This window comes from Melanotaenia boesemani, chromosome 18, assembly GCF_017639745.1.
Source record: "Melanotaenia boesemani isolate fMelBoe1 chromosome 18, fMelBoe1.pri, whole genome shotgun sequence".
NCBI classification, from domain to species: Eukaryota; Metazoa; Chordata; class Actinopteri; order Atheriniformes; family Melanotaeniidae; genus Melanotaenia; species Melanotaenia boesemani.
Genome location: NC_055699.1, coordinates 7,373,500 through 7,424,102, shown reverse-complemented (window position 1 = coordinate 7,424,102; position 50,603 = coordinate 7,373,500). Strand labels below are relative to the sequence as shown.

Genomic DNA, 50,603 nt, shown 5'->3' with positions numbered 1-50,603 from the left:
GTCGTAATAAAAACAAAATAAAGATTCATGTCATGCATTGTATATTTGCATAAAGTCAATGAAAGAAAAATGTGTTGGGAGTGAGTTTGTAATATCCTATAAAATAAGCTGAAAAACTACTTTTCGGTAGGAACACCTATATATTCATTTTAAACTGTTTTTGGCATAGAAAAATAATGACAGTAGTCAGATAAATTAACTGTTATATGACATGCTGAAATCATGGAAATCCATAGGGAAGCATGGTGGCATCAGTATGTCATCTGTATAGGCAGATAAATGCTTTAAACTGACATATCACCATTGGCCCATCATGGTTATTGATAAGCAGATAAGGTCAGATTTGCCTCGGTTGTGGTTGTCAGAATTGTTTCAGGAAGGGCGACCAAGCATGTCAAAGTAGTTTTGTTTGAAAAGGTTTAATAGAAATACATGCAGCATGCATATATGTCCTCACTTTGCTTAGTTAAGGTGCAGAATCTCTAAATAGATATTGTTTTTAATGTCTGCATTATCAAGTGCGCCATTACAGTCAGAGATTGTTATCTCTGCAATCACAGTAGGTGTCAAGAATAAGATGAACATGTTAAAATGCATTTATTTTGTAACAAGGTGGATTTCTTTCTCCTCAAGGTAGTTTTAGTGGCAGCCACAGCTCACTCAGGGAAGTGCTTCTGGAGCTGCTGGGGAGTTTCTGTCACATTGAAGGTCTTTTAAGCAAGATGTCTGAAACCTAAGATGAATGAAATGGAAAGAAAAAACTTTATTATAATGAGTCCAGTCAGTCCCTCTCTTGGGCTTTGTGATGTGATTTTAAGGCTGATTATGACTTCTAAACTCAGCAGGGCAGCATGGCCAGCCGACTTAAATCATTATGATGCTCATTCCCTAACTGTGAAGCATTCATTTATTAAAGGGCCTCTGTTCTGCATGACAGCTTTTCCTCAGCTGGATAGACTTTTTAGCCCATAAGGGCTGTACTCCTAAATTTTTTTTTTTTTTTTTTTGCAGCTGTTTGAGATGCTTGTTGCTGAAATAAGACTGTGAAGAGTCATGTTACAAGTCATTTTCAAAACACAGAACAGGATGTCAAAAGCAAGAACAAAATTTCCTGAAATTAAAGCAAATCTGTTTAATAAACAGCTCAACAGGCCTGATCAGATCTCCCTTCCCTGTTAGAAAATGTCCTTGATGTCATTTCCATTCGGTAAAGGTAGATAGGCAGCAACAGATGGCTGATTTAAAGCCCTTCATTTATCCACAGTAAAAGGAGATGCAGGAAGGTTAATGAGAGCCAATGCCTGTGTCACACACAATTAGCCCGATGAATGAAGTCCACACCAGCACTTGGCATGACTGCACACAGCTGTTCCCTTTTAGCCTATATATGAAAACATTTCGCCCCTGATTCATGCACCGAAGTTTTTTTATTTATACTGAAGCGAACAAGGAGTGTATGTAAAAAAAAAAGATTAATAGCTGACAGATGCCTTTTACATCAATTTAGAGGTACAGGCATCTCTAGAAGACATATTTTTATAAGTTTAGTCCAGCTTTCAGCTGCACACTCCTAAGTGTTTACAGCTGTTGATGGATTCACTTCACTAAAATTAAACCTGTCTCCCTCCATTTGGGAAACTGATTTTATGATTAGCTTACTTCAAGTGCTGAGTTTTGCATGTAGATTTGCATCTTATCTAAAAAATAATCAAAGGGGTTATTGGGATGAAAAATAAATAGATTTAGGTGCAGGACAACTGAGCAACATACTAAGGAGCATATTTATAATCAGCTTTTAGGCAACAGCTTCATCCTAAATGTATGTTTTTATACTGGCTACTGTAAATATATTTTCGCTCATAAAGTTTGATAAATATATGTACAGTAAAGCCTTCTACAACCCAATGTATAAGGTAAGCTGGAAAGCATTTGCTTTATTGCAAATATTCGTTTCTCCAGCTCACTGCACAAATGTTAATTAACATTTATATTATATTAGCTTGCGGGGGGGCATGATGAGCAAACAGGGTTCTGTTTGAAAATATTTAAATGAATCTGCATGTGTTGCCAGTAATATTTCTGACCGAGAAAGCAGAATGAAGCGTCCCAGTTTTTTATCTCTGCAGAAGCTTTAATGAAATGAGTGAAATTTATGACAGCAGTGTTGGATGAGGTGTTGCATAGTCATCAGGTTTAGTTAGAAAGGCGGGTAACCTCTAGCCAGCTCTCTGCAGTGGGGAAAAAAATCTGCTATTTTGAAAGCATATTTTCTAGCTTATTTATCTGTATCTGATGATATATTTTTTAATATCAACAAAGGTTAATAATGATAATAGTTTTTCTTCCCTCTGAGCAGCATGAAAACGTTTAAATTCTACCATACATCTTCCCAAATTGTTTTATTGCCAGTGCAATATTAACACTAGATGATATTACATTGATTCAGGAGCAAGAAAAAGTAATCAATCTCCTCAGTCCAAGATGGAAAAGGTTTGGGGTTTTTAAGATGGAATCAATCCTGAAGTAATTTGAAGTTGAAATCATGACACTGTGATGAATATTGAAGGTAAAGTGGAGAGCATGTTAAATTTTAATGGTTGATCTTGTTAAATCTGAGGAGAATGCAGCTATCTGATGGAAATGCAATGGTATAAATGTGCATTTTAAGTAGACATTAATTGTCAAATGACAACTAGAAGACAAAAAGATTAGAAGATGGAATCTGATCCACATACAGATACTGGAAAAGCAAAAGATCAAAGTGAGAATATATAGATGAATTTGCTCCAGATTAGGGTTGGTTCTAGTTTATTTGTTTCAAAAATGGCGAACAGAAGTGTACTGCCAAGTGATGCCATTTCTCATGGAATGTGGACTAGTATAAAATTTAACTGTGGCCTAGACTTGGACCAACCAGGTTTATTGAATTGTTTTATACATACTTTTGTATTATTTTTAATAAATATTGCTTACATGAGAATTGCTGTTAGAATAATGTAGTCTAGACAGCATTTGATCCGGGTTTATAAGTACTTTAGACATAGCAAAACATTTTAATTTAAAATAACTATTCACAAGAAATATATCCAAAGCACTTTGTGTTCATGTAGCTAAGAGGCTGCAAACAGTTTTTATGTGCAAATGTTAAACTGAATTATATTTATGGACTGTAGCATATAAATTAAAGACAGCAATATAAAAACAAAGATGCCCATGAAAAATTAATCAATCATGCTTATTTAACGATAAATTAAAATGTTATTGTCTTAGGGCTACATAGGTTTAATCATAATGTGCTAGGTTACACAACCTAATGTTTGTCATTAGCCTCTTGGCACTGGTCTTTACAAACTGCTAGGGGACAAATGTTGAGGGTAAAAAAAATACCTTTGAGGATGCCGCGCCAATAACAGTTCTTTGTATTCATATATAAACTTGTTGTGTTGCTATTTCTTTATAGACCCAGAAAAGAGATTAAGCCGCTTCATTACTGTGGAATTGTGTTGCTAACCATTCAACAAGACAGTTTCTTGGTCTCTAATTTGTTCAAGTCCCTACTTTTTAGCAAGCAGGTAACTAAAATGGTATCTGTGGTTTGGCGTTTGACAACATCACAGTAACAGTTTTTAAAGGAGAACAAGGAATTTTGTATTGTAAAACTGTACAATTGTGGCTACAAAACGAAACATGATAGAAGTTAAAGTGTGAAATCAGTCATTCTTCCAGTTATAAGCACAACAAATAAAGAGTTTCATGCTATCATATCTATGTTTCTCTTGGTCTACACTGGAATTAGAATCCAACACATGATGTAGAATAATGTGAATTAAGAAATGATACTTAAATAAAATGGTAAACAACCAGTGTAAGAAAGAAGAAGAGGATGAGACATCTCTATGCGGTGGAAGATCTAACTGCTGGAAACAATAAGGTAATAGGCTAATCCTCATTACAGCTGTGTGGGCTGAGTTATCCACACAGTTCTGTGCTAATTGCTCTGAATCAATAAAGCTGTTTAATCCAAAGGAAAAGTTCTCAGTCACACTCAGGGCATCAAGACCTTGGGAGCCCCTTATCGTCTAATATTGTTTTGTTTTCCAGAAGAATTCATTAGGAATTGAAGAGGGTGAGACAGGCAAGCAGACAGGAGATGAATGAAGAGGATACATGGGGATTCATCTTCTGAAATAGCAGGTTTATTTTGGGGCTTTTTTGTGTGTGTGTTTTTGTGTCTTGGGGTGCCTCTCCATAATTGTTTCAATCCCTCTGTGCTGTGGTTAGACTGAAGAGGCTAAGCCCAAAGATTGCAGGTCATGGCTTTACCTGGTACTGACATTGTCCTTGAGCAGTATTACCACTAAATACTAAAACTGAAACAGAAACTCCTGAAGGAAAACACGTTATTATCCAGCTAAATTGGCGATTTATAACATATTAGAGGAAATTGTCTCATTGTAATTATGTGCCAGTTTTGTGACAGTATCCATTATGTCCACCACAGACCACTGTCTATTTATGCACAACCAGAAGTTGATTGGCCTTTTTCAGACTGAAAACAAAGAGAGAATTGTCAATGGAATTTCAAGATACTGTATGATTGTGTTAAGGTACATGAAGATCTCTGACTTGCAGTGCCTAAAAGAACAGAGCTTTGATTGTTAGAAAATAAACGATTCTGATAATAAAGTAACTGGCTAACCAGCCAAACTCCATAATAAAAAAAAGGGTTCAGTTCAGGCAGATCTCCTACAAGCCAATTGTATGAGATCCAAAGTTCCTTTGTGGAGGAGAAATAAGTCTGCAGGATAACCATTGGTTTCTAATAAATTATTGCATTATTATAAAGTAGTCAGAGACCAGTCCTGACTAAAAAGGTACACGACAAACCCCTGAGAGTTTACCAAAAGGCACTGAAATGACTATAACTATCAGACCAAAATATCCTCTAATATGTTAAAATAACTGTTTCAGAGGAAACATCAGAGAATACTGAGAGAGAGAGAAAACCTATCAAAATGCACATTTCCTCTGGTACTTTTTTGTGCCTATTATAGTGTGTTACCTATTCCGATATCTCTAATCACAAAGAAGTAACCAAGGTTAGACTGATGAATGTTTCTCTTCTTTACTCCAAACGTCATGAATGTTCATCATGCCTTTCCTGGCATCTCTAGGATGAAAAGAGGAGAACAAAATAATTTTTTTATACATTTGAGCCCTAAGGCCAAATTGGCTATTGATCTTCATCTCTTTGTCTATAAAGGGAGAGCCTTGCATGCCAAAATTGCTCACTGGTGTGACGGCAGCCCATATCTCAATGCTGATTGATTCTGAGCAAGCAGTGGCTGGCAGACCAAGACCAAGGTTGATGAGAGAGGGGATGAGGATGATTGCCTGGGCTTACAGTCAGCCTGGCAGGTGCTGCACATGATCAGTGGAGCAGGAATCCACTCAAGACCAATACTTCTGCCTTTTTTCTTGCCCAATATAACCCCTACTGTTTGTTTTTTTTGTCATCAGCTGAAAAGGAAATGGGCATAGAGAGGATGGTTATTCCATTCATTCATTTGGAGAGGCTCAATGCAATCAATACTGGAGCAAGGACTAAAGCAGCATCAGGTCTTAGGCTGTGGTGCTGTATAAGGAGAATAAAAGGAAAATCTTTCAACAATTGCTTTGATTGCTCCTATATATTTTTTTTCTAAAATAGCTTTCATCAGTGCCTTCAGGCTTTTACTGGTTTGAATAAAAGAGAACTGATTTCGAAGAATCTCTTTGAACTTTGACATTTAACACATTTCAGTTACATCAAACTTTACAACAAATCTAACAAAGATTTCACACTGCATGTATGATTTTTTAAAAGTAGAATAAGATCGAATTAATATGGAAGCAATACCTCCCAAGTTTTTTTAATTCATTGACATTTTATTCATTTTCCATGTTGTGTTAATGCAAAATGGCCCATGGGATTAATCAAAGCAAGTACAGCATGTTTGTGATGAACCAGGCACATTTCTTTAAGTACAAAAGTACTTTTACCTTACGCTGTACAATTAGATAATTATATTTGATGTTTTGGATGGTAATAGTTGTTGTTTTCGCTCCTAACAAAAATTATGAATAAAATCAGAACTGAAAAAAATCATAATACTGTCATATGATTGCATTGTATTGTATTTCAGGATGATTGGATCTGCAACCCATACATGTAAGAATGCATTTGTTTTAAACCCCATAGATTTTTGTAAGTGTCTGGCTACATAGTTTAAAATGTTTAAAAAATTTTGATTATCAGTGATTTTCAATTGCCATAAATTTGCCTATATGAAAATATGAGTATTTTCAAAATGAAGAAAACAAGGATAAATAGAATAGTAAATGGACATAGGAAACATCCATGTCATGGACTTAATCAATTTCTTCTTTAACATGTCTTGTCCAAGAACACAATATTAAATTGACTGAAGAAGTTTGAACCACCAACCCTCTTTAAGCCAACATTCTCTTCCATCATGCTCAGTAAGTGTTTGTGACTAAATAAACACAAACATTACATAAAAAAAAATGGATGTCATGTGTGTTCACAGCTGCCCTGGGGCAGATTAACAGAAGTATAGCAGCCAACCTTCACCACCAGCCTTTCTGACCACCATCATATCCATAGAGCTACAATCAAGGTGGGTCAAGTGTCCCAGAACATAACAATAGATTGACTGAAGCAGATTTGAACCACCAACTCTCTGCTTATTGGATGACCTGTGCTACCGCCTCAAACATTTAATATATAATATAAAATATTTAACATTCTATTATGAGTTTGGGGTCATTTATTGGGACTGCTTTAAACCACTGGTGTTACGGCCCTCTTACCCAAATCAAATCAAATCAAATCAAATCAAATCAAATCAAATCAAATTTTATTTATGGAGCTTTTTTCATGCACAAAGCAACACAAAGTGCTGTACATAATAAAAACAAGTTATGCATATTTAAAACAAAATTTAAAAGTCTTCACACATCAAAAAATATTACAAAAAATAAAAAGGCACACCTCATAACAGTTCACACAATCGCACACAAACTCACACACATACAAAGCGCATGTACACTCCCCCCACCCGCCCATACCCCATTCTGTACAAACATGAACTCCCATCTCTAATAACTGTCTCTGAACTGAAAGTAAGTATAAAAATAATAATAAAATGAAAACATCTGGCTTGACGCAGCTGTGAGGAAACAATATCTTGGGGATCCATTCACACCAGAAGCCAGCCCGCTCATGACCACAGAGGGCTCCACCACAGGAACCACCCAGGTGAGGACAGGCCGGGGCCCACACCACAGCCACAGGGCTGCAGTGCAGGATCCCCAGCCACCCAGACAGGGGCAGTCGCCATGGCAACAACCCCTGCCTAAACTGGCAATCCATTATCTTTAACACTTTGTTCCACATATTGACTGCTGTATTTTCACAAGTCAAATTAATGGAACAAATAATATTCCTTAATTGAGTTGTTCTGTTTGGCACCAATGCAGAATAATCTAATACCACAACATCACCTCGTGGCAATGTGTATAAATAGTACACCACATTGGGCACATTCTACTTGTCGTCTTATGTCTTCTCATAAAAAGACCTTTTGAGAACAAACTGAATACCACGCTGGATTCCTAACGCATCTTTACAGAACACATTCAAGGTGTCCCTGAGTTAAAGTTTGTATTCTACAACCATTAGACAACTCTATCTCAAACACGTGCGGCAGCTGTCGTCCTTGGTTGCAGAATTTCCACTTTGACTTTACATCCACCTACATGTTCTGCAGATATGTCTACTTGAATAAAAGTCAGTGTGTTTCAGGTGGAAGAGTGGACAGATAATGGGTGAGACACAGAATGGCCAAGTTATGGTGCATTATGGCTGTAGTGTGTAATTAAGTGTTTGAATGGATCAATTAGAGGCAAAGCTATTAAGCATGATCTGCTCTTTGCTTTGTTCAAGTGAATTACAGTAGATTCATGGACATGACACAGATTAATCAAATAAAGCATCAAGGCAACATTTCTTAGAGAAAATGGTAAATGCAGTTCATTTTCTTTAAAAAGAATTTATAAACTATTTTCTTTACCAATTTTTTAATGATGTGGTGTGGGTGTTTCATTATTAATATTGTTTGTTATTTTGATGGCCTCTGGAATTATCAGAGATCAAACAAGCTCACTTAGAAAGTGACTGTAAGAAATTGTTTTTGAGGAATAGTTTGAAGTGGGAAGATGTGCACCTACAAAACAGTAGTCAAGATTGAAACAAAGCATGTATTGTAGAAAAAGAACACATCTTCTTTTTCTTCACCGTGATACAGATATCTCTACAATTGCCAACTACTGCTTCTTTTAAATTCTTGAAATACAGTATTTATTCATTTCAGAGCTTTAATGATCAAACACGTTCTTGGAAAAAAGACAAACAACACATTTTGCAGCAGATTAGAGAGAAAGCTTTTAGTGATGTGTACATGCTGAGGAAAATGAGATGTTTCTAAAATGTCAAATGAAATCCACCAACCTTTTGAAAGGTTAGCTATAACAAGGGAAGCCCTACTGAACAAAATGCAAATGTCTGAGAATCATTACAACCCCAACGCAAGAAGAACCTCCAGGGGATACTGAAGGGCAAAAAAGAAGACATCAGAATCACTGCCGCTCATGAACGGAGTCAGATTAGTCTTAATCAAAATGGCAATATTAATGTCTGCTTTGAAGTATCAATAAATCATGAATTATGCTGAGTGTGGCTGCTGAATTTGAATTATATCCTCATGCTTAATTTGATTTTCCTAAACAGCTGCTCAGGATAATGTGGGTGACCTTATGGGAGGGCGATGGAGTGAGCTCTGAAGAATCTAGGAAGAGAGGCGGGATGCAGGAGTTGCAGCTTGATAAGAATAGCTGGGATATCTGTTTTTGTGCTTTTGGAAAAGTAAGAGATATGGGGTGATGTTATGTTAAATGTGGCTTCTTTTGTTTAGCTGGTATAGATTGTTTATTTTTTTATGAAATAAATTAAAACCCTATAAATGGAAATGGTGCTAGTAAAAAACACTCACATTAGCTTGCCAATTGCATAAAAGTAGTATACTACAAAGCTGCACATCAGTGAAGTGCATCAGATGCACAATATGGCCAAAAGTATTCATTCACCTATTTAAATAATTGAGGTGTTCCAGTCACTTCCATGACCAAAGGTGTATACAAATCAAGCATCAAGGCATGCAGACTGTTTCTACAAACATTTGTGAAGGAATGGGTCACTCTCAGGAGCTCAGAGAGTTCCAGCATGGTACTGTGATAAGATGCCACCTGTGCAACAAGTCCAGTCATGAAATTTCCTCACTGTTTAATATTCCACAGTCGGCTGTCAGTGGAATCATAACAAAGTGGAAGCGATTGGGAACAAGAGCAAATGTATGAAAATGTTAAAGTCACAAAAGTCATCTCTGTCTGATTTTTTTTATGATGCTGACTCTTCAGGCATTTTTTTTCTGTTTATGAATGCAGCTATTCAGAACACATTTTTGACTAATGAGTTGTTGTCCTGTTCATAAAGCTATTACGCCACTTTCAACTTCACCCCAAATACAGTCCTATGAGTCCAGATATCAATAAACTGTGTCTCATGAAAAGATGCAACACTGCAAATCCCATTGCATACAAATGTGTTTATGAGATCATTAATAACTTTACGGATGTTACGATTTGAAAGGGAACACAGATGGGTTTCCTCACAGCTCATTAATCAGAGAAAAATACAGTCTGTGTGTGTTTGTGTGTGTATGTGTGCGTCTTGTACAGCATGGGTGAAACCTTCTGCTGTGTCTTTAAAACCTCAGCAGAAGCGTGCATCTGGAGACTGACCACCATGCAACAGAGAGGCAATGTTACTGGAGCCTGTAGCGTAACATCAGTGGAGGTTTTTTCTCTTGCTTGTACATTCAATAATTCGTGTATGCTGCGAAGTCAGTGGAGCTGGAGGTCCTGTTGATTATTTTAAAAGACACGTTGATCAATATCTACATGCTGCTGAAGAATTTCTTTGGAGTTGTAAATCAAAAATGTGTTACCCTATCAATACCATTTTTTATTCACATTGATTCATGATCTGCTGGAAAATACAGCTAATTTAGAATGTAAACAAAGAGAATGCACCTCAAATGTATTCTATTTTTTTTATTATTTTGCCATGACAGCAACATAAAAAAAAACATTAAGTTATTATGTTTAAACATTCTTTTTATGTTATTTAATTTCTTTTTATCTTCATTTTTTTCCATTCCTTTTTTTTTTTTAAGGAAAGATGTCTGTCATCATTCATTCTTCCGCTGACACAGTGTTGTTTGGTCATTACCTTAAGTCAGTGCCCTCAAACAGCTTTGGTTTGGTTTCAGTTAGGCCATTTTTCACCAGAAATGGTTTGGTTCAGAGGAAGAACTCTAATAATATCAGTATCACCTGTCAGCTGGTTTTCATTCATTAACAAAGCTTGTTTGAAGGAACCTTTTGCAAATGTTTCAAACTGATATGGGAGTTAGACACATTTCCATTAACTGCTCTGGGGGAATAAATTGGACTGTACGCAAGGCAGATATAATAGGCTAAGATGCTACTGGTTGTTAGTCAGTAGAAGTATCCTGATCAACACAAACTTTGGAGAGGAATTAACCAAAAATAGTTGCATTGGAGATCCATAAGGGGGAAATGGAGAGGGCTCTTCTTCCAGAATAAATTTAATTTCTTGTAATATCTGGGATATTGTATCATATCTGGAAAAATGCTGGTCAGTAATGAATTTATTGTTTGTCGACTCTGGTTGGAAATAGTTAGTTAGTAACTGTATTTTAGTCTTTGTTGTTTTTTTCATACCTATATTATCCATGAAGTCTTATTCAAAACTTGGCAAGTGATAATTTACTAAATCAGTGTAAACAAACAAGATGGTGAAGAAGTTTGTTGCTGGGTCATTTACAGATGCCCAGAAGAAAACTTTAACTTGTGTGGACAGCAACTGGAGAAAGACCAGACCAAACTTATCAAACTTTTTTCCTGCAAATCTCTAGGAAAAACAGCTGGTGAGGTACTTTTGCAAAGCAATCTTTTATCTAAAAAAAAAGTTACATGGATTCTAGGATGGGGCCAGAGGAATGGCCTGGGGAGAAATTGGCCATCCCTAAAATCTTACTGGCCTCCTAGGGGCCATCCCAAGAATAGACACTCAAATTCTAAGAAATTTTCAATGTAAGCTGCTCCAAGTACAAGTAAACAATACATGTAATCTTTGTTATTCAACATCAGTACTACCATGAGGATATAAAAGTCATTAAAGCACCAGATGTAAGGACTTTGCAAACTTAAACAGCCAATAATGCTGAAGATAAACTGGCTCAAAGCAAGTTTTTCTCATTTTCTCATATGTTTGCTTTTTCAAATTGTGATTTACTTTTTGCACATGATGACCTTTTTCATTGTAATTATTAGTTAATTGTTTCCTCTTAATTGCATTCACATGTGCTACCCAGTCTGTGCTCCTGCCTGCCTCTACCCATCAAAACTTTTGAAGACCATCCCACATGTAATTCCTGTCTGCTTAGATGTAAAGTTACCTACTGACACAAAGTACTTCCTGTTCTCTAAGTGAGTTTTGAACCAGTGTAGTGCAGTGCCACAGAGGCCCACCCAGTTCTCCAGTCATTTGAGCAAAATATTGTTGTCAACAATCTTTTGACACCCAAGTTAAAATATTTAACATTTCCCTTTACAATGGGTTTTAGCTTCTTATTGTTCAGGGTTTACTTATTTTTAATTCACTTTCACTGCCTTTTAGAAAGTGCTTTGCAACCTGCAAAAGATAGTAATCTCTCATTTTAGATTGGTAAAATCTCATTGAATCACAAAGAATTAAAGTTGCAAACTGAGAGTTCTATGGCTATTGTCCCTCCTCTCCTTTTTGTACCCATTGATAGCAATTATTGATCTGACGCTTTCTCTTGCCTACACCTGCACCTGCATCATCTCACTGAAAATTTGCACTCCTTAAATCCATTTCTCCACAACACCTCTGGGCTACTCACTTCCCCACAGAGAGCTGAGCCCTGCTGTCATCATCTTCCCTTCTTTTGCAATGCAGCTGAAATCTTCCCTTTCTTATCTGCCGAGTCTGAAGAAGCCTAAAACACCAAGCAGAAAGACAGGAATTTAAAGCTCACTCATCGAGGCATTCATCCAGCACAGATTTACCACTCAGTGTAAAAATGCATGATTTTCTTTGGCACTTCTGTAAAACAGAGGTGGCAACTTACTATACACCAAAAATCTTTACAGAAAGAAGATTCCTGTTTTTAAAATTTAATGTGTTGACAACCTAGCTTTAAACCAGCCAGGCAGTCTATTTCCAGGTTCTTCCTGTCAGTCAAATTTTGTGTGCAATATTGTGCAATTCTCCTTCAGTTCTCCGATCGATAAAAGCTGACTTTGGCAATGACTGTTCATGCTACCTTTGTTTCTGCTCAGTGAAAAAGGCAGAAATAGGCTTTAGATGGTATGAAAAGAAACTCTTCAAGGTCGCTAGTAGTTTCTTCTTTGCAAAGACACACCAAGCAGTAAACAGCTTCCTCTGTACAGCAGCCAAGCACTATCCAGAGATTTATCAGCTATCAATAAACCAGTATTATTCAGATATTGTGGTGGAAATAATTTACCAAGCATCTTGATGAGAAGATCATACTTTATTTTATTAATGCTTATGCAGCATAAGGAAGGCAGTCGAGCAGTCACATAACGTAAGAATGAGGCTCTAACTCAACAGAGGATGTGTCTACCTTTTTATCTACAAAGCCTACAAAAGGGGTGGAAGTTCCAGATGGGAGGAATAGAAACTTCTGTGCCCAAGGTCACCGTTATCTTTGTGCAAAGCAGGTGTTGTCTGAACATTTCAGTACAAGTGTATGCGAACCACAACATCTGTGAGTAGTTTCCCTGGTGCAGAAGTCAAAATGTTTCTTCTTAGACATCCAAACTTAAACTGGTGCAAATGAAACTGAATGAAATGTCTTTCACAATAACCAGAACTGCTGTCTTAAAGCATACTTACAGTGGTGAGATAACCTGAACCGGATCGGAGAGGTTTATAAAATTAAATAAAAAAGAAAAAGAATACACCTTGGTGAAGATGTACCAAAAGAAGACCAAAGACGATGTTATCAAAGAAAAAGGGTGAAAAAGATAAAGTGTATGAGCAATACACAGGACAGGAATAAATATTAGCCTTGTTTTTGCTGCTGGAGATAGCTCAGAGAAAAAACAGGATTACATATAGACGCATTTAGAGTTAGCTTTGATGTTGTTATCTGTAAGCAATAACTGATTAGCTCTTTTGTTCTTGGGGGGGCTGTAACTTCAGGAGGATGTCCTCTGCCAGTCGGAAGGTCAGCAGATTGATCCCTGGCTTCTCAAATCACCAGGACTAAGTGTCCTTGATCAAGACTGGACCCAATGTGTCTTATCAGTGTATGATCACAAGCAAATGATAGCTAAAAATGCACACAGACTACTAAATGCTGTATGAGTGAGCAGGCCAGTGGACCTTACTGAATTATTATAACACTTGCAGCTCACCACAGTGTGTGAATGTGGCTTGCAACATATAAGAGCTTTTTATGTTCAAATGAAACTAAAGTAACACTTTAAAAAAACGGTCCATTCACCATTTTGTGTCAGGTTTGCTTTGCTTTAGCTTTGCTCAGCTCTGTCTATAAAGTTGCTGGGTCAGTTTACAATCATGGGAAAAATATCACCAGAATCATGTCTCCCTTTGCTCTGGATAGGTTGTAAATCAAAGGAGACTGAAACTGTGCTTGATTCTGATAATAAAACTAAAATATGTCTAACACCGCAACCCTTACTTGGATTAAACAGTACAGAAAATGGATGAATGAATGTTTTTACAGCATTTTTTGTGCTTATGTTCTAATCAACTTTATATACAACCTATAAAAGATTAAAATGTATCATTTTCATCTCTGACTCACAAATGAAGTCTCAGTTAGTCACCTCTGTACCATCAAACTGTTCAAATGTTGCCCATTTCAATAAATTTAAGAATTATTTGCATTACATTTGAGTGTTTTGCAGATGATGTGGAACTCACTTCCTTAGGAGCCAGAGATGATGGGTCATAACATTTTCCTAAATCTAACCAAGTAGTTTTTCAACCTCAACCTTACCAAGTGGTAAAGTTGACTAAAAGTAACCTGCCTTGTCACTGCCATGTATGACAAACGTTACTAGTCCCCCTCAGCAAGATTTCTCTATCACCTCATGGATACTGGGAGGTTTGGCATCACCTGATACTTCTAATACAAATTTTAAACTTTGCATTTTCTTGGTGGAGCTGGTCACTTAAGGGATTCATATCTGACCTCTGCTTGAAATGCTTTGCAAAACAAAAAACTGTGCAAAACAATGGAAACAAAAGTTTATGTTGATATAAAATTTCCTGAAATTTCCCCGCTGTGGGAAAAATAAAGGATTATCTTATCTTATCTTATAAACCAGTTTTAAATACAAACTGCTGTCCTGTAGCACAATCAGGATTATTCTGTTGTACAACATTGGTGGAGATAGAAAGGGACTTCTTCCTTCATACATTCACAGAGGTTTACACCTTCTCATTCACATGCTATATGTCCATCGTCATTGAAGAGGGCTAACAGCTAGGACACAGTCAGCTCAGGGGAGACTCGTGGTATTTGTTCCAAATAAACATAGCAACCTTGCTTCCTGAGATCAGGTTTGTTGCAGATTATCTGGAAGCTCAGCAAACTTGCAACAAATATTGCACAGCAGTAGCACTGATAGTAAAAAAACAGCAACCAGCAATTCAGCTGACAAGAATGTTCAATATGAAACAATTTAGAAATAAATCTACAAAACTGAAGTTATTTGGAAGGAATCTGTGTGGGATAGTTGTCTTATTTTGTTTCTTTTATTGGGTCCATTTCTTTGGTCTGAAGTCTGTCAGTACAGAAATACTCTCCACCCTTTCATATGTCCAACATCCAGAGCATTAAAGTTTTTGAATGATATTATTTTCTTTATAAATAAAGTGTGGAAAGCACTTGGTTACATCTGTGTCCTTATTCTTCAGAGCAGGTTGTCAGGGTCATATAATTCAAATTTTTAAAAACCATCCATGTTTACAGTTACACCGAAGGTCAATTTGTAATCAGTAGCTAATCTAACATACATGTCTTTGGAAGGAAGCCAGAGTACCCCCCCAAAAACAACCATGCATGCAAGGGGAGAACATGGAAGGTCCCATGGTACTGTCATGATAAGATCATGTTTAATTTCTATTTTACTAGGCTGGGGCCAGTTCTTTTTGTTTGTTTGTTTGTTTTGTTTGTTTTTGAGGAGAGAAGTATAATGGAAGGGAGAATTTTTAAACTTAAATTTTAAAACAATTGTTCTCCAGTAATACCAAAAATGTAAAATACTGGAGACAGGTGTAAAGTCAAATGAAGCAGTTTCATGAAAATACAGCTCCAGTGAACTTAAATTTGGTGTAAATGTTGTATTGATGATAATGGGAAATGTTCTCTGAAGCTGTTGTCACCCCTTTAAAAATGTCCAAAATGGTTTAGTCCACACCTGCACCAGGCGTTCTGACTGCCACAGAAGGCAGGAAAAAGTCCCCAAGAAAGGAAAATCAGGCAACCGAAAAGGAAAAGGAAGAAGAGTGAGAGAAAATAAAATGAGAAGAAGCAGATGCTTCCAGGTTGTTTTTTTGTTTGTTTGTTTTTTTTTTGTTTTGTTTTGTTTTTTTGTTTTTCCCAAAAAAATGTGAGCTGATAGCATCAGTTTTCTCGGGATGAGGGCAGCACATTAGGCTTAATTTAGGGACAACACAGATTAATTACTATTATAAATTCAAAGTTATTACCACCAGTCTTTTGATAAACAATTTTAGCAGACCTTCCATTAAAAAAATAAATAAAAGATTTACTTTGTGTCAATGTTTTAGTCCTTTCCCAGTGATCCGTCATGGCATATTTATAATCAATGGATTTCTTGTCATCTCAAGATTGTGAAGATATCACTCGTCACTCCATCTGAAAACCTAAATGAAACAAAATTGTAATGTTAATACCAAATGATCTCCCACTATTTTACAGAGGGTTAAAATTAAATAAGGAAAATATTCCAAGTTTAACGACAAAATTAATTACAAATAAGGCAAAGTCTAAATATTATATGGCCTATTTTTGGTGCATTTGATTTATGCCACAAAAACAATTTGATCTTGTATAAATGTCTAATAATTATTACTTGATTACCTAATTCAATTAATTAACTACAAAACTGAGTTCTCAGGGAGTCACATGCATCAGAAAAACCTGCATGTTATTAGATGCAGAGTAGAACAATTTCACAGTCAGACAGGAGAGACTAAACTAAACATGAAACAGTGGAAATTTTCATAAACATAGCAGATATTCATGAAAAAAAAGTAATCTGAGCAATAGGGGGCCTGTGCTCTAGTAGAGTTTTATGTCTAGCAACGCCCCTGCTAACATCTCATAGTTTCTGGATCGCTGAGTCACTTCTAAATTTTAAGTCATGGACAATTTTACACATACAAATGTACACTTACACATTGTCTTTGTGAGACTAGACCCTTTAGGACATCAGTCTCACCATACAGGTCAGATTGCTTTTGACCTTGGTAAATGTAATCTTGTTTCCTCCTTTGGATCTATACTTTAACTCAATCCAGTCTCACAGTTGTACACACATTTTCACTGACACATGTGTACCTTCGTTACTATTATGTATTATTTCAGTTAGGTACAGGTGGACTTACAGAAATGCAGTACACTAGCAGCAGGAATAATACCCAGGGGCCTGGATACTTATGTTATTGTGATAATTTAGTCTTTTGTTTTTGGTAAATTAACAAACACACAGAGACAACTTATATTTACCTTTGACATGTTGGACCCCTTGTACATTAATGAAAAGAAATGAATAGTTTATGATGTATTTTAAACTAAACAAATGTTGAGAACCTCAAAATGTTTAAAAACTCTACTAAGACTTTAAATTACTGTTCAAAGTGTTGTATTTAACATTCAGATATACTGCCAGTGTTGCCTTGAAATCTTTGTGCATGTAATTTGAAGGAGGGCAGGAGCTGAGAAAAGATCATTAGTCAGATTTGACAGTGTAATGATGCTGTTGCATTTCACTGACTGTTTTATGGGGGCTGTTTCTGGTGTAAACATATTTTGCTTCACTTTCTGTTTCTGTATGCGTTTGTTTGGTCATATGCGTGTGAAAGACAAAGAGACAGCATGACAGAGGCAGGCAGTGTTTTTAGAAAACTGTGTTTTTAGACGGTGACATCTGTCGGAGGAGGAGCGGATGAACAGATGTACTTTGTTCATGCGTCTGACAGGTGTACCAAAAGGCTCTCTCCCCTCTCCACTTCACTGAGAAGCAAAACATATTCTCTGTTCCCCACATCTCCTCCTCATTTCCTCCTGCTTCCCATCCCTCTGCCCCAGACTGGGCTGCGGTACCTGCAGGTGGGACCTCACTGTTGAATTCAGCAGTGTACCCGGGATCCTATTAAAAAAGCAGCTTTGTGTGCTGTGTTCTCTCAAGTGTAAAGCCTATTTCATTCCCTGCTAGTCAAACAGCTTGCAGTGGCTGGACGGTCTGGTGGTTTGTTGCAGATGGAAAATAGAGCTGCAGAGGCTTGAGTTTGTTTGTTTTGGCGTTTGCTTGTGATGGAGATGCAGTTTGTTTCGTGCAGTGGACTTGGCTACGAATCAAGGCTTGAACCTGCAGTCTAAGCTCCTTAAAATTTCAGACAAGACTAAGATAATCGTCTTTGGACTTGAGTGCCTCAGGAAAACAGCTTTGTTGTACATTGGGTTGCCTTATGTATGAAATGTGCTATATGAATACATTTTTGTTGCCTTGTCTAATTGCATTGTATGAAATTACCTTAGCTTCAAGTACTAAAGTTCAAGTACAAGTCTGTAGCACTATCTTCTTTTATAATATTGCCAAAATTAGCTTATCTTAGCCTGTCTTATAGTGATGCAGAAATAACTTGTCCATGCATTTGTTAGCTCAAGATTGAACTACTACATTTCAAAATGATGCAACAAGGGTTCTGATGTGAGTTGGAAGTACAGATTCTGTATTTTTCAATTTTAACTCCTTAGTTAATTGAGAATAGAACTGTGGAATAAATGTCTTGGTGACCAAGCTCCACGGCATCTTGAGGATTTCATGGTTCCATATTTTCCCACCAGAGCCTTTCACTCTGAGACTCTTGTGGTTCCAAGAGTTTCTGAAAGTAGAGCAAGGCAGGACCTTTAGTTATGAGACCCTTCTGTTATAAAAAATTCTCCTATTTGATGTCTGTAGGCCACCACCTCTGTACCTTAAAGTTATTTAAAACTTTCCTATTTGATAAAAACTTATAGTTAGGGCTGGCTTGGTGACCGTCGCAACTCTTTAATGGTTTTATGTAAAGCACTTTAAATTGAGTTATACAAGAAAAATGTTATACAGATAAACCTGCCATGCCTATTCATCCTTTAGTTGCAGGTATAGTGGTTCAATCCGGCTTCCTTTGCCAGTGCAACTAAAGTTTCTCTGGATGGTAGTTCCACTCTAAATGCAAAGACTATGCAATAGGCCTATGCTCAGTGCCATTTGTTGGGGTGTGTGTGGGTATGAATGAGGGAATGAAAAATACGAAACCAGGTTTGAGGTCAGATTGACCCCTAGGGTGAAATGGGTAACATTTGAGAATAATAGAAGGACTAAGAAGACCAAGGAGGATGATCTACAGAAACAAGGACTGCTAGTTCAACCCTTGTCCTTGACCTTTCTGCTTCCCCTCCAGCTTGTGAACTGTTAAGGTTAGGAATTAAATGTACATGGTCAGGTTTAGATGTTAAAAAAATATATGGTTAGGGTCAGAAAACACCTGTTGCAAGATATACATTTTAATACCCATTGTTCTTCATGGTGTTGATGCTGCTCTGCCCAAAACAGCAGTGATATGTTGCCATGTCATTATTTTAATCTTGGATTGTAAAACTGCTATGTTTTGGGCAAATACACCTACTTCATGAATTTCTGAAATAAGCCAAGGGTAAATCAAGTGTGTCATTTTACAACGTGCTTAGAAAGTTAAGTTGATGTAAATATGATGTGTCTGACTAACACATCAACTTGTCTTATTATTTTAACATTTTCACCCTGGAGGTCTCTGCGGCAAGAAGAAGTCTAAGTCTCATTGGGTTCCAAGTTGAGGAGTCTCCTGGGTTCAGCTTTGACTAAAAATAGGATTAACATTTGTTATGCTTCAGAGTTGCAGCTGATAACTCCAAGAGGACTCAGGACTCAATCGCACACAAGATACATTTACCTTCTAATGTATAGTGTTAGGATGACATAAAAGGTCAGTTTTGCTAAAACTTGACAAATAACCCAATGATAAGAAGGCTTAATGTATAATTCTTCAAAGTGTCACAGAGTTACAGAATGGTGCATTCAGTGACAAATGGGGAATTAGAATGTCCCACTTCTTATATTTAAAACAAAATTAAGGGCAACATAGGGCAATTTTTTTACTGAGCACATTTCATGCACAAGGCAGCCCAATGTGCTATACATGATGAAAAAAAATAGTATACAGGGAGTTACTTACATAGATGTCAATGGGAAATACATCATCATCATCATCACCACCATCACCGTTAATTTATATGGAAGAATGTTTGTATAATGTCCCATGTGCTGTCTTGTAAATGTACACTTGCTATCACATAAAAAATAACTACAGAAATAAATGTACATGTAAGAAAATATATTAAAAATAGAAATTAAAGCTTCCTTCCTTTATAAAATGTAGTGGCAATTAAAAAAAAAAAACTTTAAGACCTGATTTAAAAGAACTCAGTACTTCAGTTTTTCTGGTGGTTCAGTCTAGATAATAGGAACATAATGATTGAATGCAGATTTTCCTTGTTTTGTTGTAACTCTTGGGAAAGTTAAGCTTGACCCAGGTGATCTTAGAAGTCTTGGTGGCTCATAGCATCAGCAGATCAGATATATATTTTAGACCAGAACCATTCAGTTATGTGTTTCCTTTTTTGGTCTTTGTGAGCACAGCAGCAGCATTCAGGATTAGTTGCAGTTGTCTTTGGTTTAGTTGGTTTTTAGAGACCTGTAAAATTTCCATTACAGTAGTCAAGCCTACTGAAAACAAATGCATGAAGATGTGTTTCTATGACCTATTAGTCACCCCTTTCTTCAGTTTATTACTAAGTTTATCAAAGACTGATTTGGTTATGAATTACATAACTGTCATACCTTAAAACTCCTTAAAAGTTCTGGACTCATTTGATGGCACCTTCAGTGACATCTATTATGTGCATTTCTGGAGCTGCCGCTGCCCAGCAGTGTCCTAAGGCTGAGAAACTGCCCTGTACAACTTTTTAATCCAGGACGCGCATGATGTTGCAGGTGAGTTTTGCTTTACGGACCGCGTCACATGTTAGCAAACAGACATAAACACACTGGTCATTTTAAACTGTGCACTGTGGCTAACACAGCAAAGAAACACAAGAAGACATTATCAGAAGACGAGAGGGAAAGAAGAGAGCTTACAGTACAGTTTGGATGCAAGGTAAATGCTAGATTAGCTGCTGATAGGGGACACATCACTGAGAAAATCTGCAAAAGTTCTGTAGTGTGACTTTAATAGGTTAATAAGGGGACAAGAACAACACCAAGTCACAGTCTGGATATAAAACATTAAACAAAGGCCTGGATGAGCAGGTTTTCTTCTTTTTTAACTGAACTATACAACCGCTCATACAAATGTTCTATTTATTGCTAATTTATAAATAAATAAATACAACAAAAGTTTGTTTGTTTTTTGCTGTTGTTGTTGTTGTCTTTCCATATGTCCTCTTTGTAACTTTTCTTTCAGTTGGACCAGTCAGGGACATTTGTTCAACATTTCAAATTGTACTAGAGTTACATGAAAAGACAAAGAAACTGTGGCATGATAATGTTTGGTGGTTAGCACCGCAGCCTCACAGCAAGGTTGCTGGTTCGAGGCTTGACTGGGGGGAGGTTTGAATGGAGGTCTGTTTGTAGTTTGCATGTTCTCCTCATGTATGTGTGGGTTCTCTCCAGGTACTTAGGCTTCCTCCCACCGTCCATACACATGTATGTTAGGTTAATTCTCCTTAGGAGTGAGAGTGAGCGTGAATGGTTGTTTATCTCTCTGTGTTGGCCCTGCGATAGACTGGTGACTGGATGGATGGATGGATGGATGGATGGATGGATGGATGGATGGATGGATGGATGGATGGATGGATGATGTTTTACATCCCTGAGGTCAACAGTCTGCAGTGTAGCGTAGCATTTAACCCCCTCTGACCTTCAAAAAGTGGCCTTTTTGTGTGGCGTTTGAATGTTCTCCCTGTGTATGCGTGGGTTCCCTTCGGTTACTCCAAAAAAAACTGTACTCTGAAAAGAGCATGCATATTAGCTTATTTGGTCACTCTAAACTACTTAGGAGTGAGCATGCCTAGTTTTTTGTCTGTGTTGAACCTGCAATGGACGACCTGTCCAGGGTGTACCCTGCCTCTTGCCTAGATAACTGCTGGGACTGATTCCAGCTCCCCGACAACCTGGAATTTAAATGAATGGTATATAAAATGGATAGATGGATGAAATGTATGTTACACTTTGCAAGGAAACCTGGACAAGCAGACTTTTGGAAGCCTTGAAAATGAGATTTTACACATTTTAGTCTACATGACAGTTTCATGTAAATAATGCAAAATGCTTACATGAATTTATAAGCAGACACAAGCATGTTGTTATTTGCCCAGAAGCTGTAGTTTTAAAAACATTTAGGCTGTCATATATTTTGCACAGTGAAGATAGCTTGTTTAAACCATTTTTATTTCAGGTCCCGTGACTACAAAATGAAAGTTTTTTTTTGTTTGTTTTTATGTTTTTTTGAGCTGTAATCAAATAAATTTAAGTCTCTAAGTTTATTTTATAGCCAAAGAGATGCCAAGTGGGTGTGGATCTGTGTAATGTTAAAAATTCCCTTTCTTCCATGACCTTGATGCAGGGACTTTTTTCATGTGTTTTTGGAGGAATTAAATCCAACATACCAAATCTTCTTTTACTGTGTTTCTAAGAGGTAAAAGGCATCAATAAAAAAGTGAATTTTCTTTCATTCAGTGGAATTCAGACTGTTTCAATCACAGCTACCCTTCAAATACATTCAAGAACTCAGCAAGGGGTCCTCTTAATCAAGATTTTTTTACATACAGCACAAACAGGTGTTACTTACAGCACAAGTGATTGTTTTAATTAAATGAAGTCAAACTGTTCTAACAGATTTTTTCTTTTACAAAACCAGGTATAGTTGGTGTAAAGGCAGAGGGTAAACTCAGTGTTGATCTAAGTTGTGGTGTAATGTGAATTCAATAACAAAGCTAGTCAAAAAACAATGACTTTTACAGTGAATGTTGAAACAAACCACACAGATTCACGTAGTCAGTCTGCATGAATGAGAGCAGTGGGAGAAATTCTAGCTTATTTAGAGGATGGAGTGAGGCTCCAATGACCCCTAGTCTGAAGGACAAACTTTAATCATAATTTAAATCTTGGCTGTATATTTTGTTGGCAAAATGCCTTTAAAGAAATTAAATGGAGATTAAAGTGGACACATGTATTTTTTTAGCACAAGCTTCCAGGGTAAATAAATAATAAATTCTCTTTTTAAGAAAGATAATGACGTTTTTAGCTCATTAGAGTTATCGGAAAAAAGGCTTTTTTTAACCATGACTAATGATTAAATTTGTAATGCATTTTGACCTTTTGAATCCCACAATGGTAAATGCTTTACATGCTGAGAGAACTGCTTGCCTGAGCAGTTCGCCATGTTCTGTTCTTGTAGAGCAAATTATACCAATCAATTAAAACATTTTTCATTTAAAGATTTAAAACTGCGTCCTTGACAATTACAATGTGCAAAAATTTTTAATCAACCTTCTTTCTTTTGCCTAGAAAACAGAAGCAGGTGCAGGAATCTATTAAACATGTAAAAAAAATTAAAATACACTATATAAAGCAAAAATAGATTTTGCACAGTTGTAATTAGATTCAATATTTGGTATCACCTTTATTCTTCATCAGAGCCTGGAGCCTCTAGGACATGCTTTTTTGTATTTTATGAAAAGGATAATGCACAAGGACTGGAATGAAAGCAGTCAATGTCCAAAGAAAACCTTTGGAAGACCTTCAAAAAAAAAAAGCTTAGAGAACTATTAATCAAGCCCACCTAAAAATATTACAAAAGCAAAATTTGAAAAAATTGAGGAATGGCTCAAGACATTTGAACAATGGTGTTTCTGTTTTTTATTTTCACAAAGAGAAATCTGAAGAAAATGTGTGATGATAACGCCTCTGGAACTGCTTCTGGGTTGTGACAACCACTGCGATCCCAAATGGCTGTAAAAAGCTAATCTGCATAACAGACAATACAAAAATACACAAGCGCATCCTTCTTATTTCTTTCACAGAGAGAAGTGCAACTTTGTCTTTGTCAGAGAGGAAAAAACCCAACAGTGAATGACATACTGCTGATAGGCCCTCAGCTTCTTAGAATTCAGAAAGCCCAATGCATACAAACACACACAAACAGACCCACTTCCCCACTTGTCCTCATGCATATTGATAATCTCATCCAGGGCACCATCTTGTGGACGTTTCCAACTCTGCCAAAATGTCTCTCTTGATTATGTTAAGTTAAGCATAACAAACACTTCAAAATATCCTCAAAGGTTTTTAAGAAAATCTATACAATGCAGTAAAATCACATTAGTTGTCTGTTTTGAACTTTCCTTCGTATGCAGCTTGATCAAACAGACTGAGCGGTCTTATATAATTAACGGTTCTTAAGTTTGGGAGATGATCAAAGGATGAAGCATTTAAGGAGGTGGAAACTGTGTGGTCTGGATGACTCAGAGCAACAAAAGTGACTAACAATGCTCCTCGGCATGACAAACGCATCCTCTCGCCCACAGATCCAACTACCCCCCACCACCGCATGTAGATTAAAAATCCAATGTGTGCGTGTGCTGGCATGATTCCAGTTTCCCCAGGGTGTGTGGTGGAGCAACCCTGCTGCCTGTGCTCTGGTGCAGCCATCTGGATCACAGTGGGAAGCACCTGCTTGCAGACTGACACCTTAACACTGCATCTGCTATGCTCTCTTCACCAATCATTTCCACCTCTTCCTCTGTATCAGAAATAAATGGCTTTGTACAAAATGCATCGATTGAATGGATTTCAGAGCAAATGTGTCCTTATTGTTAAGCTCACTGCCATTTTAAGAACTGAAAAGAAGTATCTTCTTATTTCATAAATATTCTGAGTCTTACATTCATAGTGATCAACAGAAAATGATCACACACCCTCCATGACAGTTACACTGCTGCATCTTTTAGTTCATTGTTCTCAATTGTTTTGTTTTTTTTTTGTTTCTTTTTCTGAGATTAACCTATTTTCTCTCAAAATAGTACTGTAAACCAATTAAAGTTTACCCAAAATGCATATAAGGATTTTCAGGTGTAGTGGTGATGGTATACGTCTCAGGACTTTAGCACAGAAAACCAATGTTTTTGTCTCATCTTACCTTAGTTAGGAAGAGATTTTCTTTCATTTGTAGTATAGTTTCTGCTTCAATGACTGTTTTTTTTTTTTTTTTTTTTTGTTTTGTTTTGTTTTTTTGGTCATATTTTCAGACTCACTTCAGTCATTATTTTAAAGTTGTTGCTGTTTGCAGACACTGTTGATTTTAACTTTCATTAACTTCTCTGGTAAATGTAGGCAAGAAGGCTGCCTGATGGGTTTTGATAAAGTTCAAGGCATCCAGATGTTTCCCTGTACAGGCAAAGCAGCACAGTCAAAGGCAACAGTGATATTCTTGACAGAAAAATTCTTCCATCATGACCCAAAACCATCTTACTCCACGGTGCCTCTGTTCCTCAATATAGTTTGTCTTTATAGTATGTTAGAAAATCCTGTTGGCAGGATTGGCATCAGCACGGTCTTTGCTAGGTCTTTTGTTGTCATGTGAACAAAGGGGAGATCAGCACATATTACAGATTACAGACAATCCAAAAAAATGACATTACAATGTGAAGTCATTTTAAAATATAAATGGATGGGAGCCAAAGTTGGTTCTTTGGCATTGTGTCACCAGTTAAACATGATGCAACAGTATTTTCACTTCTGTTTCACAAAATTCAGACACTGTGATCCTTCACAAAGTTACTGCATTTCCTTATCTGGTGACACAAAAGACAGTAAAAATCATATCAGTGGGAAGAAATGAATATGTGACAGTTTTGTAACTAGTTCATGTTTTGCTGTAAAACTGGGTTCAAGCAAAACCACAGATTTTGTAATAATGCATAACTTGGCACGACTATGTTTTATTCTAACAGACTGGTACCTGGTCAGAGCTTATATAAGATGAACTAGGGTAATGAGGGAAGAACTGCCATGTCTGACAAATAAAATTTGTATTATTTTTTAAAATAATAGACACTGCATCCATAGTTTCCCACTTCGTTCAGACTGAAATTCATTAGGCGGATATGAAAAAAAGTCTAAAAAGAGTTTTAGCTTTGCTGTGAATACGTAACAGTTTGCCATCAACTTTCATATTAATTAAAAAATAGAGAAAAGGTTGCTCATGGACTACTTTTGCTGTCCCCATGTGGCAAATAAATGTAATTGCACTATTAAAATTCAACAACCATCACTTAGACACATATTTCTGCACCATCAACGGCACCTTGAAAATCTCATCCCTTAGCTTATTTATGGCAGCACTGGTTTATTTACCAGCCTCACCCAAGCTTGCTTCAGATTTATTGACCAGCTAACTCTTCTCAGAGGTCACCATGGAGACAAGCAATCAGCAGGGCACTAGTGCACCTATGACCTGATGTGAAGTTGTTCTAGCCTTAAGCTGCAGCAGCAGCAGCATACTGATAACCTGCTGCTCACAGGTGGAGCCAAAAAATCCATACTACATCTTAAGATGCTCTTCTGATATAAAAAAGGGGGGGAGGGGGGAGAAAATGATAGCATGAACCCTTGAAATAGCCTACACATACACAAAATATTAGAAACAATTTCTAATATTAAACCTGAAAAATTAAGACTAGCCACACCTTAAATTTGGTGCAGGATCACGCATCCAAAAAAATAAAATTACTGCCACTAATCTTCTTGCAGCACAAGCAACTGTCAGAGAGCACTTTTATGTGCTGGGGAGAAGAAAAAAATGGGCGGACATAAGGATCTGAGTGATTTTGACTGATTTTAGGAGTGCTGCATGAACCAAAAGTGATCTGACAACAGAGTTTAAGGCACTTGGAGGAAAAGTGCCTACTGTGGCCATGATGTCTTGTGAAGCAGACGGCACAAATAATCAAGTTCTGCAAGGTTTTGTCATTGCGTATTCAGATGTGAGTGTAAATTGTTTATACTGGTAAAAGACGGCAGCAGGATGAACTATGACGCAAAGGAAAACCAAATAAGACAGCAATGTTCTGCCAACAACAGACAGACCAGACCACTACTTCATACCAACAGCAGCCATTTCTGGATTGCAGCAGAGTCTCTTAGAAATTATAGAAACATGAAACCAACACATTATTATTGACTAGACTTTAGAAATTAAGCTCAGTGTTGACCACACACAGATGGAGAACTGTGTGATAGGTGCAATATTTAGGAGCAACTGACTGAAGTAAAATCAGGTTAAGCACAAGATGGCTATAGCACCAATCTTTTCATGTACAGTAGATAGGACCATATACTGTTTTTAAAATCCACTTAAAACACTACTTACTGACTAACTACATTCATGGAAAAGTACAGCATCTCATTTTTAAAGTTTGATACATTTGGAATTATAAAACTAATCTTGCCCTTATTAGATCTTGAAATGGCACAAATACAGCTTCATATGAAGAGCAATGCAACCAAAACATCATTAATAATGTCAGATAAACTATACACTTCCTGATTCAATGGTTTGAGAAACATTTCTTGCAGCAGTAATTTAATTACTAGTTTTCTGAATGATCAGTCTCTCACGCTGTTGAGAAATTTAGGATTACTCTCATTTTCAATGTGGCTTCAGCTCATTGTGTTTGCAGGATTAGTTTGTTCATAGCATTTCAGTCGGGTTGAAGTCCGAACTTTGGATCATTGCAAAATCTCTTTTTCAGCCATCCTGTTGTAGATTTGCTGTTGTGCTTGGGATCATCGTCCTGTTGCATGACCCATTTTCAGTCAAGCTTTAGCTGTCAGACAGATGAGCTCATATTTGACTATAGAATACTTTGATATTACAGAGGATTTCATGGGCCACTCACTACAATGTGTCCAGCTCCTGTGGTCAACCTTCCACTTATTGTGTTTGTGCCGATATTCCATTTAGTTTTTGTCAAATGCAATGATGCTGTTCCAAATAGGTTCAAACGTGCCTACTTTGGTCTTATTTGTCCAAAAGAGATGCTTCCAGACATCTTGTGGTTTGCTCAGATGACAGCTGTTGGCAGTTTTTTTTTTTTTTGCCATTTCTCTAAACATTGCATGGTCTGACCTTGGGCTGAACTTGCTGCGATGTCCACTACTGGGAAGATTGTCAGCTAACTTGAATGTTTGTCATTTTTGACTAATCTTTCTCACTGTTGAATGATGGACCACAAATTATTTGGACATAAGCAGGAGCAAATGCTTCTCAGAGTTCATTACTGATGTTTTTCCTTGAAATTTAATGAATAATGCTCCATACCAACAAACTGCCTACATGTTTGCTTTTATAGAGGGGCTTACACATATTTATGATCCATTTATCAAGTGCAATATATCAGCAGAACCTGGCTGATATTTGGCCTAATAAGCTTTGTTGAAGCAGTTTGAACTTTGCTTTGGATGCAGCATTGGTTTAGTTTTACTTGAATGAGCAATAACAATGTAAATCTCATATTTTTACTCATCAAGGGTTATATCTTTTTAAGTTACCTGACTTTCTTGATAATCCACTGGTTTGGCAACATCTATGACACACTCCACTCTGGTACACACATAAAGATTTTTTTGTTTTTGTCCCGATTTTGCCTCTTCCTGACCAAGGACAGCAAACGCCCGATTATAGTCTCACGAGATTTTTCTGTACAATTGTCATTTAGTCTGAAGTGTGTCACAAACAGATTTGTCCCGAAATGGGTAGTAGCCGAGAATCGGAAATATTGAACATGTTCAATATTCACGACCAGATATCTTCATATGTGTGAGGAAAGTCGCCGACTCATGAATTGTGATAGTGTGGATGGTGACATGGAACAGAATGTAGCCAATCAGAGAGCAAACTGGCTGGGGAACAAGGAAGTAAATAAAGTTCGAGTTCACGCCGTCTGTTATTTTTTTCAGTTCTGGCTTTTTCTGTTAACAATAGTCCCAAGACCACCATCATTCCTCCTTTCGTCCTGTATGTCCCCTTCCATGCCGGTTGTTACTGTTTCTTCTTCGTTTGTTGCTATGGTTCTTCTTCTACGTTTTTGTTAGATCAGGTTTGGTCATGTGAGATGTCCAGCTCGGAGGACTTCATTGTAGATCAGCATCGTTATGTGTGTGTTGTTCTGTGATTAGATCATTGGAGCACACCACGTACAGTATGACCAAAACTGTTTGACTGATTTTTATCTTCATGTGTGAGGTTTCGAACGGATAAAAAATCTCATAAGATTAAAAAGTCCTTCTGTGTGTACCAGGCTGTACTCAGCCACTAGCAGAAACAGTAAGATTAGTTGAAAGCTTTTCTGATCTATTGATAGAAAAGGTTTTTTTTTTTTGTTTGTTTTTTGTTTTTATTTTTATTAAACTCCCTCTAAATGTCCTTTAGGCCCAGAGCTAAAATATTCAGCCTTCAGGTTTAATTTTAAAGAGGAGTAATCATTATAAATATTATAGCCCATAGTAGGTTTTCCTCTCTTTCAGTCAAGACATTTTTGTTTCTTCAGTCCATGTATTCTTGCATCTATCCTGAAAATGCTGCTTCTGTTAATCTATAAAATGATAGTTAGCTTTAACTTGATTGAACACATAATAAAGACTAACTATATTAGTTCAGAATTTAAAATCAATGCTTTGTGATGACATTAATCACATTTTCTATTTCACATGACAACAGCTGCTACCAAAATTCAAAAGGCAAAAAAATTAATTTTACAAACAGGATTCACCTCCTCTGAAACAGGCGAGCACCAAAGACATGGAAAAGGTTTAAAAAAATAGTTAACTAATTCAGAGAGGATAAAATGAGGTGCACATGGTTTTAAAGTTTTTTTTTTTAACGTTTCAAGAGTACACCTTTCATTCATTACAGCCTGTAAAATGTGAGGCCTTGTTGGATTAGAAGACTTTCCTTCAAGTACTGTCCATTTTTTTATTATCAATTTCAAGTGACATGAAATAATTTTAGTTGAAGCTCCTAGCAGAGGTAAATATTCTATACACAGGCATATTCAATAAAAAAAACTTATCAGGTCATGTCTTAAATTTCTTTACAGTGAACATAAATTAATTTATCTACAAGGTTTTACCCTCATGTCATTATTGCAGCTTCCTCTGATATCTGCAGACCACAGGAAGTAAACTGAGTCGGTCAGAATTTTTTAGTCCATTTTGCTCCATTAAAGCTGAGAGAAAAGTTCAGTGGCATTATCAACATTCACCGATTCCTTTGGCGGCTCTCGGAGAACCTGAGAAAACAAACGTGTATTTCATTTATTTTAAAAATGTTAAATCACAAACAAGAAAATAAAATGCTCAAGGCTTCATTCTGTACCTGTGTGTGTTTCTTGGGTTCAGGAGCAACAGACTTGGACACGCTCTTCACATCCCTCTGGACTTCTGTGAATACTTCGTTTAAGCTCTCCACCTTATCACTTTTCACTGCACCGATCTGTGAAGCCACAAATTATGTTCAAGTAGGTGCAGCAAACACTACAAGCTGTAAAGGATGCAAAATGCATGAGCATAATTCAGGGGAAATAAGATGAGAGATCTTACATGTTTGAGAGCTGTTGTGACGGGTTTCGCTTTGTTCTTGATCTTCAAATGCTTGTTAGCAACTTGAAAGACGTTCTTCGGTTTTTTCCCTTTCTGTTTGTTCTTTGCCATGTTACCTGAGGAGAGCATTAATGAGCATATATGTAAACAAACATTTTCATCTCTTTACCCCTAGCTTGTTCTTTAACCTTTGCCCTTTTCGTCACAGGTTTGTTTCCACATTGAACATGGTCTAGAAAATACAGAATATACCCAGTTCTTTATTCGTCTTCGACACCAACTACCAGCATGTGTCTGCAGCCGTGATGAAAAGCTATATGCCAACTGGAGATCGCAGCCTTGCTATTACAATAAATAAATCTTTTAGTATTGTTTACTATCAATATTATCTCATTTTTGCTTTTTGGATTACTCTATTAGTTTATGTGTAATATTGACATCAAACAAACAAGACATAGAGACTCATTGAACAATGACTTACTGCAGTGTGTCCCTTCACACACTTCATGTGTCCCTGCTTCAACAAGCCTGACTCATATTTTATTTGAACCCAAGATTTAGTATTGTGGCTACAAGTTAGATCGGAGCAAGGTTTGTACCGATATCTAACATATTTACAGCTCAGAGCACTCAGGGGCCTGCAGGCAATAAGCAAGGCCTCAAATTAAATCCTGTTTTTCACTGTAAAACAGTACAAAGATCTTCAAACTGGAGTAATGTGTTCTCTGCAGCAACAAATGTCTAATGGTGTTTTAGGGAGGCCATAAGAGCCACAATGGAGGCTCCACCTTCACAAGTAAGAAAGGCATGAATACCCTGTTTGTTTAACATACTGGAACACAAAACTTCTCATAGCTGTATTCTTTTTTTTCCAGAATCATGACAGCAGAAGGATGCTCTGGCTGCTTTACTGTGCTGAACTAATGTGCTTTGCACAGGGAAGCATAAGGCTCTCCTTGACCACAACTGTACAACCAAAGAAAAACCAGCTGCTACACCTGCAGAGAAACTTAATGGCTAATGCAAACAATAATCACAAGCACCTTTAAGAAGACAGGCTGAGAAAAACATAACAACATTAATAATAACATCACCAGCACTAGGGCTGCAAAAACATAACTGTAGCTGTTTGAGCTGTATTCATAAGATGCAGAAAGATGATCTTGTTACAGCTTTCATGTAATCAGCATTAAGGCAGATTATGTAGTGATGCGTCCCTGGACACAGACATAAAAACAAGACCAATCAATATAAAAGCAGGACACCTGGGGCCACTTGAATAAACTGTCTGCAGTTCTGTGGCATAAATTTACATATGCATTACATTCATCTTATTTTGAAGGTGTGTTGGCATGGTTCTCTTTTCAGTGGATGCAGGCACTTGCCTCATTAATTGCATATCAAAATTGTTTGCCTAATAACTTAGCAGGCATTAGCAATGACATTGTGGTGGTTTCAGTTCTGTCATCGCCAACAGAACAAAGATGCTTGAATTAAAAACGTAACAATCAATCAGCTCTGTAGCTTTAAAATAAATAAATAAATAAAAAATATATATATATACAATCCTGTGCCAGAAAAATCAGAACCGTCTCTGAAGACTCGTTCACATTTTGATATCTCGTTAGAGAGGTCTTCCAGAGCCAGTACTTACAATGCACGGCTGAAGTTATAACACCAACAAATATAAAAGAAGAAAAAAGTATATTGTAAAACCTTGTCTTAAGACGAAATTTAGTGCCTTCTTTTTACATTTTCACCTCAGATCTTATCTCTGTAAAAATGTGCATACAAGGTCTAAAGAACAGCTGAGGTGTGCAAATTCTCTACACACATTCTTAATAGATAAATACCAGCTTGCTCCAAGAACAAAAGAGAAAAAAAAGGCATTCAGATGGTTATTATGTGTATGCATTGTTTATGCATAAAATCCCTGAGGTAAATTGAGACAACCAAGAATCTGAGAGAGTGTGTGTAAATATTTCTACTCTTGTTATTAAATATTCTTTTAAAGAGGTTAACTGCCTTACTACAAACAGCTGCAGTTGTGCCTAACTGTTATGTATAGGGGTGGCTGGATCTTGATGATGAACTTGTTGTCTGACCCTATCATTTTTTTTTTTTTTACCTACCAAGGAATTACTACTACAGGAGTTTAACGATTTCCCCACTGAGGGACTAATAAAGGTTTTCTTATTATTCTCAACACTATGTTTAATTTAACAGCATTATTTATTGATGGGATTTTCTTTGGCATTTAACTGTACTAGTATTAGTGTTTTTACATTACTAATTCATGTGTTTGGTGTGTTTGTGTATATGTGTAAGCACATTTAGAGAATAACGTGGTAATTATACGAGAACAAAGTAGTAATTTTATGAGAATAGAGTAATATTTTAACCAGTTCTTTTTGAAGAGCGACGTTGTTAAAATGAGGGCCGTGGAGGATTTCGTGAAGTTGTACTTCAGCACAAGCGTCAAAAACCATGAGATATTTAGCTTCATATTTTTCTTAATTTGGCCCTAATAGTCCGTCTTAGTACGTAAACACATAAAAGGACAAGTATATTTTAAGCTGTCTGGCAGAAACACATGTAAATTACTCTACCAGTTATCGATATTTGTTGAGCTATTAACCCAAAAATACAAACGCGCCGATGACAGTTTTCCTCCCCAGTGCACGCTAAAATGTACACGAACTTTCGTCGTTTAATTATGGGCATTGTACATCTTTCAATCTTTAAAAAAACGTATACATACCTTATTTCACGAGCTGTGTTGACGTTCTCCTCGTGCGGGACTGTAAACGTGCCTCGGTTGGTGCTGTGACGTAATTTACATGCGACTAACATTCAACATTCGATTGTAATCTCCCTCTCCCTCCCTCTCTCTCTCTCTCTGTTACTCTTTACCTTGATGGAAAAATTATACTGTGACAAAGAAATGCTGATATCAATAAATATTTTTTTTACTGATTTCTTAAAATGTACTACTTCCTGTTTGGATGGATTCCCTTCCAAATAAATCTGTTTAATTTGAATCCAGAGAAAAACAAGCGCATGACAACATCTCTATTATTTATTGACATTTTGAATGACGAATTAGGATTAAATTGGATGTTGATGGTCAAGTTTTCTTGGCTTTTACAGCTACAAGTAAACTACAGTAGCTGTTGCCCACAAGCCTTGCAGTTACATTTATAAACAGCAGATGGTGATATAATATTACAGCAGATGTCCTCACAGTCTGTATGAATTTCAATAAACCTCATTACGTTTTATATATATATATATATATATATATATATATATATATATATAGATAGATAGATAGATAGATAGATAGATAGATAGATAGATAGATAGATAGATAGATACATATATAGATATATGTAAACAAGATTCAGACAATGGGAGAATAAAATTATGCTCTAACATGTGAGAATAGAGTCTGAATTTTACACACACACTTCAAAAACTTTGCATTTGGAGTTGTTTCCTTGAATTGATTGTTTTTTTTAAGCCCTATCCTACTATTTCTGCCATACAGTAGTGTTTGGGAGAGTAACCTCTTGAAATTCAACGATTTTATTAAGCAGACATTGGTGGGTTTTTCTGAATTTGAATACCCTTGACAACAATGAACATGTAACATGACATCATTCTTTTTTATGTGGGTTAAATATTGGCGCTTCAAATTATTTACACAAGCGTCAATTGTTAAGTAGCGATGTATACTGTATGTGTCAGCCTAACAACACTATCAGCTGTTTTTCAGATCTTTGACCTCAGCTGACTTGTCTGTTGGCAGAACTGTCATAAGACAGGGGCTGAGGTTTATATTACTGACTGAGAACTGATACTGATTAGATTTATGTACATTTATGAACTAGTGAAATGAATTTCTTCAGAAAGCAAGTTACTGTTGGTACTAAAGAAAATGATTAAGAAACAACCATTCAGAGTCGAGGTGGCAGACACATCACATGCGGATTTTACTGTGTTAAAAAGCTACAGAAGTACAACTACTGAGGAGAACCAGCAGCGGTAAGAGATGTTCATACAAAGAAACACCAGAAAATGGACATATGACCAGTGAAAAGCTGTTCTTTTGTGAGATGAAGTGTGAACAACAATATACAATAATCCAAAATAATTCTATTTTTAAATTTTTAAACCTATGCATGTATATTAATTTTAACCTTTACATGCCACTAAGGTTTGGAATTATTGTACTCTTAGCATAGATAAAAATCTGTCACCATAATGGTTGAGCTGCACTGGTTGCCAGTACACCTCGACTAGTAGGGTCCAGTCCAGTTCTCCTTTAAACATGGTGATATTTGATTTAAAGATATGTGACTCTTGCTACAAAACATTTTTAATTCTAACCCAAAACTGATTTCGATTTCTGTTTTTGGCTTTTTTTCTCTCTCAAGATGGTGGTATCAAGATTCTGAATAAAACCTATTTTAATCTCTGTGATATAATTACATTACAATAGAAGTGATTAAAGAAACAGAACCAATTGATTGATTATTGACTACAAAGTGGAGATTTTTTTTCCTAGTAAAAACGGGGCTCTAAACACAACAAAACCTGTTTTGAGCTAATGCAGCTCTGTAAAACGATAAAGAGCTGTTACTGTACTAATATTTGAATTAAGTTTGGGTAAATCAACCATTTCTTTTCCAAAACCATGATGACAATAACTTAATATTTCCATATCATGCCTCGCTGGTTTCAGGTAATTAAGACACTTAAGAGAAAATCTGTGGTTTGGGCATTGAAGTAAACTGTGTGACAATACAATAACACCTCTGGACCTGTATGTCTGGGTTGTGGCAACCGATGTGATCCCAAATGACTGTGAAAATCATAACAAACAACACACACACACACTTCATTTTATCAAACCTGTAGGTCAAATAAATCCCTGAGTATCAATTCTTCCTTTATTTAGGTATTTCTTTATAAACATCTGTGGGTTCACGACAAAGATATTAACAGATATGTACTTCATATTCACTTTAAAACTATACCTATTCTTGAGTAAAAATAAAAAACACTTCACTCATATGTCAAAGTTTCACCGGTGCACCCTTTTAATAGGTATGAATAAGCTTTCTGTTAAATAGGTTACAAAAATATTTATTTTAGTTGTATCCAGGGACTGTAAACGTACCCCGACTTAGGCTGTGACATCATTATCGTGCGACGAATGCCGAGCTCCCCTAAACCAACTCACGTACAAATTTATTTTCTTAAAAAATATGGTAAAATTATGTTTCGTGCTTCTGTTTGCCTAAGTGAAAAATTAATTCACAATTTAAATTAAAAACATTTTAATTTAACTCCAAAGAAAAGATAAGCACATGACAGCATTTCTAATATTTCTCGTCTTAAGGCACTGTAGGGGCCATCGACCACAAGCTTTGTAGTTCCATCTTTAAACAGCAGATGGCAGTGTTGCATCACCACAGCTGTCCTCTTTAATGTCTGTGTGCATTTCTGCAACAACTGAATAAACTTATTATGTCATTGTGCAATGAGCTGTATTGTCCACTAGGATACAATTAGTCTGTCCGATGAGAGAATAAAATGACGATCTAGCATGTGAGGACAGAGACTAAAATGTTTTAATTAGCTTTTTTGTTGTTTGTTTTGTTTCCTTTTTTACAGTTACGTTTTCCCCTTTTTTGATCATTTTAGATATTAAATCGTTTTCAAGCATAATTTGTCTTTTGCACAATATTATGTGTGTGTTTTGGTTTAAATGTTACATTTAGTGACCTTAGAGTTGCACCACTGACGGACACAATGCATAGGCTTTCGGTTTTTGTTATGTCGAGATCGCTCAGCCAGATACTTCTGGTCTCCGAATTTTGCCTTTGGAATATTTTTTCTTACTATTTTAAACTATTTGAATAGGAAATTAGTATATATAGGGTATATTACCACAGAAAATTAACCCAATGTCAGTTTGGAAAATTACACGCTGCATTCTTAGCAAAACCTGTTAGATAAAAAGTAAAATGTGCAATATGCATGTTGATCGAGGAATGCATAATAAATCACCGCGGAGAGCGTGAGATCCTCATCGATCCAAAGCGTTGCAGCGCATCTAAACTCCTCCCGGTCGTGTCATCATGTGGTCAACACCAGGCTGACAGACGCACCGTGCTCAGGGAATCCTATTTAAGGTCTGCAGCTGTCAGTCGGAGGACACTAGCTGCTCTGCGCTGGGGAAAGGCTTCGCTATAGGAGATTACAGCTCTGCGTAATCATAGATCCTCACTGTTACAATGTCTCACGCTTGGGGATATGGAGCAAACAATGGTGAGGCGCTCAATGCATATGGTGTATTATTGAAATGAAAGGCAGTCATTCCAGCAGACAGGATGTTAAATGAACTGAAGCATAGTGCATAGCGGATCACTGCATCAGTTATTAGGCTATTATTATTTTAATAATCATTCTGCTCATTTGGAGCTTTTTACGTGCACACTCCGTATCTTCAATTTTGCGGGTTATTTGCATCAATGAAACCTTCTACTGGTATTCTATTAATCACTATGATATGATTTTATTTCCAGGACCCAACAAATGGGCTAAAAACTTCCCTGTTGCAAATGGACCCCGTCAGTCTCCCATTGACATTGTACCCACTGCAGCGTCACACGACGGGGGGCTGAAGCCGCTCAACCTGAAGTACGACCCCTCCACCAGCCTTGACATCCTCAACAACGGACATTCCTTCCAAGTGACCTTCAATGATGATAACGACAACTCAAGTTAGTGCGAAACGAATACATGCAGGAATAATTTGTACCTGCACGGTTCGACATCAAAGCTCTAAATCTGACTCAGAGTTTGGTATTTGATATTTTTATTCTACGCTCAGATAAAACTCATCCGTCTATAAATAGCCACGACCGTACTGTTGTTATAGGACTGATGCAAGGTTATTCGATTCAAACACAGACTGTCAAAATCTTGATAATTATCTTCAAGGTGAAATAACACGCTAAGTGTGACATTCAGCTTTAATAACTGCAGGTCTCACGCACACCAGAGACTAAAACACGTTAATGTTCAGCTAATATTAATATAGATGTATGAGTCATGCGCTCTAGATCCTTTGATGCATGTGGGGATTTGTCATTGCTGCAGATATTTCAGATTTTTCTGTTAGGAAATAAATAAATAGTTTTTTTTTTAGCAGTAAAGAAAGTGCCACTAGAAGAGTTTTGATGAATAGGCTGCTGGAGTTCTATTGAAAAGCAAAGCACAAAGCATGCAGAGTGTAAGCTAATTGAATTGGTAATGTACCCCCTGGTAAACCTTTCCCACGCCAGATCTTTTTATGCTGGTAGCGAGGTCAAAGGTGGGGTAAAAAGAAGAGAAAAAAACAGAAAAAAAAAAAAGATTTTACTCTGTAAACACAGCTTGGTTAACCATTAACATTTTGGTGGGAGTAAGTTTTTGTACTTTTGGAGTAAAATTTTATTGTTTCTCTCTTTTTTTAAAGGATTCTATTTTATTTTCAAATGAGACAAAAGATGAAAAAAAGCCTTTGTTTGTCAGCTTAATGTACTAGTTGTCCTTTGGCAGATGAGATATTGGATAAGTGTGGTTATATAACCAAAACAATCAAGAATTGCTTATAGGGGATTCTCAAAAAAAAAAAAAAAAAAAAGAAAGAAAGAAAGAAAGAAAGAAAAGGGGGGGAAAAAAGCACCAGCTCTCAGAATGTGCACTATCAGACCTGCACTTCTAAATAAAGGTGGCTGTCTCCATGACATGATCATGCATCATGTGTGCAATGCGGAAAAGATTAATGTCCCTGTTTCTTCATTTTTACTGTTGGTGAAAAAAAAAGAAAAAAAGAAAACCTTTAAGGTAATGTTTTTTTTTTTTCTTTTCTTATCATTGGAAGCTGCCTGCTGATAAACAAACAGGCCCATCCTGCTGTGTGTGTGTGTGTGTGTGTGTGTGTGTTTGTGTGTGTCAGTATGTGGTAACATTGGAACAGAAATAGACCAATAGACAGGATTATCTGCCACTCCTACTACTTTGTAAACAGTAAACATATAGATTATGCAACATTGGGAGGAGGGCATGATTTAGAACCGATTGTAACCCTTAGTTTGACCAGGTCTTACACAACAGGAACTGAGTCTACCTCCATCGAGTAGGAAGCATGTGTTAAATCTTACTCAGTACGTTTACCAGCTCTTTTGTATCTTCTGCTCAGGATGACATTTCCTTTGCAGTGTTTTCTTTCTACATTGTCAAGGCATGCAATATTCAATGCCTCAACATGGCTGTAGTCCTGTAGGTTGTAGGACAAAATAACTTAAGATTTATGTTTTTATTGATCTGTTTTATCTCTGCCTCCTGCAGCTCTGAAAGGTGGACCAGTCTCAGGAGTCTACAGGCTTAAGCAGTTTCATTTCCACTGGGGAGCTTCTGATGATAAGGGCTCTGAGCACACTGTTGCTGGGACCAAATTCCCTGCGGAGGTGAGGTTGTTTTGGATTATTATGACTTGCCTTCATACTCTGGCTGCTACAGTTTATGACAGATTGAGGCTGACAGGAAAGGGCACATCAGTGTTTTGATGCAGGCATCCTATGTTTGCTCTTTATTATAAATTCTCTTAAACCTTTTTTTTTTTATTTGAGAGTGCCTAAAAACCATTTAAAATTTCTAACTGTGACTGTGAACAATCCCTTGATTTGTTTTACTTGATTTCATAATCGTCTCTTGAACATGCTAGCACCACCAATACGTTCCAGTTGGAGGTGTATCTATGAACGCAATCTGGCAGCCAGTCACATTCTTTCATTGTTTTTGGGTTGTCTGGATCAAACCAGATTGATGTTTGATCCAGACATGTAAATGCAAATATATATTTTGATTGTTGACAGCGTTTAGCATGTGAAAACTGAAATCTACAGCTATGTTGCGAAACAGGAAGTGAAATCAAATCTATGTAATTTGTTTCTCAAAAGCAGTTCAAATGATTCTACCTCTTAGATCATATTATCATTAGAAAAAAATAATAATAACAATAAATAAATAAATTAAATAATACTGATAGAAACTGCAAGATTCTTTTAATTCTTCAGTCACATGAATTATTTCTAATGTGTCTTTGTGGTTTATTTCCAGCTCCATTTGGTGCACTGGAATACCAAATACCCAAGCTTTGGTGATGCTGCTAGTAAGCCTGATGGGCTTGCTGTTGTTGGAGTTTTCTTAAAGGTAAGTAGTAATCATGTCAGTTAGCCATTAAAACATTAAAAAGATTTAACACATGCATTTCATACATTTTTCTCTTTCAGATTGGTGCTGAAAATGCTAATCTCCAAAAGCTTCTTGATGCATTTGATGCCATTAAGGCCAAAGTATGTATCATTCACAACTAATTTTCCTTATATGCACAGTACAAATAATAATGTATTTAATTAATCTAGTGTTTGCTCTCGGTACTGTTTTCAGGGCAAGCAGACTCCTTTCCCCAACTTCGACCCTGCCACATTGCTCCCTGCTTGTCTGGACTACTGGACATATGATGGCTCTCTGACCACACCCCCTCTGCTGGAGAGTGTTACCTGGATTGTCTGTAAAGAGCCAATCAGCGTCAGTTCTGCGCAGGTATGCCTACTTACAAAGCTTGTTCTGTTTCAGAGGAATATGGGCTGTGTGCCCAGTGTCTCGAATAGCCCTGTCTGCAGTCCTCTCTCTTACGATCTAAATCAAGGGCCTAATTGTTGAGATTTACAACACAGCTAAAACTGAGAAGAAGAAGCCTCTTATGGGAGGAAATGGAATACAGGGACTCATTTATTTTCAAAAGGCAAAACAGAGACACTTGGCCAGCCAAGAGAAGGAGGGCAAACAGGAATTCACACTGCATATGCAGTTGGCCTAGATCCGTTTCAGAGTGAAAAGTCAACAGGAAATATTCATCCTGCATCTGTAGGTGTGATACTTTGCTGCAAGTGTTTGATTCCGTCACATGATTAAATAAACATAGTATGCTACCTTGTTAAAATGTGTCAAAGTGCATCACATGCTAAAAGTAAAAAGTATATATTTGACTTTTAAACAGCATGGTTGTCAGTAATCACTTGCATATAGACTTGTGGACCTTTAAACTTGTTGCCTTAGTAGGCTGGGCTGGCAGTCACCGACAAAGAAGTGATTACTTCTCAGGGCTCTCAACTCTCACGCATAAGCGTGAGATGCATGCAGTTCAGCTTGTCCACACGGCCATACGCCACACCTAGTCTTTCACATGCTGAGAACAACGTCCAAAAAGTCCAGCACAGACATTTTTAAAGTGGAAAAATTTCCTGTAGAACTGGAGCATGCCTTACACTATCACAGAATCTCAGCTTCCAATCAAGAAAACAATTGTATTCGGGTGGGATGTGGGTCATTTTGCATGGCTTCAACCTTCGAGAGGAGGCTTGTCACCTCCAGCGGCTGGCCCACCCGCACTACTAGTACTACAAGTCCTTCAATGCACTGCGCCATCATACAGCAGGTATCAGTGTGGCAAAACCTTGAAAATGAAGCATGTCATGAGCTCTAGAACAAGCAGATAACTTCAAGAGTTGACACACAGAAGTCTATCAGATTATACGATCTTTTCAAAGCACCTAAAAAAAAAAACATCAGAGCGCGGCTGTTAACGTCATCACAACGTGGAGATTTTAAACCAAGTGAAACTAGATATGACCGTTTGACTGTACAGAGTGTTAAAGTGGGATGTGATGGGATGATCAGGATCTTTCCATATTCTCATTAATTAATTTGGTGTTTAGTGTTGTTTATAGATAAAAGCAGTCTAATAAGCTTATTTGAGGTGGGAAATGTTTTCATTAGAAATGATAATGAAAGCTGCAGATAAAGCTATAAAAAACAATTTCAAACTATTTTTCGATTTACTGAGTAATGTTGTTTTATAGGAAATGACTCATAGTCTGTGTTAGATATTAGCACAAAGTGTGCAATAAGGTCCTTTTTACTCAGTTTTGAACAAGCACTGCAGTCCGGCCCTTGACTTGAACATTTTTTTTTAACAATTTTGGCCCACTGTATACGAGACAGAGGCAGGGGGGTGTGATTAAACCAGTACAATCATGATTTCAAAAGTCTAAAAAAAATCAAGTTTTTTATGCTTTACTTTTTTTAATATTTAAATGTATATTAACAATAAATATATTAACTGCTGCTATGATACATGAATACTGCTGTTAAAAATCAGCTAATATTTTAGTCAGTAATCCCATTGTAACTGTAATATTTATTTATACTTGAAATCTTTGGATGCATGCATTAATCACTGCATTTGTTTGTCTCTGCATTTTATCATATATCATGTCATATATGATGTTATATATCATATCAATTTGTCAGCGTAGCCTAGCTTAGCTTAGATTACCTTAGAAGAATTAGCATAAACAAAATCCACCTTCCAATCTATCCAAAGCTGACAGTTTTTTTGTTATAGTTCAGTAAAATTGTATTTTTTAAATGTTGGACTCCAGGAGAGCTACAAAGCTAACTTCAACTTAGCATGAAGACATGAATCAGTGAATTACCAAGATTTAGTTTTCACTTCTTAGGTTTTGTTAAAAACATAAATTGCCAAAAAAGTAAAAATAACACTAAATTGTTGGCAGGTGGGGTGTCTCAAGGTTTTACACAGTAAACTAGTTTCTAATCAACTGCTGATTATAATCTCATGTTTTGCAAATATGTCTTTCCAAGTAACACTTAGCAAGAAAATTCCCAGCACTATTAAAATAACAATTAAGCTACTTAAGTCTCTAGCAGATTACTGGATTAAAATCAGTGGGAGTAGAGATGTGTTTTGTGAGTGACAACCACAGGATGTCTGCACTGACTACCATCATCTCTCATTTCACAGATGGCCAAATTCCGTTGCCTGCTCTTCTCTGCTGAGGGTGAGGTTGAATGCTGCATGGTGGACAACTACCGCCCACCTCAGCCCCTCAAGGGTCGCCCTGTCCGTGCTTCCTTCAAGTAATAACCATCTGCCCTTTCGCCCTTTCAGCTCCATTGCCTCTCCCTCCCTTTCTCCCTCAGTATAGCCTCTCTAGCAACAGAACACAAAGCACACATATCTCTTTCCGCCTAGTTTTAAAAGATATTAAATTCACTTGACCCTCTGAAATCACTTCTGATTTGCAACTCATGTGTAATATAGCATCAAACATACCCTGTCATATTTATTTTAAAAGACAAACACTTAATGGTGGCTGTGACACATTTACCAGGATTCCCCATGCGGTGTTAAAACATTAAACCAATGTGTGTGTCTGTGTAGGTCACCTCGAGTGATGAATCAGTCAAAGGTGAAGCTCTGAAGCTGGCAAGAAGTAAAAGCTAGATGTGTATATACGGGAAGGATTAAACTATATAACCATCTGTGAAAAGGGGTAAGGTGCCAGTTGTGGACACACAGGACCCTCCCACTGCCAGTCTGTCTAATCTCTGACCGACTGCCAACCTCTGCTTCACAGCAGCTTAGTGAGAGTCTGCAACAGCCTCCATTGATTGATTCAGAAAATCCCCCTCTGCCACACACACCCACAGCACATACAGTCTCATGCAGACATGTTGCCTATAGGCACTGACCTGCTTATTGATCCACATTGTACAACAGCATACAACAGTAACAGGCATGAGGCCAGCTTACTGCAATTAACACTGAACACCATAACAGTGACTTATGTTTTTACAGTCAAGTCTTCCATATTTCCATGTACTTGTCATACAAAGTTGTGCTTTGCTATCATCATGGATTGTTTTGTTTGTTTGTTTGTTTATAAGTCTGACAACATATGCAAATTAAGTCTTAAAAGATTCCCCAGTTATGTACTGCAACCAAAAACCTTGCTCCTTTTGATGTCCTGATAATAAGGCAGTGGAGAGCAATGACCCTCCTTGAAATGTAGTGTGGGGAAAAAGAAGAAAAAACGTGTTGAGTGCTAAAGCTTAAAACGCACAATTGTCCTGTGGGCAATGCCATTGTAGCTTACCCACAAAGCCAAGAGAGAAGAAAAGCTAAACAAGATTATAGTTTCAGCCTGGTGTCAGGCCCTGTATTGGAGACTAATTAAGGTTTGTAAAACTTTAGGTATTGCATATCTGACCAGAAATGCATCTCAAGAAAGATTGTAATGAATTAAAAAAAAAAAAAAGCCTTATGCCAACCAATATTAGGGTTGCCCAGGACTATGTGGTCATTCTGTTTTGGAAGTGGACATTTGCTAGTTGAATAAATATATTTTATGACAAACCTGTGTCTTGTCTTTTATGTGTCTAAAAATCTATATTAATACCTTAAATGATGTTAGAAAGGATGAATGAAGAGGTTTTGTTGACAGTGTTTTACCTTTGAGTTTGAGATTTTTTGCAAGGCCGTTAGACCAAAGTCTTCTGTACAGTAGCATGAGGACAACAACATTTTTTTTTCTCAGTGATTCTATTTTCATTTGAAATCTTCTGAAATGAGTTCAGGGGTTTCTGCTCACATTTTTTATTGTTTGGACATTTCGTCCACAGCTATTGACAGTTATTGGACATGGTTATTTATTTACTTTACATTTATTTATTAACGGATTTATTATTTTTTTTGCAGGTGGTCTGAATGTGAAATGGCACATGCTTGCACAAAGGCCTCTTCCCTAATGTGCTAGTTTGAGTTTTTTGAAAGTCCATGTCATTATCAGAAAAGATAGAGTTTGACCTTTAGAGACTCGTTGGACATTTTTAAATAAGATATTAAATCTTCTTGCTAGATCAGAAAATGGCACCACCACCAGGTTTGTGTGCTAGCTTAGTTTAGCATAAAGACTGGGGAATGATAAACTAACCTAAATTCGCCCAGTTTTATTCTGCTACACTTCTCACTTCACTGATTACACAGTCTGGTTTGTTTTAAATGCAAATGTGAAAAAAATAAATAAAGTGCATTTACTATTCATTATGTGGCACTATGCAAACAATATTTAATTTTAGTTTGATTTTTGGACACATATTACATATGTGAATGTTCTTTTTGTGACAGTGCATCATAATCACCTGGCTAAGCTTCAAAGAAATTTAATTTCTTCTAATTTCTTGTCATTAAGACACCAGGATCTCAGGAGGTAAGGTGATCATCTTTCAGCTCGAAGATTGCTGGTTTAAAATTCCCCAACTCACGAGTCAAACATTTTAGGAAATGCAAAATACTGAGTCTGACATTATGCAAATGTGTTACTCACATGTAAGCTGCTTTGGATACATCTATCTCTAAAGGATCATATGTAAATACCACCTTTTCCCCATTTTTTTTTAAAGACTATTTTCAGCTAAATTTTGCATATGTGTGAAAAGTTGTCTCACAACAAACAGGATACATCAGTTCTTTGGAAACTGTATTTGCATGTATTTCCTGTTGAACTGAAACTATGTACTCTTTTAAACGCAGTTCAGATTATTTCAACTAATCTAAAAGTAAAGAGCAAACTTAAATATTCATGTGAATTTAAAAAAGTCTGTCCATGGTTTAATTCTAAGTAATAAAGCTGCCTATACTGATCAGCTGGTGGGAGATTGGGGATGATCTGTCATCTATGTGGGCCACTGGTGGTTGATAACACCTCAGTGTACTGAAGAATGTAATCAGCAATGACATGTCACCCTCTTTGAATATGTGAGCAAAATCTGACTTCTTATCTTTCCTACTAACTCTCAAAAGGAAAGCTACTGCACCAGTTTTTTCCAGCTCACTGTAGTGAGTGTGTTTGTGTATGTGTGTAGTTTACTGGCAAAGTTAGTTTGACTGCACAGAGCTCAGAATAGAGCTGGACTTTGAATCCCAGCATGACATCAATTTAACATGAGCCCACCAAAAATATCAATATAAATGAGAAATATCGACTAGTGAAGTGTGTCTTATTAATAGAGTCAGAATCAATAGGGCACATTATCATTGCACACACCAGAAAGGATATTTTGCTTTGGGCGACACTGATTTGTAACAGTAGCTCTGTAAAAAGTTCCAATAACCTTCATCCCAGCATTAGTTAATGCCTGCCTTAATGTGTATGTGTGTGTGTAAATTTTTTGTTTGCCAAACAGGTGAGGACTTGAATCTGTACTTACCAACAGATGCAGCAAAACTAGTTGGACTCATTGCAAAATTATAAAACTGTTTGCAAGTGCTATGATTAATTTGTCACATGACCTGTTAGTCTCCCTTTCCTTGTATTTTGGACTTGTTCCCTGGAAATGATTTCTTTTAAGCCCTACTCTCGCCAATGTTGCTATTTCTGTCATATACTAGGTATAAAACAGTACTGAGGGCAGAACTACCTCATTCAGTTAAAGCTTTTTTCAGAAGTAAATAATGAGATATAAAAAATACAAATACAAAAGAAGAAGAAAAAGTCTTTTAGATTAGTTATATTTGTGCAATTTCCATTTTTTTTAACTAATGTTAGAACCACTATAACATTTATTTGCATTCATACTCATTTAAACTATTTGGTGCAGCCACCACACCAACTTGGTTCTAGTTTGACAAGTTTTTATTATAATATGCTATGACAGCCAGGGCAGCCAGCCTGGTTGTCTGTTCTCAACCCTGTCTTCTGCTGAGGCCTCAGCACACTACTGCAGATAAAGAAAGATCTTGATTAGATATGCATTACACCTGCCAGTCTGCCTCACCTGCCGCTCCTTGAACCATATCCTCGCCCCTCCTCCTCACAGCTGAGCCAGAGCCACACACACCACCACACTCTTAGAAAAAAAGTACTGCCTATTACCATATAAGGTTCTTTGGCTTGTCCTCATGGGAGAACCCTTATTGTTAGAACCCTTTGTAAGGGCTTTAACTGAAACCTTTTCAGAGGGTTCTGACTAGATTCTGTCATAAAGGGTTACACCCAGAACCATGAGTAGAAGGTTCTACCCAGAACCCCCTCCGACAGGTTCTTCACTGAACCCTGCAATCATGTGGTGGTTCCACCAATAACCCTTGCTGGGGGTTATAGCTGGAACCCTTTATATCCCAAGTGTTTCAGCCAGAACCCACACAGAGTTCCACTGTGAACCCTTTTATTTTCAAATGGTTTTATCTACAACTCACACAGACATATTTTATGAGGATTTCACCAACCCTCTTCTCTTTTAATGGTTATAGAAAATACTGATACAACATATCAGGCACAACTATTGAATAACATGCATATTGTATATTGTATCTATGAAAATAGTTGAGATTGAAAAAGTATTCAACTGCATTCAAATCTTTCTTTTAATTCAATGATAGATAAGGAGGGCATGCTCTCTGATGAGAGGTTATGTTGGTCCTGTGGGGAATAAAGGTGAGCTTAGGCCAGTGGATTAACTGTCATTTTTCTGTTAGGTCAACAGTTTATTTATTGGTCTAACTGGTCCATAAAACTCAGGGGCTGGTTGTTCAAAAAAATTTAATCCGTATAAAAGCTATCCAGATTTGGGAATCCTATTTTCCAGGATGGCAGATCACATAATCCAGCTTACTTTTACCCCAGTTGTTCAAAGCAACACTGGATTGGCTCACCCTGATTCAGAATCGGGAAATCCATATTTCCAGTGTGTAAATCAATGTGGGCTTCCGGTTATATGAAGAACAACAGGTAGAAGAGATGGTATGGGGTCTTTTTAAGTAATTTTGTATTGTGAGACAACACACAGAAACCATAAACATCCACTTCTATTTACAATTGTATGACACCTCATCAGCACCACAACACATGTAAAACGAGTACATGTCCACCTACATTGTGGATGTGAAAATGTCTTAAAGAAAAAAGGCTCAATGTCCACTTGTTAACAAAATAAAGACTGTTCAGGGTTCCTCATCTGAGGAGGGGAGACCAGCATTTTGTAGCCCTGCTTTTAGGGGCAGATCTGAAGTCTTGCCTTGGTTTGCTGCAGTTTGGTCAACTTTTGTATTCCCGAATGAGGCTCAGTTTTACCTTCTGGAGAACATGCCCAATACTATCTGGGTTATTAACTGCACGCATGTGCATATCCAAGCACCTCATGAGAGGGATTGGGAGTATATTAACTGAAAGGGGAGGCACAGCATCAGCATCCAGCTTGTGGGCATTGTGAAATGGCTGGGGTCTGTTCATGATGCTCATAACCTGAGGGAGAGTGCCTTGTACAGAGAACTCCAACACAACACAACCGACCAGATGGCATCATATTAGGAGACAGCGCCTATCCACTCCTATCATGGCTGATAACGCCCTTTCTTTCCGCGGAACACCAGCCCAGCCACGCTTCAACACTGCTCATTGCAAAACAAGATGTTCAGTCGAGTGTTTAAATGGAGCTCTGAAGAGACAGTTTGCATGCCTTATCTACTTGCGAGTGGAACCACAGGGAGCATGTAACATAATACTTGCATGTAGTGTCCTGCATAACATTGCAACTAGGTGGAATGTCCCTCTCTGTGACAATGTCGATGACGCACCTGAGCCCCGTGGGGAGGTACTGGCCCAACCTCTGACATTCTGTCAGAATGAGGGATGGACGGGACATGTAGTAAGGGATGTAATCCTTAGAAATTATTTTTGACAGGTTCTTTTCTGATTATGCAGTGATGACTGACAGGACGATTGATTATTCTATGTGTGTTTGTTATTGAATTTGTTTGGGGGTGTATTTCCATGGGAACACGATGATGTTATGTTTTATTCTTGCTTCACTATGCTGAAAGGCTTAATAGGAGCCTGTGCCTATTTTAACCACTTTATCACTGTAACGGTTAAACAAGTCAGGTGCAAAATACAAATATAAGCATATGCACCGAATAAAAAGTTCTATTATTTTGATTATTTTGAACTGTTAGGTTGTACCATGTTCTTCATGAAATCCGCCTTGTAATGCTACCCTCTGTTGGGATCAGGATAATCCTGTTTTTTGTTTTTTTTTTAATGGTTTTATTTGTTATCTGGATCCTGCTCAAAAGTTTTGAACAACCCAAACTGAGGGTTTTGTCCAGATAACAACCAGGATGGGATTACATAATCCAAGCCGATTTCGGAATCAGATTTCCCTTTTGAACAACCCATTTTCAAAATTTGATCCTATCTGATAACTGAAATCCGATCGGATTACATTTGAACAACGGGATCAGTGGCCCAACTAACACTGGGTTAGCCCACTTAAATTTAAATAAAAACCCCTGTTTGCTGTGGTCCTTGTCCCTGAGTAATTCATTCATCAGAATAGTCACCACAAAACTTTCCTTCCTGTCCACCAGCCCATGAAACATGTTGATCTGCAGTGCTGGATGCAGCTACCAGTATAGAAGACGGACGGGAGGCACAGAGAAACTGCACAATAAAAATAAAGATGCTGCCAAATGTCCAAAACTGGTTGACATGTTTGCTGCAGCAGGGCGTTGATGATGATGGTGGAGGCTGTGGTAAGCTGCACTGCTTTCACATCACTGAGGTTTAGTTCTGAGTAAAGAGACTTATTAAACCAAGTAAGCCTGAGCCATACCGGACAGTTAGCAGCAAACACGCTAGATGTTTATAACGTTATGATTAAGTATTCTCATTACCTGTTCGTAGAATGCTGTACAAACATTTATGTATTTCGTTGATTTGCTACTTATTTCCAGCAACACGTGAAATCAGCGCATCTGAGCATTCATTCATTCTTTCTATAGTTTTAGTCAGAAAAATTCTGACCAAGGTTATGAGAAAGACATTAAAATTTTTGGTGAATTCATAAAATTTAGTGTGTGCGTATGTGTTAATTCACCACTAATATCCAAGCACACATTAGTTTTCTTCCACTTATTACAGGGGCAGCAGCCAAAACAGGGAAGCCCCAACTTCCATTTACCTGACCACTTCTTCCAGCTCGTCTGGAGGGATACTGAGGTGTTCCCACGCTAGCCAAGAAGCCTAGTCCCTACAGCGTGTTCGGCGCCTTCCCTGGATATCCCTCCCAGTGGGACATGTCCGGAGCACCTTATCAGGGAGGTGTCAAGGAGACACCCAAACCAGATGTTGCAACTGTTGTCACAAGGGCAAGACTGAAGACCCAAAGAGAAGACGGGAATCGAGAGCTGTAAGACAAAAATATGTATTTACTGGAAGGAACAGTCCGGTGAAACTGGTTAAATGATAGGAACAGTGAGCAGGCAGACAAAAGATCTTTCGGCTCCTCAAGTTTTAATTTTGAGAGTGCTGTCGATGCCGGTGGGACTCAAGACAGGGGAGGTGAGGTAAGTCCAACAGTGTTTGGGATTCAGAATATAATCCTAGGCTTTAGCAGGGTTTTCTGTAGGGACAACACACACATTAGGGTTAAGCAACACAAACAAGATAAATTTCCAAAAATATACTAGGCTAGACATCCATGTGTTGTAAGTTCAACAATCTGGCATTGAATGAAGAAAGGATTGTGGTAGATATACTGCATGTGTGATGAGTTGATGAATAGCAGCTGTGCCTTAGGAACCTATCAGAGTAGAGGGACAACCACGCTCACACAGACACACAAATCACAACACATTGGGGAATAAAAGCGAAGGAACAGAAGGGTCGACATTTAAGTTCAGAGACCCAAGACAGCTGTGAATCAGATCTTAATGATCTAAAGGTTAAATGGGTGAAAATGTATTGTATCTATATCTGACAGCACCCCTGGTTGGTGGGTATAACACATGAAGGAATACATAACAGCTCAGGTCAATAGCGCTCCATAACTGCAGGGTTTAGATCGATGTGTAATGCAGTGCCACAGAATCAACTCCAAGTGCTACAGGTTCCCCCCATACTTCTTGTAGTTTTAAAATTGTGTAAGCAGGTGACTCTGAAAAACAATAGATAGGCATATGGATTAGGGCTGGACGATAGTTCAATATTGATTGATAGACGTGTGGTGCGATAGAAAAAAAGGGTAGATAAAAAGTTAAATAGAATTTCTTTTTTCATTATAGTCTATTATGTAGCTTATAACTACAGTCATTACTTCCTCTCAACCAATCACAAACACAGACCCAAGCACACTCTGTCACCAATCCCCCGCCCCTCTGAACCCACCACAGAGAGCATGTGTATTGCAAGGGTGAGTGGATTTTTGCCTACAGTTTGTTTTATTCTTGTTAAGTGTTGTTTGTTTGCATGGTAGCCTAGTCCTATCAGCTTCTGAGCTACCTAACAGCCAATTTCCACTGGGTCTATGTTCGCCATGTTCCGGCTGTGCTGCCATTTTATTCC

General features: G+C 37.3%; 2 protein-coding genes across 2 annotated transcripts; one reads left to right on the top strand and one right to left on the bottom strand.

The window, feature by feature from the left end:
- Positions 1–29,882: 29,882 nt before the first annotated feature.
- rbis (ribosomal biogenesis factor) lies at positions 29,883–33,110 on the bottom strand. Its single transcript, XM_041967455.1, has 4 exons — positions 33,038–33,110; positions 30,277–30,392; positions 30,053–30,169; positions 29,883–29,966 (listed from the first exon to the last, which is right to left on the bottom strand). Exons 2-4 carry the CDS (start codon positions 30,385–30,387, stop codon positions 29,898–29,900), a joined length of 297 nt encoding a protein of 98 aa, XP_041823389.1. The 5' UTR covers positions 30,388–30,392; positions 33,038–33,110; the 3' UTR covers positions 29,883–29,897.
- A 3,344-nt stretch (positions 33,111–36,454) lies between these two features.
- On the top strand, positions 36,455–43,280 carry LOC121628794 (carbonic anhydrase 1-like). Its single transcript, XM_041968104.1, has 8 exons — positions 36,455–36,615; positions 36,873–37,070; positions 38,683–38,801; positions 39,454–39,546; positions 39,627–39,689; positions 39,784–39,939; positions 42,224–42,339; positions 42,644–43,280. The coding sequence occupies exons 1-8, from the start codon at positions 36,582–36,584 to the stop codon at positions 42,681–42,683; spliced, it is 819 nt and encodes a 272-aa protein (XP_041824038.1). The 5' UTR covers positions 36,455–36,581; the 3' UTR covers positions 42,684–43,280.
- The last annotated feature ends 7,323 nt before the right edge of the window (positions 43,281–50,603 follow it).

Coding starts and splice junctions, on each gene's coding strand:
- rbis (XM_041967455.1), bottom strand. CDS start 30,387: ATGGCAAAGAACAAACAGAAAGGGAAAAAACCGAAGAACGTCTTTCAA. Junction 30,170..30,276: donor TCACAACAGCTCTCAAACAT/GTAAGATCTCTC, acceptor GTGGCTTCACAG/ATCGGTGCAGTGAAAAGTGA. Junction 29,967..30,052: donor AACCCAAGAAACACACACAG/GTACAGAATGAA, acceptor TTGTTTTCTCAG/GTTCTCCGAGAGCCGCCAAA.
- LOC121628794 (XM_041968104.1), top strand. CDS start 36,582: ATGTCTCACGCTTGGGGATATGGAGCAAACAATG. Junction 37,071..38,682: donor TGATGATAACGACAACTCAA/GTTAGTGCGAAA, acceptor TGCCTCCTGCAG/CTCTGAAAGGTGGACCAGTC. Junction 39,690..39,783: donor TTGATGCCATTAAGGCCAAA/GTATGTATCATT, acceptor TACTGTTTTCAG/GGCAAGCAGACTCCTTTCCC.